The 71,938-nt window shown below is 46.5% G+C and overlaps 1 protein-coding gene across 1 annotated transcript; it reads right to left on the bottom strand.

Annotated features, from left to right (window-relative positions):
- Nucleotides 1–35,625: 35,625 nt before the first annotated feature.
- ARSJ (arylsulfatase family member J) lies at nucleotides 35,626–66,679 on the bottom strand. Its single transcript, XM_019757032.3, has 2 exons — nucleotides 65,405–66,679; nucleotides 35,626–38,609 (listed from the first exon to the last, which is right to left on the bottom strand). Exons 1-2 carry the CDS (start codon nucleotides 65,785–65,787, stop codon nucleotides 37,211–37,213), a joined length of 1,782 nt encoding a protein of 593 aa, XP_019612591.3. The 5' UTR covers nucleotides 65,788–66,679; the 3' UTR covers nucleotides 35,626–37,210.
- Between the last annotated feature and the right edge of the window lie 5,259 nt (nucleotides 66,680–71,938).

The raw sequence follows: 71,938 nt of genomic DNA, 5'->3' as shown, positions 1-71,938 counted from the left end.
GTGGTGGTGTTGGCGATGGAGACAACTGGAGAGATGTGAGAGGTGCTCAGGAAGCAGCTGGGTGCTGCTGTTGGTGGGTGTGAATGGTCCTAAGGATAAGGCGCAAAGTGCCGCCCATCAGAGCGCAGAACGGAATGGGTGATGTCACCATACTTGAGACGGGGGACACAGAAGAGAGCTTCCAGGAAAAAACATAAGTGCATCTTCTGTTTGGTATTTCTACCCATAAAGATAGTAAGGAAGATAAGTCAGACTGTCCAAACTAAGCGATCAGATTTTAACCAAGAAAGCATTTCTAAGAAAGAAGACATTTCCAACATAATGTTTAGTACTTTTGACTTCCCAAAATGTACCCAATATATTCTTTATACTTTTTGAGTTATAGCACTTCCCTTTCCCTGTAGAAGTCAGGAGAGAAAATAGGAAGGAAATACTGTAACATGAGAAACAGTCCGGAATCCACCCATCTGTGCAGACTTGTTAGACCTGACAGAGGCTGGAACCCAGGACATTTTCCCTTCAGGCAGCAGTCCTGCTGGAAATTTTGGTTAGCTTTATTTATAAAAGAATAATTTTTTATTTCAACATGTATCAGTTTTTGTCCTCCGGAACTGTGGCACTCTGAACTGAATTATTTCGGAATTGAATGATGAAAGTTTCCCAATATTTTTTGTAATCTCTGGATTATTTTTTCTATTTTCATGCCCCCCCATATATTTTTTTCTTAAAAGTCAAATAGAATGAGGCCAGAAAAAACAATCAAACATACAACAGATAACTCTATAATAACACTGATACCCAAGAAAGAATCATTCACGCTAAGGCACAATGTGTACACCCATAGCCAACGGTCACATTTCGTACATTCTGTGTTTGATTTTGACACATGCATGCATTAGTCTTCATTCATGACCTAGAATTAAGCTGAGTGGCCGAGTTATAGGATAATTGACAAATCAGCCATCACTTAAAATTCGCAAATCAGTGGATTTTTCAAAGCTCCATTTCTTTTGGTGTTTGTGTGTGAATCTTTTCTGTTGGACAAATAGTACCAGTATTAGCGGATGAATCAGGGAAAATAAGAGAATTCCAAAGGTATTCCACAGTCTCCTGGCTGCCACCTCTGTAATAATCCACCAGCCAATCGCTCAGAATCCCTAAGCTATCAAGAAGTATAAGAGATGGTCTGTACTGTCCAGAAGTTTACAATATAATTAGGGGAATAAGACATAAATATGTAAAAATGAACTCTATGAGGCTATTACACTCAATTACATTCCGAAAGCTCCATTTAAATTATCTTTGTTGGAATTCAATTAATTCTTGGTTAAATCATATGCAAGTTTGCAGAGCTCATTTAATTCATATGTATTAGGTTGGTGCAAAAGTAATTGCACTTTAAAAGGTTAAAAATAACTGCAGAAACCACAATTACTTTTTCACCATACTAATACATGATAATTATAGTAAAAATACTTTTCATCTACATTCAAAATCATTTACTGTGTTGTTTTTATGAGAAAATGTATTCTGGTCTCCACTGTAGAACATTAAGAATACATTTCTCCAGTCAGTCACAGCCCAGCCTTGGCCACCCCTCCACCCTCCTCTCAGCCACCTCCACACAGACCCTGACTACATTGCCTCTTGTACTGATTGGCGGTGCAGGTGGGGAAACAAAAGGTGAAAGAGAAATCTGACTGGAAAGCATACAACTATGGGGCTGGACAGATAGTTTGGGTCACAGCCATTTGTTAGCATTTAAAAACTGCATAAAAAGGGAGGAGAGGCAGTTTCTAAGTTACAAGAAACCTGAAGAGTGGACTTCTGTTTCCAGCGTATGGAAGACTGTATGTCCTGAACCACACGCCTGTGGAAAACAGCTAATGCTGGAAAAGCATTTTAAAATCTCTAAAGAGTATCAGTGAGATGCCAGGACAGGAAGACAAGACTAACTAAGAGCTGGAGCCCAGGAAGTGAAGCAGCCCAGCAGCTGGTCGTGGCCTTGCGTGGGTTTGCCCAACACTGTGAGCTGAAACCTCGGTTTTCACCATTCTGGAGTGTGGGAAGGTAGGATATAAAACGGAAGGCCTACCCAGGTGGGACGTAGAAGAGGAGACTGCCCCCCAGTGTAAACCGAGGTCCTATACTGTTACACAAGGCTGAGCTAAAAATAACGCCCCTTTTTCTCCCCCAAACTCCAAGGAAAAATGCCTGTGGCAAAACACACTGCTTCATGAGAGTTTGAAACCATCAGATCCACAAAAAACCTCTAGCTGATAATTATTTTAAAATAAGTTATTTAGAAATGATCCTAGGTTGGTAGTTTTTTCAGGCAACTGGTGGAACGAAGCATAGTCTTCTCTAAAGGAATCTGACTTCAATCCAAGCCTCAAATAATTCCCAGCTATAAAATGCCAAAAAATATGAGCTCCTGGTCAACCTCACAAAAAGCATGAGGTAAGAAAAAACAAGGAATGAAAGCAGAAACACCTACTAAAATCAGGCCCATAAATAATTCAGACAATAGAATTACCAGGTATAGACTACAAAATGCACATATTTAAAGAACTGAAAGAGCATGTTGAGTGTATGAATAAAGAGCAAAGAACCAAAAAAGTTATAAGTAGATTGAAAAAGAGTCAAACAAAATTTCTACAAATAAATATAATAATATAATAATTAAATATTGTAAATTCAAAGAATTGGATATATTTGATAAAATACTAGCTCTGGCTAAAGATAGAATTTGTGAATTTTTGAACTGGATGATAAATCAGAACATATCACCTAAAATTAAACAGAAAAAGGATCGAAAATACAAAAAAAAGTTAAACAGGAATGATTGATGAAAAAGGTCGAACATATATCTAATCAGAGTTCTAGATGGGAAGAAGAGAAGGAAGCAGAAGAAATGTTTGGAGAGATAGTGGCTAAAAACCTTTAGAACAAAAGAAAGAAAATAATCAAAATAACATCAAGCAGAGTGAATGAATGAATGAATAAATAAATAAATAAAGTCTATACCTTGAAATATCATAGCAAAAATAGGGAACACCAGAGACATAGAATAAATCTTTAAAATAGCCAGAGAGAAAGGACAGATTACCATCAAAGAAACAACAATGGATTTATAGCTGGCTACTTAAAAACAATGATGGAAACTAGAGAGCAGTGAAAGGATATCTCCAATAAGTTGGGGGACAAACTCTGTAAAATAGAAATACGTATCTGAAAATAAGCATCAACTATTCCTTACAATATAAATCACTAAAGTGTATACTTTATTTTTTGTTTAAGTTGTTGTCCTCTCAGTCTTAGTTATGGAGGGTGCAGCTCAGCTCCGGATCCAGTTGCCGTTGCTAGTTGCCGTTGCTAGTTGCCGTTGCTAGTTGCCGTTGCTAGTTGCAGGAGGCGGTGCCCAAGGGACTCAAGGAGTTTAACTGGCAACCTTGTGGTTGAAAGCCCACTGGCCCATGTGGGAATCGAACCGGCAGCCTTCGGAGTTAGGAGCATGGAGCTCCAACCACCTGAGCCACCAGGCCGGCCCTAAAGTATATACTTTAGATAGAAGGAAAGTGATCATAGAGGAAGGGCCTAATACTCAAGGAGAAATACAAAGCAACAAAAATGATAAGTTATTGGCTAAATATAAACAAACATTGATTATGTAAAGCTATAACAATGTCTTGTGGGATTGAAAAAATAGAAAAAAATACAAAAACACAAACAGCGTATATGTGAAGAAGAAAGTGATTGACATTAAAGGTTGTGAGACTTTAGACTGATATGAAGGAAGGGAAACATTAACTTTAGACTGTGATAAACATATTAAGATAATCCCTAAAAAACTGAAATAAAACATGTAACTTTGAAACTGGTAGAAACTTAAAAAAATTTTTTTAATCCAAAAAAATTAAGAAATACTTTCCAAAATAACTTGCAGATCAAAGAAGTCACTATAGAAGTTCAAAAATATTGTAATGGGATGATAAATGCTACATATCAAAATGTGTGGAATTCAGTCGAAGTGGAATGCAGGTAATTTATAGACTAAATCCTTACAATAGACAAAAAAGAATTATGGAAAATTAATGAGTTAAGCTCTTGTAATCAAAAGTAAATGAATAGAAAAAATTAACTAAAAGGAAGTAGAAGACAGGAAATAAAGATGAGAGCAGAAATTAATGAAATAACAAATAAATATTCAGTAGGAAGATCAACAAGATAAAATTATTTCGAAAGACCAATGAAATTGACAAACTACTGGCAAACTTGATTAAGAAATACAGAAAAATAAAGGAATAAAAACTTGGAAGAGGGCATTACAGATGCTACAGAGATTTTTTTAAAGCTAATAAGATAATATGGAAAACATTTTATACCAATAAATTTGAAAGCTTAGATAAAATTCCTATAAAAATATATTCCTATAAAAATAAAAGTTCTCTAAAAATAAAATTTACATAAAAAAAATAGAAAACCTGTATGGTCCTATAATTTTAAAGAAATTCAATCAGCATTTGAAAAATCTCCCTAAAAATCAGAACATATAGTTTACCAGCAAAATTTTTACCAAATAGTTGATAAGCCAATAAATCCAAACTTATACAAAATAGCCTTTAAATCGGCAAGAAATGGCTAGAAAAAAATAACAAAAATATATAATTTACAATGGCATAAAACACATTATAATAAAAGTATATGTGTACATATATATGTGTCAAGCACCTAAGAATTATTCTGATAATAAATACACAAGACTTTTAGAGAGAAATTATAAAACTTGATTGAAAGATACTAACGAAAATCTAAATACATGAGGAGATTTCCCATGTTAATGGCCTGGAAAAGTCAATATTATTAAGATATCAATTTTCCCCAAATTAATCTCTATCTTTAATGCAATACCAAGCAAAATCTCAACAGCTCTGTGTGTCTGTGTGTGTGTGTGTGTGTGTGTGTGTGTGTGTAACTCACAAAATGATTCAAAATTTTACGTAAATAAACAAAGTTCAAGAATAGTCAACATGATTCAGTTCACCAAAAATAACCGTGAACAATAACAAGGGAGGAGAGAGAGGGGTGTCAAACCACAGTCACTAATTAATATAAGATTATGTTAAACGATACAAAAGTTATTGGCACTAAATTGGCCATCTAAATAAAATAGGAAGTACAGCAAGAGACCCACATACATATGTAAACTTGACTTATTACACAGCTCCGGTATATGGCATTGAGCTAATTGTTTTTTAAAAAATCAATACTAGTTGAAGACTAAAATGTGAAAGACAAAACTATGTAACTTCTACCTTTGTGACCTTTGGTTAGGGAAGAATTTCTTAAACACTTAAGAAAAGCAAATCAGGGGCCAGCCAGGTGGCTCAGGCGGTTAGAGCTCCATGCTCCTAACTCCAAAGGCTGCCGGTTCGATTCCCATATGGGCCAGTGGGCTCTCAACCACAAGGTTGCCAGCTCAACTCCTCGAGTCCCGCAAGGGATGGTGGGCTGGGCCCCCTGCAACTAGAAAATGGCAACTGGACCTGGAGCTGAGCTGCGCCCTCCACAACTAAGACTGAAAGGACAACAACTTGACTTGGAAAAAAGGCCTGGAAGTACACACTGTTCCCTAATAAAGTCCTGTTCCCCTTCCCCAATAAAATCTTTAAAAAAAAAAAAAAAAAGCAAATCATAAAGGAAAAGATTGATATGTTTAATTAATTAGAATGATGAATTTCTGATTATTAAAATGGCACTACAAGGAAAGTGAAAAGACAAGTCACAAACTGGCAGAAAGTGTTTGTGACATATATGTAACTGACAATCCAGAATATATGAAGAATTCCTGTAAATCAATGCGAAGAGGACCAACCACGTGATAGTAAACAAATGAACAAGAGACACTTCCCACAAGGAATCGTGAGGGCAATGAACATGCGAAGTGTCCAACTGCCTAGTGCTCAGGAAGCACAGATTCAAACCACAGATCTTCTTGACTGAAAAAAGCTTTGAGTTGGATAACAGTCACAAGAACAGTCAGTGCTGGGTTACTCCTGCCCACCGCTGTTGGGACCTGCAGTTGGCATCTGCAGCAAAATCACAGCTGCCCTGTGGCCCCAGCTGCACTCTTAGGCATGTACTCTGGTTGGGGGACGTCTCGGACTTGTGTCCAGGGCGCATGGATTAGAATGTTCGCAGTGACACAGTTCGACATAGCAAACAGACCAGAGGAAATGATCCATATGTTCATCAGCAGGAGGATGGATTGGAAAATTGAATAGTGTATATTCATCCACTGGGATAGAATAAGCGACTGAATTACAGTTACATATAACAATAGGGACGAGTCTTAGAAATAAAAAAAGCAAGTCACAAATACATGCATAAAATTTACAAGCATTCATATCAAAAATATATTATTATAGAATGCAAATATATAGGATGCAAAAATATAGGATGTAAAATTACGAAGAAAAGTAAGGGAATGATAAACTGAAAATTCAGAACAGTGGATTTATTGAGCGGGCAGCAAGGAAGGTGGGAGGGGTGTGTGTGTACACTGGAGGCGTCCAAGGAACTGGTCGTTCTTTCACGGAAATTGATCTGTATTCATCGTGTGCCGCGCACATTACACCTACTTATCTTACAATTTTTTGATATCTATTCGACATTTAATGAAACGACTGAAAAGAATAAAATGGAAACCCAAGCCTAGGAGTCTCACGTAGGTTATAAATATCAGGCCCTGCCCTCGCGGCCGCAGTGGGAGGGGTGCTGCACGGGGATTCTGTGGGCATTCCTGGGGGTTTGGAATCACAGGGAGACGAGTGGGGAAGAGAAATGTGGCTGGAGGACACTTGGCAGCAGACCCTCCTGTTTACTGAGCACCGGCTGGCGAGCTAAGTGAGGCCACGGGCAGTTTGAACCATCCGTTTAACAAACACGGGATTGCCAAGAAATTCTATTTATCTTTTCATTGCATTTGCAAAGAAAAGGAAGGCGTGCGCTGTGGTATAAGTTTGTTTTTGAGGATTAGGAAGTGCTGCAGGTGAAAATGAAGTCCTTTCACAGCAAGGTCTGCTGCGTGATGGGAGAGTCGCGGCCAAAGCGTCCCTGTTCCTCCCTGTCCCTCGCCAGTTCCCGAGTGTTTATCGAACTTGGCTGTGCAGAGAGGTGCAGAGGGAGTGTTCCGGGTCACCAGTGGATGACCTGCCGCCTCAGGAAGGAAGAAGAGAAAGAAAAACCCATCACTGAGGGGCTGCTGCTCCCGCGGCTTGGGTTACCCACTCCATCAGCATGGTGACATCTGATGAATTGGGATCCTGGCCCCGTGGCTAGAAGGGCCACATTTCAGGTCAAGGTGAGCCAAGCCTGCCATCTGTTCCTGCCCAAGGCTCCCCAGGAGGGTTTTCTCCGAGTCCCTAGTGCTACCCCGCTGTGTCCCCAAGCACAGGGCCACGACTTCCTGGGAAGCCCCACAGAGCAGGAAACACACTGCACAAACTCTGAATGGCCTTCCGACAGAGAGCATCCTGTGGGAGCAAACTCTATGCCCAGACTGGGAAAGGGATAGGGGACAGGAGACAAGGATGGGAGCGTGAGGCGGCGGCGACAAGGTGGGACAGGCTGCAGGCAGAGACCGAGCTGACAGTGTAGGTCCTTAAAACACGTCTGGCTTCTGCTAGATGGACAGCCGAATTCTGGACGCAAAGAGCCAGGTAGATTGTGTGGTTAGAGACCACGAAGGAGCAGGAAGTGGATGAGGGGGCCCTGAGCTTATAGAGGAAAAGTGACACTGAAACGAAGAGGCAGCGTCACTGTCCCGGATGGCGGAGGCAGTCAGGCTGTGCTCCTTGCTGGCTGAGCCGTGACGAGTCCTGTCCCAGGTTCCCGGCGGTACAGAGGGCTGTTAGTGGGCTGACCTCACCACGTTTTACAAGGATCATTGACCTTTGCAAAACACAAAGGACGCTGACTTTTCTGCAGTAAGTGCTTTGTTGGTAGCAGCTATTGTCATCAAATTTTTTTCAAAACATACATTTTACTTTTTAAAGGGTCACTCAATGTTTTCTTAGTTTTCTTATTTGGGTTTGATTTCCTTGTCGGTCTCATTAGCGTTGGTGGATTTGAGAAAGGAACTTGCCCAGCTATGCAAAGTGTTCAGGTTCTTGATAGTTTTCCCACTGGAAAGCCATGTCACGATGGAATTATCCAGAAATCATTCTTCAGTTAATGAATAGAAATTGTTAGAGAACTGAAATATCATGATCAGTGAGACATTTTCAGGAAGAAAGATGTGAGTTTTTTTTTGCATCGAAGAAACAAAACAAACTTAAATCCTGGCCAACTTGGTTTAATCAGCTGTTTGCCTCCAGCACAGTGTGAGGTGTCAGGAAGGAGAACCCTGAAAGGCCTAGGGAGAAGGGTCCAGGATTACAGCACAGACAGAAGCATCCAGCCCCTCATCATCGTCTCTGCTCCGAGACACATACAAAGCCCTTTATTTACTTTCTGCTTAGTGTCAAAGGCGCCTTGGGTGGCCTCAGAACGGGGATTGGAAGACCACACTCCCAGGCTGACAATACAAGTCACAGTGCGTGGGCGTGTCACGTGTGTTTCCTTGAGTGGCCAGTGACTGTGATGAAGCCCCACTCAGACACCCTCCCACTTAGAGGCGAAACTGCTCCGACATGGTGCCAGCCACGCACAGCCCAGGGCAAGGGGCTGACTTTACTGCTCCCGTGTGGTCTACAGGGGGACAGTGTCTGTAAGAAAGGCTGGCACTTTCATTGCTCGTTGGCACACCTCTTGGCGTGGCTGTCCAGCCGCCCGTGGCCACACAAATGCAGAGTCCTTCCGTGGCTCCTGTGGCCAGGCCTACCACTGCTATCCCAGGACACAGCTCCCCGGCCCTATGGCAGCAGGCTGACATGGACGATGAGTACTTTCAGAATTTTAGGGTTCTGTCCTTTCCGTACGAGTCCTGCTACTGAGTAAAACGCTGTGGAGCACCTGTGTCAGTCACATGATTCGGGGACAACTTGGTCGCTTTTGAGCCACTCTACTCACTTTGTTTTGGTGATTCCTCAATTGGAAGAACTCTCATTTTCTCCTTTTTCTAATAAGGATAGAGATCTGAGACTAGGTATTAATTCCATTGTTTGCTTTTAGCTAATAAAGGAATATTTGCCAGTATAGAACTAACAGTGATACAGAAAAAAGTTTTTTAATGAGTAAATCAAAACAGGCAAGTGAAGCACATTAGCTTTTTTACAAAATCTATTACTGGTAAAAATAATAATAATAATTGTTTTCTACTTTTTGCTTAAGGCTTGGCTTTAGTAAATAACTTAGAGTTTTAAACTATAAAATAATATGTAATGTGTTTGCAAATGCGGGAATGAGTATTCATTACATACTGTACTTCACGTCTTTGAAAGTTACCCAGAAACAGAATGAACGTTTCCAGCCCCCAAAAACAACCTCATTGGGGAAGTAAAACAAAGTCAAAAGTCGAAAAATCCCAGAGCAGCGTGCTCACCCGCAGGAGGAGTTTACTTAAAGTAGCCGAGTTGGGCATTTGTTCTAATCCCCCCACTCATGCAGAAGAAAAGGCACCATAGAGCCTGACAAAAGGAAATGGAGGAATTGGCTTGATTGTCTTACTTTTATTTTATAAGGTCGCAATGAGGAAGGTACTAAGTGATATGGTTCCCATTTGAAGATTAAAAATGAGATAGAAGGTCAGCGACTTGTCCAAGTTCAAATGGCAACTCCCTGGGATTATCTGGGGGAGTCAGACACAAGCTTTTAGACATCCAGTCTGCAGTAGTACCTCGGTTTTTGAACGTCTCCGTTGATGAACATTTCGGTTTACGAATGCTGTAAATTTTATGGATCTATGGTATCATTAGATAGTACAATTCATGCTAAATTTGCAGTTTTAGGGGTTGATTTTAAAGATCTGGAATGGATTAATCCATTTTGCATTACTTTCTATGGGGAAACTGCTTCAGTTTTCGAACGTTTCAGAACTCCACTGGTCTTCTGGAACGGATTGCGCTCGAAAACTGAGGTAACCACTGTACTGTGTTTTTACATGCGACAACTTGTCATCCTGGCAATTTGGGGAAGAAACAAATAGCCACACTGAAAAACAAGATGTTTTAATTTGGTAGGTTGTTGATCTCAGAGAACTGTATATTCTGGTCTGCTTAAAGAAATAGGCTGGAGTGGCCGTTTGGCTCAGTTGGTTAGAGCGCAGGGCTCAGAAGACCCAGGTTGCGATTCCCGCATGGGCTGTTGAGCTGTACTCTCCACAACTAGATTGAGGACAGTGACTTGACTTGGAGCTGATGGGTCCTGGAAAGGCACACTGTTCCCCAATATTCTCCAATAAAAGAAAAAAAGAAAGAAATAGGCTTCATTCTAAAATTTTAAACCACTCAGATAACAACTGTAGTGTTTTTTCTTAGGAAGAAGTATCCTAACTGATCTTATTCAAGCTGTGTAACGCCCCAGGGACCAATGAGGGGAGGAAAGAACTGACAGGTGTAAGAGGTGCTGGTAGATTAGTCCTGACAGGTAGCAAAGGCATCTCCTCCTGGGAGTCCCAGGAGGGCCAGCTGAGAAGTGGGGTGGTTCTTTATGAGCACAGTGGCGATTCCCCTGACAGTGAGCATTTTAATTACTTTAAGTGAAACATTCTTTTTCGTGCAAGTAAACTTAAAAAGTAAGTACTATACTGTCTTTTTTCATATTGGCTATGTATGCAATCCTGTTTTATCCTCTACACTGCTCACACAGCAGTTTGTCCTGCCCTGAAATCAAAACAGGAAAATGGCATACATTTATTAAAAAGCATTCACATAACAAACCTGCAAGACTCCACCTGGGGAAAGCATGGGTCAAGTGAGTGGCTGGGGGCATGGCCTCAGAGCAATTAAATTTCCGCCCAGCTACTAGTGGCCTCCACATGTCATTTCATTTGAAGCCAGGTTAGGAAAACGCTTATCCAAATGACTCAACGAAGGAGTGGAACAATGATGTCACTTTTATTTTTCAATAAGATGACTACTTCTCATTCTAGGGGGATACTACTGTGTTTCCCTAAAAATAAGACCTAGCCCGACAAACATCTCTCATGCGTTTTTTGGAGCAAAAATTAACATAAGACCCGGTCTTATTTTACTATAAGACCGGGTCTTATAATGTAATGTAATATAATATACAATACAATACAATACAATACAATACAATATAATATAATATAATATAATGTAATGTAATATAATACTGGGTCTTATATTAATTTTTGCTCCAAAAGACGGCTTAGAGCTGATGGTCTGGCTAGGTCTTATTTTCAGGGAAATGCGGCATCGCATCTCACAGAACCCACCCACCACATAAATCTACAATGAAAGTCATTACAGAAGAGTATTCATGAAACCTCTTGTGTCACTAAAGCGAAATACCTAGTTTGTAACATGAGAACCAAATATCAACTTCCTCTTTTAAAAAGGGGCCCCATGTTTTCTGACTGATAACACTGTCAGCACAAGTGATATTCAGGAATTCAAGGTGAGAGCATAGTACTGCGGTTACGGTTAAGAGCAGCTCCTGTCTTTTGGGGAAACAGCCAAACACTTCCTTCCAGGCGCAATCGGAGTCTGAGATTGGGGCGCGGAGGGGGAGGGGTGCGGGTGTGAACGAGGCGAGGCAACCCGGCCCGAGACCCCACGGCGGACGGTGCGCCGCGCAGAGGTGCGTGGGGTACTGCACCGTGTCCGCTCCTGCGCACATTCGAAATTGTTCACGGTGAATGTTTCACGATCCTGCCTGAGGACTAAGCAAAACGGGACGGTCTTGAGCTCTGGGAAGCAGCCAGAGGCCTTGTGACGTTCTTTTCCACCCTCCGCGCCCTGGTCTCCGTGCCACCCGCGGGCGTGGGCTCCTTGCGCGATCCCGTGGGGTGACGGCCCCTGCCGCGTACTCGCGGGGAGCCCCGGAGCTGAGCTGACCGCGCTGGGCGGAGCGGGGCGGTCACCCTGCGGCGTCCCCACCACGGCCGCCACCCGCATGCACCTAACCCTCGGGGCCACGCTGCCGCATCTCCTGCTAGGAGCCGCGTGGGAGTCACAACCGTGTTTTAACACTGTCGGAAGCAAAATGGAAACAGAAAGTACGTGTGGCGCAGAAAGAGTCCCACCGGGTTCTCCCGGCCCCCAGCGCGGGCGGCGAGGCCTGTGTGTAGACCTGTCCCACCCCCAGCAATCGCAGGGTTGGCGCCAAGAGGACAGAGCCCGGGCGTGCTTTCCCCCAAGTGTGCAACACGCTCCATTCTGCCGGTTTCTGCAGTGAAAAGGTAGGCGACGTGAAAGGAAAAGTAACTGTGGAAAGAAAATCTGCAACTTCATCTCTCTTTAAAACTTTTGAAATACAAACAGTGGCCCGATGATTCTGGTTCTGACGGCTTCGGAACCAAGTTACCTGATATTTCAACACGCAGTTTACGATGGTGGCTGCCACCAAAGGCAGCTGGACAGGGAGCCTCTGAAACGTTAGGGGCTGCGCGGGGTGGGTCAGACACAAAACTCCATGAGCAGCTGTAAGATTCCCACTGTAGAGAAGAGAAAGTTGAGGGTTATGGAGGTCAAGGGATTTGCCCAAGGTCACATACTTAATGAGAGGCATATTCCCACTTTGCAGAAGATTTTGATCCCAGGGGTGTGTTTAAAAGCATTTGCCTTTGCGCTTACTAACACTGTCCTGAATATTTCAAAATACATCAGTGCACAGGCTGATAGGACTGTGGACATCCTTGTAAGCACTCTTAGACTTCCGTGAAATAATTCTACCAGTGTGAACGTATATGTCACATATGTACTCTTTAACAGGGAATCAACTTTTATCCAGCCTGGTCCAAAGAAACTTAATCAAATTTCTTAGTTTCCTCTAAATGTACTAGAATAAGACAGCTGAAAAGTTGGAGACTGATTCAACCAGTCAGTCCTACTATTTTCACATTGGAAAGACAATTGCTCACAACCAAATTCTCCCTAGGCCTCCACTGGCAATAACTCCGGCCATAACATGCTCCCTTGTCACACTTTTTCTCCAAGTGAGGGGACTTTTGTCTCGTAACAGGTAATTAGCAACACGGCAGTGCCACTGGCTAGGATTCCTCTCTACCTCTTTCACCTCTTCTAAAAGAAGAAACTTTAAAGATTAGATTTTTTCTTTCTTTTTCTAAAGCTGGTACGCCAACTGGCATCGGCTGTATTAGGATCAGGAGAAAGCCCCGTCAAAAGCCCGAGGAAGGGAGACTGGCGTCTTGTTACTATGCACCAACACGCAGGCTTTCCTTTCATCCCAAACAACTACAGTGCGTGTCAACTGCAGGGGGCTCATTGGCGTAAATCTCGGCTGCGACCTCTGAGGTAAACGGGATTTACATTACTTTCTGACAAGAATTAAATGAAGGCCTTGTGGATATATGAACAGCCTTCTCGGCCGCAACAGATGGGCATGAATGTGCTCCCTAGGAAAACTATCAGTGACATCTGTGTCCTCCAAATTCTGGTGGTCTCAGCCAATTAACAGGGGAAGAAAGGGTGGGGGCTGGGAGGCCACCGCAGCCCCGGCCAAAACCCAGGCGAAAGTGTTTGTGTTTGGAGCCCGGATCCGGCTGCATGCAGCCGCCAGGCTGGCACTCTGTTGTTGTCATTCAAATGGAGAGTGTGGCTTACAAGCTACTTGGACTCCAGTGAGGATAATATGATTTTTCTCATTTGACCAGAGGAGCCGGCCATCACTGGCAGCTGATATCAGTTTGCAGTGCACCCTCTCTGAGAGTGGAGTTTATTTTTGTCTCTTTGAGGCGACTGATGGAGCTGCTGCTGTCTGCCAGTTTAGTTGGTGCACTCACGTGTCACAAAGAAGGCAAACACTACAACAAAACAGAGATCTTTCCCCAAAACATTAATGCTCAAAATTCACTTCTTTCCTCCTCCAAAGGGGCCTTTACTGATCTCACAAGGAAGTCAAAATCCAGGCTTCCTGGTTAAAACAGTCAAGCAAATGACATCAGAGATCTTTAATGAAGAGAGAGCACAATGAACCATGAACCTCACTGTCTGAACTTATCCGATCGGCTGTCAGGCCCGTGTTTAACAAGCAGGCAGGAGGAAAACTGGACAAACCCAGGCCAGGACAAGACCCCCAACCCTCATCCACCCTCTCCTCTCCTGCACGCTCTCAGCCAAACATTTTCTTGGATTGTGTGGAGCAAGGGACCAGGACTGATTGGGGAGCCGAGAGGAATAGTCGCTTGTCAGGAGGAAGTAGGAGAGGACCACTTCTATATCCCAGGTCCTGCGTCTTCTGAGCCCTGCTGTTGAGAACAGAGGTTTTGGACCCAAAGGACCCATGTCTCCATTCTGTATGAGCTTTCACGCACTAAATAGGAGACAATGGGCAACTTCCTTAACTTCTGTGTGCCTCAGTTTCCTAACCAGTAAAATAAGGCTAATGGTAATACCTACCTCTTAACAAGGATCAAATAACCCAACACGTGAAAAATGCTTCTGACATTCCTTCAAAGGCTGTTTTTATCCTGACTTAATGGAGAGGGGTATTGAGGGCCCAAGGGCAGAGTCCCAAACCTCTAAACTAGTTTTTCAGAATGAAAAGCATTATGTTCCACTGGTTGTTGGAAATTCAGAAAACTGACTTTTCCAAAGAAACTATTTTTATTGCTTTTAGGAATCTAAGGTCGTGCTTTAAAATAGCATGTTTCCTATGATGTGTGAGATTTTGAAATTAGGAATTGCTATAATGAGCTTGCTAATTATCAGAAGCATCTGGATATCTCTAAATTATAAAATGGTCTGGCAAGAAGGTAATAAAATATTTCTACCAAAAAAAGAATCGAGCCATTTCTAGCCCTTTCCTAGAAATAGGTTCGTCTGTCCTAAATTGAGGTTCTTATACATTGAGGGTATTATTGTTTTAGAAGGCAGTGGTTAATTGTGATAATTTAGATGTAAACTCTTTACCCCTTCGTCCTAGCTGTTTAAACACAACTCCACATCACAGTTGATCAACAGCAGAAGGAGGCCAAGAGGGCAAGTGGATCTCTAAACCGGAGAACCGTGTTTTAAAGTCAGTTTCCACACAGGGTTCTTTTCCTCTTGTTTTCTGCTCTGTGTGACTTTCTAACGATCCAGTTACAGGAACTTCGGCAAGCTGAGCCTCGGCACAATGTACGATTACTTCTAGGGGAAGCCAATTACTGGTCCACAAGCAAGTTGCCCCCTTTTCTCCACAACAAGTCACCCTCTTTCTCACAGTAGTTTTGTAACCATGGTCCCAATGGCAAGGACGGAAACAATTGCAGGCACAATTGTTTTTACAAACTGACGATTTTATCTTTATTAGGCTGCAGTACCATTTATAATTTTGTCTCTCCATGTTGAGTGTCTCCATGTTGAGCGATGAGCAGCAGAGGGGCTTTGTCTGCACGGGGCTTAGAAGAGCGTCGTCCCAAACAAAAGCACCTGTTGTTCCTTCTTGTAATGGCCTTCGGAGTGGCCAGTTGGCCGCATTTTCCCCACACTCCGTAGCTTTTCCCAACACTACCATCTCACACATCATCATTGGACGTAAAAAGAGAATAATTGAGGAGAAGATCAATAAATTTAAAAGCTCTTTAAGGAAAGACATAATGAATTTGGTACAGCACATATTTTTAGATCAAAGATGCCTTTGATGTGACAAACGCCTAACCCATAAACTACTGAGGCACTTCCTTTCTCTCCCAAGCTGCTTATTGTCAAATAAAATGGAAGTTAAGGAAATTATCTTTATCTGAAAATGGCCAAAAGAAGCCATCACCTAATGACAGCCTTGTCACAAGTGACAATTGGGGAAATTGTGGGGAAGGCACGGCCTAACGAGCAGAGAAGTGAGCCCCTGTTTGCAGTAATCTGGCCCTGCAGCCCCCACTCACGGTCCTCCCGGCTGGCTGTGAAACAGCTCCGGCTTTGTCAGTGCTGCAAGGGCTACAGAGATCGCTCGTTCATGCATATGTATTACCTTCCCTTGGTGTCTGTAGAGACAAACCCTTCAGAACAGATACAAGACACACACACCACCGGGCAACAAAAACCAAGAGAAGCGGAGTGTGGTAAAATGCTAGTAACTAATGAAAGATCACGCATTGGAAACCGAGGCACAGGCCGGGTCCGTGCGTTTGCTGGCTCTTTACTTGCTAGCAACTGAAGTGAAATCTTTAGCGGGATTTCAGTGTTTGGGAACCCCAGGTATGGATTCCAAGAGGCAAATCACACACCTTGTAACAAATTCACCTTCCAATGTCAAATATGTTCTGAAATTCTAAATATGGGAAAATAACATTAATATTAACTGAGTCCAGTTTTAAGAAACTGCTCAGATCTCATATTGGCTTCCTATGAGGTATTAAAAACACGATATGGAAAATTATGATGACATATAGTAATTTCCAATATTGAACAGAAGCGCATTGTGCAGCCAAAAAGTAAAAATCGCAAATAAGAGACTGTAAAGTGAAATGGGGGGAAACCCACTCCACATACCCTTGGAAATCCTAAAGTAGTGTTTAAAAAATCCATGTTATATGTAAATCCTTTTCTAGAAAGATTAATTATTTCCCGTCAACCTCTGGGTGTGGATCTAGTAAGATATTTTTGAGTGACTGAACTTTGCTTTTTCTACTAACATAAAATCTAATTTAGTTTGAATATAAATATATGTTACATATATTTAAATTAACTTTTTAGAGAAGCAGATACATAAGGCAGATAAGTAGGAGACTGCATCTTTTCTGCTTTTTCTTCTGATATGCTAAAGTTTGGTTTCCCACTGTGCCAAAGACAAAGCTGAGTTCTGAGGGTTTTCCATATTACGCAATGTTTGCAATAGACATTTACACTTCATTAGCATATTCCACTCGCTCAAAATCCAGCTGAATGCTCTCAGTGAGCTGAGCTAATCCTCTTTAAAGAGCTACAGGCTATATTACATGTGGCCCAGCAGCCCGGCTATCCTGCGTCACTTTGAAGATCGTGAACAGAGTTCTCTTGTGCGTCTGTCTGTTTGCAGCCTCATAAACCGCTGCTGTCTAAGCTCTGAAATCCTTGTTTTCATCAAGGAGAATTACGAGGAGGCCAGAATCCACGTTACCATGTCAAAGCTGGGCTGCACTTGAAGAGGCAATATAATGATGCTGATTTCCCTTATTCCTAAGTGTCTATCCACAGTCTTTTTCAACTAAGATTGAAATGAACTATATCCAAGTATTTCTAGTCCTTTTACTAGGACCAAGTGCTCCCGGCATCTCCGTCTGGGGAATCTAATCCTGGTTAATCAGGGGAAGGAGACTCAGTGATGTCACAGGTCTTTTTTCCTTTACCCGGAGTTTTATAAGATAACGTTAAATATTTAGATACCGAAACTCACTGGTAACCCACTTTTCTACAGATAAAGATGGCTCGGCTGAAAATACCCAGCTAAGCAGCAGATGGAGAGTCCAGTCAGTATTCAATTTTAATAAAATGTAAAAGACAGTAAAAACTATACAACAGTGCACAAAATGAATGTAATTTTTTTGTTGAAAACAAAGGATAGCAAGGGAAGTCTGTCATTCTACTGGTGACATTCTCTCACTAATGCTTAGATTATTTTTTAAAAAGGAAAGTGCTATGTTATAAACAAAACTGATTTTGTTTGTTTTTCTTATTGATAATTTGTAAAAAAATTCTTTATAAATTGTAATTTTGAAATAATTATTTCATAACAATTACTATTGAAGATGTTCATTATACTGCTTACTGTTATTTTACTCGCAGTCCCACATGGTAAATTCTCCAATGATTAGAACAGGAGACACTTTGGTTTTCATGCCAATTGGAATTATTTCTTTTTATTAGAAATAACCATTTTTTCCTTTACTAACGAGCACTTTTGCCTTCATCTAATCATTTTAGTCTTTTTGTCACAGGAAACTCAGAACCAGATTTTGTGATCAGTTCCACGGGCCTGGGTCGCGCAGAGTCTGGTATGAACCTTCTAGCGTAGATCCTGTTGACTTGGTCATCACCTTGGGGTAATGGTTCTACACACATCAGTGTGTCTCCTTAGAGATCATTGCAAACATTGTTGAAGGTGTGTGCATGTTAAAGCACATTTTGCAATCGCATTCCTCATTTAATTTGGCCATTTTTCTCACCAGCACATGCCAGAAAGGCTTTATGGCGCAATGTAAAGAAGTCAAGGTTTGAGTTAAATAGGTTTGAATTTGTTGCACACCTACTATGTGCAGACATTATATGCCTATTCTTCTGAGGTGACCAAGCTGTGAGGCAGGTGACCCAGTATTTCTCTTGCTGGGGGCCAATTTGGCACTTTCAGACACTAAAAGGAAATTTCGCTATGCGTTTTCATGTGGTTCTCCCCTTAATTCTGGCTGCAGCTAAGTGCAGTCATGCAGACATTAGCAGATACCATTCTCGGTGGTTTGTCTCCATTCTGTATGAGTTTCTGATTATCTGTGTACCTTCCTCCCACACATCTAATTTAAACAAGGTAGGGAAAGATGTAGAGAGTGGGATATATTTACAATAGAATATATGATATTTTTACCCAAAAACTGTAGACCTAGGGAACAGTTTTAGGAAACCCTAAAATAATGAAGACTAAAATATGTCTTAAAATGGCTTATTAATTTAAAAATGCAAACCCTTCAACTCTTATCCAGAATAAATTTATTTTACTACTAACATTTATAAAATTTAATAATAAAGACCCAAAAGAAACTTGACACATCCTCCAAAGGAAAAAAAATTATTTGACCACAATGCTTAAAAAAGCTCTAAATCATTAACAAAAAATTAAAATGGGCCCACTTGGAAATTTCAGTAGCACTCACAAGTCATTTTCAACACATTTGTAAACTTAAGGGATGCGAGCAAGCCCACACTCAGAAGAAGAGCCATTCCTTGTTCATCTTTTATAACAAAAACAGAGGAGTGTAAACTGTGCTTTCATCTTAAGAAGTAGAAAGGGAGCAACAAACCAAGTCTTTGAGAAGCAAAAGGAATGAATAAACATAAAATGTGTAAAAATAGTGATTTATAAACTGGTAGATAGATCAAAATGGTAGTTCTTTGAAAAGGCCAATGAATTGGCTTTCAGGAAAAGAAGAGAGGACCCTTTCAGAAAAAACACTGTTAGTGTTAAGATTTTAGGAGTATAAGAGACTGTTATGTACAAATCCACCTAAAAACGTGAACATTTGCATGAAGTGTATATTTTCTAGTACAATTTTGATTTACTATTAAAACTGAAGAAAAATCTAAGATCTCATTAAAACTAAGAACAAGTGAAAAAATTGTCTATTATTTCCAAGTCATTCTCTCCAAAATTGTCTACATCTTCAATAAACAGTAAAAAACACCAACAGGATAAATTTATGGTAAATGTTTAACAACAGTTCTCCAGGAGAAAAAAAAAAGCTCTGGTTTGCCAATTTCTGTGGTATAAATATCCCGACCAGGGCTGATTTCAAGCGATCAGTGTGAGGCTGCTGAACAAGAGTTGGGAAGAGACAGGCAGTAGCCGCCATTACGTCCTGTGCCCAGCATGCAAACACCGTTGGCATACGTAACCTCAAAAGCGTAGATAATAGTAAAATGCCACAAAATAAGTTTTGTTTTTGTCTTCAAGTAATTTACTAAAGTTTATTAAAAAAATTTTTAATGATGGCTGTGTTTAACGAATGGCTCACAACATTCCTGAAAATTTAATAATTGGCTCTCACAAGCCAGTACGAGACAGCCCTAGCATACCACTGAGAGGAATCATGAAAAAATTTTAATAGAAGAGGAACTATTAAAAAAAATAGTGCTTTAAGAAGATTAATATGACAGCGAGTTAGTTTTTGGTTCTTTTCAACTTTTATGAATTCCATTCCAAAAATTTTAAATGATTCCAATCATACTTTAGCCATCACCATTTCGTTAGTGAAAAAGCATAAATAAACACATGATTTTTTCCTTCATAAAATTATATTAACTATAGTCCAAAAGGCAGAAAATAACAAAAGTCGGCAAGGGTATGGAGAAATGGAACTCTGGTCCTCTGTTGGTGGAAATGAAAAATGGTATGATCACTTTGGAAAAACAGTTTGATAGTTTATTAGAAACTTAAACATAACTTGATCAGAAAACCCTGTAATTCCAAGAAAAATTAAAATATATTTCCACCCGAAGACTTGCCCACGAATGTTCATCACAGCATTATTTAAAACAGCCAAAAAGTAGCTTTGGTGCAATTACAGCTGCTTTTTACACTTTAGAGTTGATAGAGAGACATGGTTTCCCTCCGCCAGCCTGTCCCACCCACAGTCCCCCAGCTGCATGTCACTCTCCCCGCTCTGTTGGTAAAGCTACTTCCCACTATGAGGGCTCATTCTTATTTGCTCTACTGTCTGTGGCTGCTCATTCCATTGCTTTTCTGCTGGGGAAGCTGTGTCTAAAAGGACCAGGTAAAAACCTAAACTTGAAACTTGTGATTCATTGTTCACTCATTCAGACATCCAGTGAATATTTATTGAGCACCTACTGTGTGCCACACCTGTTCTAGTCACCAGGGCTGCAGCAGTAAACCAAAGTAGACTTAACAGTTTTGAGAGACAGAGTCAAGTCATCCTGGATTTGTTGTTTGTTTGGTTTGGTTTTTACTTCTTTGTTTTTCCCAAATGCGAAGCCCATGAAAGCCTCATGGCAGGGGACTTACACTGTAAAAATAAACATGCCTTGCCCTTCCAAACTGAATAAACATCCCAAGAGCTCCTGCAGTGACTCAGAGCTGCTGGACTGGACCTCCGAGAAAGCCTTGCACTTGCCCCTCAGGACAAGTCCAAGAAAACCCAGGACTGCTGGAGGAAAGCCTTTGTGACTGGGGTCTGCTGCCATGTGACTAGGAAAAGCATTGCTCACCCAGGGGCAGTGCATGCTGACACAGAGATTGTATTGGCAAGTGGGAGTGGCTATCACAATGTGGGCAGAAAGGAACAGCCTTGTAAGACACCGTGGCTAAGGGTGAGACGCACCGTGTAAGGTCAGAGATCTACAACCCACCGATGTCCCTGGGGGTCTCGAGAGCTGGGTACCTTGAGATGTCACCTCCAAAGTGGCTGCACGCAGTTTGGCCATGAAGAGCGGAGCACACGCATTCGGTGGGCTTTGGGGGTTACAGATGTGAAATAGTGTTACCTGGGTGTTGTTCCTTCCTGCTTACTGAGCAAACATGAGGTTTCTGTATTTAAGGAAGGCCCAAAGGAGCAGAATATTCTCCAGCCAATTCAGTCGACAGAGCAAGCCACTCTTGCCACTTGGACTTGTGCCCCAGAAGTGTGATGTGCAGGCGCCTGGAGCAGCTCAGTGAGCCTGTGGAGCCCCAGTGGGAGCAGCCAATCCAAGAAGATGGGTGACCGGGGTGGAGGTGCTGGGCTCCAGAAATGCACAATTGTGGGGGAGGGGCAGTGTGCAGACAGTAATTACAGCCTGTGGTAAGCGACAGGACAGAGACCCCACACAAGCCTACAGATGTGTCTCCCTTCACCAGGCCCACAAGCTGAGAGACCCTTGGGAACAGTGGCCCTGCTCTGTACCGCGGCAACCTAGTTCCGAAGGGTCATGGGTGTATCTGTTGGGTGGAGTGGCTGTCTCTTTCACAACAGAAAGAACCAACACGCCGGCTCTGCCACTGTGTGAACAGACACTTATTTTCCCTCAAATTTACATATTATGTGTAGTTGTGATCTGGGACAGTAAACTAGCACCCCGAAGTAGAATTTTAGGGAAAAATAACATGTTTTTCAAGTAGGGCGATAAGTAGGTCGCACAAAGCAGACGGTGTTCCCTGAGGACTCCTGGATGCTTGGTGTGGGGCCTGGAAATCTGTCTGCCAGAAACCATGACGATTCGTGCGCAAACCGGTTCCTGAGGAGGTTTTTTTTGGGGGTGGGGGGCCACTTGGCAGCAAGCGAGGGCTCACTGTTGATGAGAGTCCTTCTCATCAGTGTGGAGCGGCTTCAGATAACCAGTGTTAGCTTTGGCTGTTCTGCGGGTGACACGTCTGTCCCCCTTGAGAGACTGACGGGGACCCCTCTCAGCTCCCTGCCAACTCCCTCCTCTGGTTTCCTGACCCGCAGCCCAGGCTCTTTGCCCCGAGCTGACGTCCCCGGTAGCGCAGTGGCTTCCATGGGCCCACGGGCCCTTGGAGGAAGGTCTCCTGTGTCACCAGAGCGTGCGCTGGCTTTGCGTCTATGTAGCGTTGTTCAAGTTCCATCCTAGAGTCCTTAGCAGAGCGCCCGCGTTCTCCTCTGCGCTGTTCTGGCTCAGGCCGCCCCGGCTAAGGGCGCCACCTTCCGGTCACACTGTACAATTGCGTTTGGGGTCCTCAAGACGGCCTGTGACAATGGGGGGAGGGGTCTCGACGGCTAACTACTGATTGATACCGTGTTTCCCCGAAAAGAAGATCTAGCTGGACCATCAGCTCTAATGCGTCTTTTGGAGCAAAAATCAATACAAGACCCAGTCTTATTTTACTATAACATAAGACCGGGGCTAATATAATATAACATAACATAACATAACATAACGTAATATAATGTAATATAATTAATATAATTAATATAATATATAATAATATGAGACCGGGTCTTATATTAATTTTTGCTCCAAAAGATGCATTAGAGCTGATGGTCCGGCTAGGACTTCTGTGGGGACAGAGCCCCAGAAAGCAGTTTCCAGGCTCTCGGCCTCACATAGAAAGGTGCTGGCTCAGGTAGTAAATGGCCATCAACTGTGATTGGATGGCCATCAGCTGTGGCTAGTTGGCCGTCAGCTGTAACCAGTGATCCATTGGCCACTAATATAACTGCTGGGGCTGCGCTAGCAGAAAATGGGGGCTAGCAAGAAGATGGTGGCTGAGCGAGCAGGAGTGGATTGCAGAGAGGCGGATGCCACCAGAGAGAATATAGTGGTATGACTCCCCTACTTATGGCTCCGTGGGTGTTCCTTTTTGGCCTCACCGTGTCCTGCATTCTTATGTGGGGAGCGGGAGCAGAGACCCCGCAGGCCGCCCCGCACGACAACTTCTTTTCAGCGAAACACAGTACCACAGGGACTGCTACAGACTGTACAACTGCTGCACTGTTACTTATTTTCTGCTCTCTTCTTTCACCTTTCTCCACCCCCCTGGGATTCACATTCGAAGGGTCATGGTGAGGATGAGCTATTAAGTATGTTTCTCAATTTTGACAATATCTTCAGTCTGCCTTCTGGTGAACACAGGAAGAGCACACTCTCCATTAATGCTGTATCACGCAGAGCTGACAGTGCCAACCATCCCTGCGCTCGCTGACCGCTTAGCTTGGTACCACTGGCCTGGGAGCTTCCAGACTCCATCTCTCTTCATACTCACAGCAAACTTGGTATGAACTTGGTCATTCTCATTCTGCGCATGAGAACTCTGAGGCTGTACTGGGTTAGGCAGCATAGCCGAGGACACAGAGCCAGTTAGAAGTGGGACAGCTGGTTAGGGACATCTGTGTCACCTCAGACCCGTGCTCTTGGCAAACCTACCATCCTCTCCCTCTCTCCCTCCCTCCCTCTCTTTTTCTCTTCAGTCTGTTTTATTCATTCCACCAAGGCCTACTAAGTGGCCACTACGCGGCAGACGCCATGCTGGGTGGTGAGAGCACAGAGGTGAGCAGACAGCTAGGTCTGCATCACTCCTCCCTGTAGACTACTGACCATGTTTGGCCCACTGACCATGGCTTTCCAGGCCCTCCTAACTGAAGCTCTCCTCGTCCAAGACAAAGCCTGAGCACAACACATGGCTTGTTAGCTCTGGCATCAGCTGTCCAGCCGGTCCCGTCAGGAATAGCAACAATGACTGCCAGAGGGGCAGTGTGGGGGGGAAAGCTCAGTGAGCAGGGGAAAAGGGAGCAAAGAGTGTGAATTGGGGTGTGGTGAGGAAGATATGACAGGGTGGAGGTCAAAGATAAAAGTGTGGGGATGGTTTCCATGAACCGGGAAAGAAAAGGAAAGCACCTTGGGAAGGGGATCTGACCATGGCCACTGGCAGCTGCAGGACATCCAAGTGCCTGGGGCGCCACTGGAGATGATGGTCAGACCAGTCGTGTCTGAAGCACCCACGGAAACCTGGAGAGATGGCGCTCTCTGCCAGGGGTGGGACATGGGGTAGAATTGGAGATAAACGTGGGAGCCACCCACACAGGGATGACCATTGGCCAGGCCATGAGATTAAAGGAGGTGAAGGTAGGATGTGAAGACGTGGACTGCTGGAGAATGCCTCTACCGAGGTGCCAAAGAGTGGCATAGTGGCCTGTAAAAAAAAAGGCAGCTAAAAACTTGAGAACCAGGAAACTGCGGCCACGAGGAAGCCCCAGGGTCAAGACCAGGAAGAGGCGACTGGATTGGGTGATCTGGTCTTCTTGATCTTGTGAATGGACGTTTCAGAAGATGACAGACCAGAAGAAGTTGATGGATGAGTGTTAAAAAAAAGAAAGGGATGAATATAGACTACTATTTTGAGAATTGCTCCCATTAAGGGAAGGAAAAAGATAAAAAACAGTCTCAGGGGAAATGAATGTTTCATAAGAATCATTAGAGTGGAACGTGTATAGACTAAGAAGATTAGAAGGCGAAAAAAAAAGATGAAAGAGGTGTAATATGAAAAATGAGAAAAGTCACAAAAGAGGTAAGAAGGGGTTGGCTTCAGAAATCAGAAGGAATGGGCCTAGATACTAGGTAGACCATTGTTTCTCTGAGGCAGAAGGAGAGGAGAGTAGAATGGCTAATGATTTAGAAAAAAGCTGAACCAAGTATCCTAAGTCAGATGGATAGAAGTCTGGGAGGGAGGGTGGCAGGAGTGAGTTTGACTCGAAAGGAGGGATTCTGGATTGAAACAGGTGCTCTGGAGAATTGAGAAGGCAAACAATTAAGCAGGAAGTAAAGAATGGATGAATAACGTTTGAAGGACCCCAGCAGAGCCAGTGGGGACTGTCAGCTCTCCCCAGGTCTGGGAAGCACACGCGACGGAGGTCAAAGGCACAAAACCAAAGCCTCACATGCTTGTAAAAACATAGCCAGGGACTAGACTCAGAGGGCCGCTCGAGGGCTAGAAGTGAGCACATCGCCGGGCCCACTGGAAATCCGGAGATGCCAATGAAGTCGAAAGGAAAAGAGGAAGGAGGGGTCGCATTTTCACCAGCGTTTCCAGGTTGGGGATCTGGGGTTCAGAGTGGACCCTCGAGGACACATGTCAGTTGTAGACATGCTCGCCTGAGGCTGACAAGCTGTCGGGTCAAGCTTGGCGGGCACAGAGGCACACGTCATATTCGCAACGTGTTTTGTTGTTGCATAGTAACTATCCAAGTACTCTTTTGCAATGTTATTTTCATAAATCTGTAAATTTTACCTTGTCCATTTTATTTATTGTTCAAGGAAATGAATAAATATAAATGGGTGTTAAGAACTTAAGTTGTTCTTGAGTCCTATTTTCAATTTCACTTAATTGCCAATTTGGGGGTTGAATTCAAACTAATATATTTGGGGCCCCGTGGTAGACTACTTTCCATTTTTTCCCCTATTGTAACTAATGAAGTAATTGTGTGAGTTTTAAAATGTGTCTCTTTCCCACTATAATATAACCTTCTGTAGGGAAGGGAATGTGTCTGTTTGGTTCCATTCTAGAAGCCTGGAATATTCACTACCAGGATAATTCCTAGCACATATGAGGTACTCAAAAAATACTTGCTGTGAAATGTGTACTAAAGGAGATGCTGGCTGAATCTGGGCAACCTCTCCCAGTTGCATAGGAAATGTTTATTCCTATGCATTTCTTACTGTGTATTTGATAAGTCAGAAATATTTCTTTTTATTTCATGAATATCTACTGTTCAAAGAAGATAAGATACCTTTTATTGGCTCTGTAAACTATTCAATTCTATGTCTATGCCCTTGAAGTGGCAAGGACATGCTTTTAATTCATTCTGTAATCTTTCACCTTCAAAATGATGTAAACGTCTCAGAAATCTCCTGGTGTCAATCCGCATCAATCTAAACAGAAATTTCCACAAGTTTATCACTTCATTGCATTTAGTTTTACTTTAGAGAAATGTCATTTACCCTGGAGAAGCAGAAATGGCCTCTCAAGGTCCAAGGGCGTAACTTCACAGAAGCTCTGTGCCTTAATTGGATTTATTTTTAATAATGTTGACATGAAAGCGTTAGTTTGAAATGTTAAGAAGCAGTGAATTCCTTGGTGCATCACTAAAAATTGGCTTTACAAATTGTTTTGCGGTACCTTCTTTCTTGCCTGAGGGTCACTTGGTACCGAGCTCAGGCTGTTGGGTACAAAACAATGAGAAGAAATAACATGACACAAAAAAGAACAAAATTGCACTTTCAAATAGCTGTTATAACAAACTTTTTTCATGACCTCTGTTTGTACTACATCACCTAAATTTCAGAGTGTTTTCAAGACTGAATGCCCTGAGCTTTAACGATTTAGTTAGTAATCTGATAACAGACACATTAGACTTCACATGCTAAGAGCAGTTTCTACTTGCTTTTATCTTTATAGTGAATTCCTTTTGATTTAGTTTTTGGATTATTCTTAAATGTGGTTTTGAAATGTAGTTTCGGTACATTTACCTGTATGGTTCGGAGCTGATAAAATAAACCGAAAGTTGTGTAGCACTTCTGGTCAGGATGAAATCTGTTGAAGTAGTTGTGCCATCAAAGTCACATAAAGCAACTGCCTTTGATCTTAGACAACTCACCGGTGATCCACCCAGCAATGCGTCATTCGTAGTTAAACAGTGTCAAGGCCGTAACTTCAACATCACTTATTCATTCATTCACCTGTCAAATAGTTATTAAATGGCATTTAGTTCTTTACAAAAGTACACAACCAATTTTAGACTGATTATCAGGATACAACTCTACTAATGGCTAAAGTGCATATTTTTTTTTTTATAGCCTTAAACTTTCTTTTTTTTATTTTTATTTTAATTTTATTAAATTTATTGGGGTGACAATTGTTAGTAAAATTACATAGATTTCAGGTGTACAATTCTGTATTACATCATCTATAAATCCCATTGTGTGTTCATCACCCAGAGTCAGTTCTCCTTCCATCACCATATATTTGATCCCCCTTACCCTCATCTCCCACCCCCCACCCCCGCCTCCCTTACCCTCTGGCAACCACTAAACTATTGTCTGTGTCTATGAGTTTCTGTTTCTCATTTGTTTGTCTTGTTCTTTTGTTGTTTTTGGTTTATATACCACATATCAGTGAAATCACATGGTTCTCTGCTTTCATATTAGCAGCTAGGTCTGTCCTCTAAGGTTGCTGCTCTTTGTATAGCAAGAATTCCGTGCAGAAGGTCTACAGATTTAAGCAAACGTCTTTAACAAAGCCTGTCCCTTCGCAACCATCTCAAAGAGTGAAGCACGTGTGCGGAGCCAGGTACAAAGGCCCTCAGTGCCTGCAGACGCTGCGGGGATGCGCCGAGCTGGAGGCTGGCGGTGCTGCGGTCATCTAACAGGTGTGTGCGCGTGTGCAGACCATTTTACAGCATTCTGCAGGTTGTACAAAGAAGGCACACACCGTCGCAAAAGAGTTTTCAAACGATGGTAAGAGACGTCAAACGAGGCAGAAGTGGGAGCTACATGGCAGGAAATGCTCACCTGTCAGATGGGCGGTGCACGCGGTACATTCCACAGGAGAGCACGGGAAGGGCATTCATTAGACTCTAAAGGCAGGGGACCGTTTGGTAGGACAATGGGGGAGGACCCTGCCTCTGGACAGGAAGGCATCTGAGGGGAGGATTTCTAAAGACACCTCACGTCTAAATTCACGGTAGGAGTGAAGATATGTTTGCAGGACCTCGACCAGCTGGAAAGACAGGACGTGCTTTCTTAGACAACAGTTCATCTGTCCAGAGTTCTGCCTGGCACGCTTTCAGGAAGTGTCACTGCTACTAAGAGAAGGACACACACACACGCACACTCACACACGCATGTCATTCCCTGGGCGGATGTTCAGGGGTGAACGGGCCCCAGCTCAGCACTTGGGTGTGTTGGCTGGTAGCTGCCTCCTCACTGACGTCCGCTCCTTCCCCAGATAAACTGTCATCTCCCACAGTGTTCTCCAGCAGTGGCACAGAGTGTTCTCCAGCGGCAGCGCACAGTGTTCTCCAGCAGCAGCGCACAGTGTTCTCCAGTAATGGTGTACAGTGTTCTCCAGCAGTGGTGTACAGTGTTCTCCAGCTGTGGTGCACAGTGTTCTCCAGCTGTGGTGTACAGTGTTCTCCAGCTGTGGTGCACAGTGTTCTCCAGCGGTGGTGCACAGTGTTCTCCAGTGGTGGTGCACAGTGTTCTCCAGTGGTGGTGCACAGTGTTCTCCAGCAATGGTGTACAGTGTTCTCCAGCAATGGTGTACAGTGTTCTCCAGTAATGGTGCACAGTGTTCTCCAGCAGTGGTGTACAGTGTTCTCCAGCTGTGGTGCACAGTGTTCTCCAGTGGTGGTGCACAGTGTTCTCCAGCAATGGTGTACAGTGTTCTCCAGCAATGGTGTACAGTGTTCTCCAGTAATGGTGCACAGTGTTCTCCAGCAATGGTGTACAGTGTTCTCCAGTAATGGTGTACAGTGTTCTCCAGTAATGGTGCACAGTGTTCTCCAGCAATGGTGCACAGTGTTCTCCAGTAATGGTGCACAGTGTTCTCCAGTGGTGGTGCACAGTGTTCTCCAGTGGTGGTGCACAGTGTTCTCCAGGAATGGTGCACAGTGTTCTCCAGTGGTGGTGCACAGTGTTCTCCAGCAGTGGTGCACAGTGTTCTCCAGCAATGGTGTACAGTGTTCTCCAGTAATGGTGCACAGTGTTCTCCAGCAATGGTGCACAGTGTTCTCCAGTAATGGTGCACAGTGTTCTCCAGTGGTGGTGCACAGTGTTCTCCAGTGGTGGTGCACAGTGTTCTCCAGTGGTGGTGCACAGTGTTCTCCAGGAATGGTGCACAGTGTTCTCCAGTGGTGGTGCACAGTGTTCTCCAGCAGTGGTGCACAGTGTTCTCCAGCAATGGTGTACAGTGTTCTCCAGTAATGGTGCACAGTGTTCTCCAGCAATGGTGCACAGTGTTCTCCAGTAATGGTGCACAGTGTTCTCCAGTGGTGGTGCACAGTGTTCTCCAGTGGTGGTGCACAGTGTTCTCCAGGAATGGTGCACAGTGTTCTCCAGTGGTGGTGCACAGTGTTCTCCAGCAGTGGTGCACAGTGTTCTCCAGCAATGGTGTACAGTGTTCTCCAGTAATGGTGCACAGTGTTCTCCAGCAATGGTGCACAGTGTTCTCCAGTAATGGTGCACAGTGTTCTCCAGTGGTGGTGCACAGTGTTCTCCAGTGGTGGTGCACAGTGTTCTCCAGGAATGGTGCACAGTGTTCTCCAGTGGTGGTGCACAGTGTTCTCCAGCAGTGGTGCACAGTGCTGGGATTGAACTGCCTGGGTTTCACTGCCGCCCCACATCCACACCTACAGCGCTGGAACTTGGGGCCAATCACTTCATCTCTCTGTCCCTAGCTTTTCACTTTGATGCAATGGGATAATAATAGGATCTAATACACGGGGTTGTTGGGAGAATTAGTGAACAGACAGAAAGTGTCCAAAATGGAGCCTGGCACTGAGCATTATATGCCTGTGAACTCCTCCTGTGATTATACACACACACAGAAATATATAAGCATTTACGTATTTAAGTGTATAAAGTGTGTAAGCACATGTATGACAGTTGCTAGCACCTCTACCTCTATATATATTGCAAACTCTTTTGCATCACACACACGCACACACACACGGTGCTAGCAACAGTCGTACCACGGAAACAGCGATGTGTGATAGTACGTTCAGTGATAGCGTGATCACTGGTGAAGACACTGTCGGCATTTCCTGAGTGATGGAGACAAAGCTGGAGACTGGAAGCTTTGAGACAATCGTGAGACAAATGTAGAATTGCGGGTGCTTGGAAACGGCTTCAGTCTTGGCCTTACAGAACACAGCATGGCTCAAGTTTCTTTTCAGAGCCGCCTCGTCTCGTCTCCGTCTCCGAAGGTCACACTGAAGCTGCCAGGCTCCCTCAGTGTGCACGTGGCCGCACAGGGCGGAGTCAGCCAATGGACCTCTGGTTTTGTGCTCTGAGAGGTTTGACAATTTCACTGGTTCGGTGACTTTGCCATCTTTTAGCAACTACTTGTCCCCTGTCACAATTGCCAAGATTAAATGAGGCTGTAGACTTTTAAATGAGGTGCCTTTTTCGTATCTGGTTTGCATTCACTGTGCAAAGTGAAAAAGAATTTAAGCGTGCATTGTTTATGCATTTGGCTACTAATGTGTGAAGCAAAGTTTCGATTCATATTTTATTTATGGTTCGTTGTGATGGAAGGTCTGATTCAAAATACAAATACAGCCACAGAGCTGCTGTTCAAAAATGATGTCTGATTTTTTATGACCTTTTGTTTCTATGAAAGAAGGCTGGTATCATTTCGGAAATGATCTTTTTTATACCACTGAAGCCTAGGGAAAAGCTATTTCGTTTAATGGTCAACATTAGTTTTTCTTTTTTTTTTCAAAGATGAAAAATGACAGTATGTTCTTTTTAAAAAAAAAAAATTTTATTAAATTTATTGAGTTAACATTGGTTAATAAAATTGTATAGGTTTCAAGTATATAATTCTATAACACATCATTTGTATATTGCACTGTGTGCTCACCACCTAGAGTCATGTCTCTTTCCATCACCATATATCTGACCCCCTTTACCCTTTTCTACCTCCCCCACCCCCTTTCCCTCTGGTAACCACTATACTGTTGTCTGTGTCTAGGAGGTCTTTTCCTTTTCTCCTTCCTTCCTTCCTTCCTTCCTTCCTTCCTTCCTTCCTTCCTTCCTTCCTTCCTTCCTTCCTTCCTTCCTTCCACTATTACGTTAGAAAATCCTCCGCTTACCTCCCTTCCTCTCCCAGGCCCCGTGTATCCCACACGATACCATACCTGATGAATTTACAACTCTGCACCCGAGCGAGACATTCTCTCACGTACCCTTCATCGCTCAGTGCTGAATCAGTGTAGAATTTCCTGTCATAATTTTCGAAAGCTAAAGGAATGATAGCGTAATTAACTGTGTGTTAGTGATCCATAATTAAAGGCAACAACAAAAGGGATTTTTATGCTCATGAGACAATTTACAAACCATGGACATGCCAGAATCTTTCTTCACAGATACTTAGGATATTTGTTGTATTTTAAAGAACAAAATAGTACACTTGATGTGATTTCATCATCTCGGTATTTCTGAGTGTCCGCAAGGAGGATGTTGGGCAGCGCCAGCATATACCACGGTGCTGACCAGGAAGGAGGGCCTGGCTTTTCTGTTGAACACTCTTGTGTGTCTTCACTGTCAAAGTGCCTTTACCTCACTCAAAGTAACCAGGAGGCCAAGGCGGTGTATTTGGGGTGACGTACGCTGAACCCCTACGTTTTTTGCAGTGAAGTCTGATGTAAAGTAAAGGTAACATGGTTGCGGATGCTATTATAGTAATTCCCCACCTCCTCGGCACTGCAGGGCTGGGTCACTCCAACCAGGAACCCCAAAACAGAGAAACGTGTGCGGGCAGGTGCTGGAGACAGAGGGGGCTCCACGCTGCACCTTGTGCTGAAAAGGAGCATCTAGAACTTTTGCTGATGGCGCCATGAAAACATGGTCTCCACTATGGAACAAAATCAAGGTTTCATTTTTAACTTTGATTATAAAACAATTCTTTCTCATAGTTGTTTAAATGCAGAACATAGCTGAAAGTATTCCCCAGGCATTTGCCACTCTCAAGGCTCAAGGAACTAATTCTTGAGGTGTTGTTTCTAGAGAGATAATGTAAGTCATACTGAAAATTGGTTTTGGATTTTTTTTCCTGAAAGACAGGTTTTACATTTATTTGATTCATGAGATAAATGCTCCCCACTTGTAATTCTCAGCTAAGGAATTTCTGCAGAGTGAACACATAGAGACATTCTAATGAGCTTGTTATTTTCTTGTTCCCTTTCATTTGTTGGGATTGATTTTATACAAGATTGCGTAAGTCAATGGACAGGATATTATAGGATTGTAGCAGATTTGAGAGGCAGAGACCTGCAGTCATAGCTCTGAAATGGAATAGGGTCAAGCCCACCGAACTCCCAAAGGCACTTTGGTGTTGTATTTACTGGCTTATCTCACCAGTGAGGCAGCGGCTTCCCAGAGCTGCTACATGCATTGAATCGCTTAGGACAAGCATATATTTAAAGAAGTGGAATTCCTGCTCTGGCAAATCAGAGAGCTTTGTAATAAATACCCAAGGATGTGAGGTATAGTCCTTTGGCTTACATAATTCTATGATGACACAGAGGTGTATTTGCTGTTTATGTTCTTTTTCACAGCTTGCTACTGTGTTTTCCTGAAAATAAGATCTAACCGGAAAATAAGCCCTAGCTTGATTTTTCAGAATGACATCCCCTGAACATAAGCCCTAATGCGTCTTTTGGAACAAACCTTAATATAAGACTTAGTCTTATTTTCGAGGAAACATGGTACTGAAAAATTATTCACAATTTAAGCCTTTCTCTGCTTTCTGAAAACACTCATTTAATGTATTCTGTAATATTCAAAGTAGTTTCTTACCCGATTATAGAGATAAAATTTGTTCTCAGTTTTGCATAATTTTTGCTTGGCTTTGCTGTAACACTGTTCCTATAAATATGCATTATTAGAGTTGGTTTTTTATGTGCTAGAAATTTCTGCATTTCACATAATTGCTATTATTTTGAGGAAAGGTATTAAAGATGATTCGTTTCTTTCTTTTTTAAAAAAGATTTTTATTGGGGAAGGAGAACAGGACTTTATTGGGGAGCAGTGTGTACTTCCAGGACTATTTTTTCCCAAGTCAAGTTGTTGTCCTTTCAGTCTTAGTTGTGGAGGGCGCAGCTCAGCTCCAGGTCCAGTTGCCATTGCTAGTTGCAGGGGACACAGCCCACCATCCCTTGCGGGAGTCAAACCGGCAACTTTGTGGTGGAGAGGACGTGCTCCAACCAACTGAGCCATCCAGGAGCTCAGTGGCAGCTCAGCTCAAGGTGCCATGTTCAATCTTAGTTGCAGGGGGCGCAGCCCACCATCCCTTGCGGGAGTCGAGGAGTCAAACCAGCAACCTTGTGGTTGAGAGCTCGTGCTCCAACCAACTGAGCCATCTGGCACTGCCCCATGTGGGAATTGAACCAGCAGACTTTCGCATTAGGAGCATGGAGCTCCAACCGCCTGAGGCACCGGGCCAGTCCCGATTCATTTCATTTTCAACAGTGAAATCACTATACAGGACATGGAAAGTGGAAACTCAAGCAAATGTAGCTGAACATATGTTCATATGTGACATATGTGACTGTGATTATTGTATTTATTCACTCAAAAACTAAATATTGAAAGCTGACTATGAGCAGGCATTGTTTTCTGTACTGTCAATAGAGCAGACATACATCACATTTCTTAAGAGGCTTTATACTTTAGTGGGAGGAGACAGAAAAAAGGAAATATATAAGTAAACACGAAATGTATTACAGGGTAATAGGTACTGTGGAGAAAGACCGAGCAGAGCAGAGGGTGGGGAGGCGAGTGATTGGTACTGTGATTTGTGCTATGTCCCAGGAGAATGCACCCCTGGAGGTGGGGACCCTGTCCCATGCTGCTGTCACCAACCAGTGTGCATCATTACGTGTGGCACATTAAATGTCGAGTGAATGGATGGGTACACTTAGTGTAGAGTGAGTCCTCCCTTTCCAGGAGCTCTTTGCTTATTACTTAATGGCTGTGTAACTCAGCTAGAACGTAACCTGCCCAAGAGTAAGAATTTCCCTCCGTTTTGTTCCCTGATGTATTTCAAGCATCTAGAACACTACCTGATAGATAGGAGGATTTAAGAAATATTTGTTGAATGAATGAGTTTTAATAAGCAGTTCACTAAGGGGGAGTAGTGCAGTCATTAGCTTGTGACGTAAGAGTTTTGTTTGCTGCCTTTGGCAAGCTAGCTTGATCCTGCCAAGCACACGCATTCTAAGTGCTGCCGGCGAACTCACGAGGTGTGTGCCTGAGAATCCTGTGAATAAAGTGCCGAAGGTAGTGATCCCAATGCCAGCGTCATGAGCCCCGGGCAGCAGAGGTGGACGTGTGTCAGCTGTGTGCTCGGTCACTGTTTCTCCTCTAGTCTGGCGATTGTAAAAGGGGCTGGGCCAAGAAAACTGTAGCAGTCACTCAGTTTTGCGAAAGTGAGGAAAGAGTACGTAAGGACAGCTGGAACTGGTCCTGTGCAGGGACCTGGCACACTGAAGGGCACTGAGATTTGTTTGTTGGTTTGGTATTTGGAGAAAATGTTTTCCGTCTTTTCTCATCCAAGGCACAGAACTATGCCCACAGATTGTTTTCTCACAAAGGTGCTGCAACCCTTTTTTTAACTGAGGGGTTGGTTCCCTCTGTTACCACTGGAGGGTCACAGGGTAGGAGAGCGCCCCAGGGAGCTCTGGGCATGCACCCTGGGAACCCCTCAGGAGACTGGTACTGGAGAGTGAATGCCCAGCGTCACATCGTGTACTGATTAGGGCATCAAAGTCAAGGGCACAGCGTGTCCGTCCTGGACATTTCCTGATACCCAGTGACTCTGGCAGCATTTTCGAAATGGTCATAATTCATACATGACGGTTATATTAGAGTTTCGCTTCTTAAGGGCAAGACACAGTCTTAAGTCGCGGGCTGCCCAGCGCCATGAGCAGGTGGCAGGTGCTCTTACAGTCAGTGAACAACACCCATGAAGTCACTTCCAGGTAGGAACTGCAGGCGGCCGTATTCTCATTGAGGACGTTACGGTCATTTACAGGGGACTGGAAATCACACCCTATCATGTAATACCTCCCGGGTTCACATGTTAATGATCATAATCCCAGCTTTCCTCTTTGCTCCTTTTTTGTCTTGCTAGGAACTTCTAGAAAGTTCTATGTTTAGCAACTTTCAAAGTCTGTTCCTTACTTTGCCTAGTCCCATGCAATGTGTTATAGACAGGATTTTATAGTGAAATAAATTAGAAAATATTGTATAAAACCTTCTTTCTGTTTGAGATTTAAAAGGAAAACTAGGATTTTAACACCCTAACAAACTCTGCATTTAAGTCACCCTTTAACTCAGCATTTCCTGAACTTATTTTGCATCAGAACTTTTAATGGGATGATAACTCTATATTTTGAATTATAAAAGACCATCTGTTATAAGTCACATCATTGTTTTATGTGCCACTAAGAAAGGGAAAGAAACCACTGACAATGTACCTTGGGCTTTTATGACCCATTTAAACCTACAGTTGACAAAACACAAACCCAGGAAATAGTGTTTCATCCTCCTTAATGAAATGGAAACACATAGTCAGAAGTAAAATATTTAAAATTTTTAATCATTTTGTCTGGTTTAGTTAATAATTTCAGTAATAGACTGTAGACGCTTTTATTGATTTCCATAGACTGTGAAGGGCAGTCCTTTGAGTTCTGATTGGAAGTATTTAATCGTTGGCTTCCAGACCCCACACTTGCTGTTATCACAGTTGCAGCTTCACGCATCCCAGCCCTGCCCTCTGATCTCCCACAGCTGGAGGCCCAGAGGCCTCTGTGTTAGGAGGGGCCCTGAGGGGAAGCTCCAGGGCCCGCAGGAGCCCCTCAGCCCGCACGGTGTTTGCAGGTGAGTGCCCCACAGCTTGAGTTGGAACCACCCCTCGTGGGACCCATGGCTTCATGTTTGTCTGTCTCCCCACCGTGTCCACTGTGTAACAGCAGGGTCAGCATGAGTGTTATTTATTAACAGAGAACATTTTTCTCCATGTAATAAGCAAATGGAAACATCTCTTGTTTGCAAAATCCGTATTATTTACGACGGTTGTTAGCAAATTATACCTTCAGTTGCCTATTTGTAAAGAATTTTGTTTGTTAAGATGGATAATATATTATCTAGAAGTTAGATCCGAAAAGCCATGCCGAATTTGCTAGTGCCATAAAATAAATCATTTTAATAATTAAGATGCATAAATAAAATGTTTGTGATAGAAACAATAAAGTTGTGTGTCAACTCTGTACAAACATTGACTTTCCAAGTAGCTTTTGTAAGGAGTATATACATCTTACTATGTTCAAAATAATGGTTGAACGTGATGGTTATCATTTTTTCTGCATAATTTTCTTTTCATATTCTGTGTAGTCACACAGTATTATAGTAATTTGTAGTATTACAATGCTTGGTAATCTTGAAGATATGAGATAAGATTCTTCTAATAGTATGTCGAAAATAAAAGTCATTTGCATAATTTTTTATGAAAACAAAATAATTTCTTTCTATAAAAATAAGTTACGTAGTTTATGCTGAAACGTCCTCTATTAAAGTGTTTAGAAAACAGTTACATTTATGTTTTGGCGGTGTGCTCAGACGTTGTCACTTGCCGTCCCCTCACGTGTGGTAAAATGAGGTATGAGCTGCTCGTGTGAGAAAAACAGTTGATTTCCACAGGAAAGGAAATACCATGGGAAGTAGAATCAGTCTAAGATCCAAGCGCCACACGATGGAGACACAGAAACTCCCTAAGCAGATATATTTCTGGAGCCTTGAGGTGCATCGGCTTTGACTCCACTTGTCCCAGGCACTTCCAGTGCTTCTGTGCAGTTAGCGTGGCCACCGAGCACTTGCTACTGTCCCTGCTCAGAATTATAGCGCTAGAAGCACAGCAGCTGAGCTCATTCCGACCACGGCGCCTTTATAAAGGAGAGCAGCAGACGAGTCCACGTCCTCTAAGCGCGGCGCCCATGCCAGCCCCTTTGGCACCGAGCACAAGTGTGCCACTTTGCGGCCAGGTGGCCCGACGTGACAAGTGTGATGCTTGTGCAGTGAGTGCTGGGCCGCCCTTGCTGGTTTGCCTCCAACACTGGGGAGGGACTGAGACGTGACCTACATGCCAGCAGGCGGGAGGCTCAGGCTCAGCCATGACGAGCACCCAAGTGGCACCTGGGGACCGAGCCTGCATCCTGTGGTTTCTTCTTCCTCTTACTTTCCTTCTGCTTCCTCCCAGCCTTGCTTTTGCGTGGCTTCTTTTTCTTGCTGTCCTCTTTATACCAGGGCCCCCAGACTCCACCATTGAGCCGAGGGTTGCTCCTGGGGTCCCTGGGGGGGTACCTGACGGGCACTGCGGTTCTGTTGAACTGTGACAGCCTGCGCAGCAGCTGCCGCACGACACCAGGGTACCTGCCTGAGAGGTCCACCCTCTCGTAGGGGTCAGCGGTGATGTTGAAAAGCCACACGCTCTTGCCAGTGGACAAGCTGACCCGTTCGCTGTGCCACCGGCTCGGGCCCAGGTTGCTGAAGGCCTGAGGCGGGACCCAGTCACTGTAGCCAGGGTTGCCCGTGAGTAGCTTCCAGTGCTGCACCCGGACGGCTGACTGGACGGCCGTGTTCCAGATCCCGTAGCCTGCCGCCCAGGAGCCGTTCCTCGCCCGGGGGTAAATGGGGTCGATGTTGTACAGAATGTCCACTCGTGGTGAGCGCAGGCCTTCGCTGATGGTCTCCCACACGTCGTAGCCGTCCAGCTGGACGTCCTCATCAATCCGCCCTTCCGCCAGGGAGACGAGCGTGGGGTACCAGTCGGTGATGTGCACCAGCTCCCTACACACCGTGCCCCTGTTTTTCAGCAGGGGGCTGTGCACGAAGCCCACGGCCCGGATGCCCCCTTCCCAGTACGTTCCCTTGCTCCCTCTGAGGGGCCAGTTACTCCCGCCTGCGGTGGGCTGGCCCCCGTTATCCGAAGAGTAGATGATGATGCTGTTGTTATAGAAACCGTGCGTCTTCAGAGCCAGGGTCACGTTGCTGACGGCCTCGTCCAGGCAGGAGAGCATGGCTGCGTACCTGCGTCTGTTTATGTTGGTGATGGACCTGTAGTGCTCCAGGTACCTGCCAGGGGCTTGCAGGGGCGAGTGCACGGCTTGGTAGGCGATGTATAAAAACAGCGGCTTCCCGGGGTCATGGGAGGCTAAGATTTTCTGCACTCTCTGCGTGTACATCTGTGTGGAGTACATGCCACTGTCGTGGTCCCAGGCAGCGTGGTCGTTTTCATACAGGTCGTAGCCGCACATGCCGGGACTGTCACACTTGTAGTGCGTGTAGTAGTCACCACTTCCCAGGAGCGACCCGAAAAAGGTGTCAAACCCTCTCCTGGTGGGCATGCACTCTGACCGGTAGAAGCCCAAGTGCCACTTGCCGACCATGTGTGTGGCATAGCCAGCCTCCTTGAGCTTCTGAGGGAGGGTGGCATTGTCCAGAGGGAGGCAATTGGGCTGCGTGGGTCTTATGATGGAGTGTTGGAGTCCGGTGTGTATCTGATACCTTGGCAGAAGAGGAAAGAGTTGGTCAGTGCAGACAAGAGGTGCTCTGCCTACAACAATGGTCCTTAAATTAAACAGTGTTTCTAGGGAGACAAACTACCCCAAATAAAAGAAGACCAATTCTGCCTCTCTGCTGTGGACGCTTGTCTCACCCTAAATAGCTTCCTATTTAACATTTGAAATGTATTTAACTCTGAGTCAGCACCTTTGAAACTGAGATTTCACCTCTCATCTCAAAGTGTTTTCAAACTTCTTGTAACATAATTTATTTGAATAAACTTTAATCTTTTAATTATATGGCAGAAAACTAACATGATAAAGGGAAGGATAAAAATTTCAGAGTATTCTTCTTCTTATTATTCATCTAGGCACCTCATATTAGCTCCCAAATCATTGCCTGAGATAATTTATTTCAGGTTAATTCTGAAGTACTAAAATCACCTGCAAAAATTATATAAAAATCTCTTGTTTGTCAAAAAAATTATAATTTAGTCCCCAACCTGTTAGATCTCTGCAAAGAGAAAGAGGTTTTCGATTCACAGTACATTATTGTTGAAAAACCATTTTATTTTTTTAATTAAAAAATTATTTTTCAATTACAGTTGACATTCACTATTATGTTAGTGTCGGGTGTATAGCACAGTGTTGAAAACCCATTTTAGAGGAAATGATTAGCTAGTGCCAAGGAAGGGTTATATTTTCTAGGAAACGGCAGAAAATGGGTCCCTTCAGGTTCCCCACAATGTCTCCTTTTTAGAAATGACACTCACAAAATCGTCTGAGAAAACACGGGGGGCTCTCTGTCCTCTCAAAGGGAGAGACGTGAGTTTCTTGCGTTGCCCTCGCCCCCAGGTGTTTTGCCGCGGGCTTTCTCCCAAGGACCAGTTGTCATCACATAAGAGCTGGGTTTTCACTCTGGGTGAAGAGGCGCCTATTAGTTCATGACATTAAATGCTATTGATTCTAGTTATTATGTAAGTTTGAAAAGACTTTTTAAGTAGAAAATATAGAAATTCTGAGAAAATGGTGGTTACAGAGAGTGTTAATGTAAATGAGAAAGTACTTTTGGAATCAAATTATACAGAGTAATATTGAGATCAGAAACAAATTTTCTTTTCAAAATTGATTGAATCTGAAAGGCCACCATGTTATGGATGGTTTGGGTAAAGAGTTCGATTTACTGGCAAATGTTCAGATGGTGGCATAATGCAACTGTGAGTTCTTTCCCAGTGTCAGCTGCAGTGGTTCCGATGGGTCCGTGGGGTCTGGGAGACATGTCTGGTCACCGATGCAGAGCAGCTTTCAGGTGGCCTGTGGGCTCTGCCACTCAGTCAGCCGGCAGCGTCCCAGCTACCACAGCTGTGGGCATTTACAGTGTCAGAAACTCCCAAAGAAACCAGCGTTTCGTAGACTTTGCCCCACATTCAGATGGTGTTGTTATAGTTGTTACTGATAATTCCTGATGCAGTTCAGAATCCAAAACATTGCCTTGCAGAACCACTGGTTTTGACATGACAGATGTCAAGTATGTGACAGATGGGCGACACCTGTCAATCAACATGGACATTGGGTGGAAATTGAAGATGGAGAAATCTTTGTGGGTAAGAGTTTGGGGACAGATCCATGGACATAGGTGGTTAGCTAAATAACCGAATGCAGAATATGTATTTGGCCAGTGTCTATTCAATCATTGACTGGCCAACACGTCTTTCTGGTTACACTGGGCAGTTTTCCCCTCGTACTAAAGGAATGGAGCGTTGGTGGAAGTGTGAAATACAGAAAACATTCACACAACAAAGAATAGAAAAGGAGAGGTCTGTTGCTTTCAGAAGATGGTAAAGGGTCAGCCGAGAAACAGAGAGTTCAGAACTATTAATCATGTCTGTTTTTCTGTCTTCTCCAGAAAGTAGGATGGTTTCCATGTCGGAAAGGTTAGCAGCGACCCATAACAGAAGAGAGATTTTTAGGGCAGCCCCTGCTTAAATGAGTTCAAGCCTCTTGAGCCAAATGGGATGGAGTTTGGGGCAGAATTTGGGGCCTGGGTTAAGGGTATAGTTTTGGGGTTGGACAGACGTGGGTTTGAATTTGTTCCAGTGCTTATTAGCTGTGTGATTTTGTGCAGTACTTAACCCCTCTGACCCTCAGTCTCCTCATCTGTAGAGTCAACAATGCATATTGGGTGGCTGTAGCTCTGAACAGATCACAGAGTCTGGTAAGGAGCATACGATCAGTAAATGACAACTTTTACTGTTACTACCCCGGAATTCTGAACCATGTTGCTGATGTATTTGTTTAAAGGGTTTTATTACATGTCTTCTTTCACATGTGTTATTGATCTCATCCTCATAACAACCGTGAGAAGTAGGGTTCCTTGTGTTCGTTTCATAGACAAGAGAACAGAGGTGTAGACGTCCCAAGTCCCCATCTGCCTCACCGGCTGGGAAAATGATTCCTGAACAACAGGCTGAGCCTGACATGTTCTCGTGTCTTTAAGAGTTAAAATCCATTCTTGCTGAGAAATCCAGGAGCAGCGGGAAGACCCCTCAGTCCTGAGAGGGGAGCGATGCCGGCTTTTCTAACCAAAGAGGGAGAATGTGTGAAACCACATGGTGAGGCTTGTGCTCATCCTGGAAAACAACAGTTTTTCTAAGTAGATGATTTGCGGGCATTTCCAAAAACAAATCAGGCTGAAAAGAAAAGTCCTGCCAAGTTAGCTTCATTTAATTTTTTAAAAAGGATTCATAGAAGGCAAATAGCTTAGGAAAATGATGGTCATTTGAAAAATCTGCCCATGATTCTGTTCTTATGGAAAGATGGAAAGTCAGCTGTGTGATAGCACTGTGTATCTGTGACCAGAACAGTGATATTACACTTTACTGCCCGTTAACATACAGGAAGTTTCCATTTACACGATCCCCTCTGGTTCTGAGGGGCAGGCAGCTTCCATTTATTAGTTCTGTGTAACAACAACAACAACAACAACAACAGACGGAAACTCAGAATGACTGTGGTTCCCCAGCGTTACAGCTGTTAAGTCGTGAGGTCTGTGCTGGGGCCCAGATTTGGGGGTTTGCAGACTTTTATGTGCTGCACTGACAGCTCCTTGGACAGCTAGGCCTGTAGAAAGTTCAGGTCAACTTACCTGCGTTCACCTTCAGTGTTGATTCCTTTCTCGATTCATCACTGTTGCTGAGCATATCCCCTGTGCCAGGGACTCAGTTGTGTTGTTTTGTCTCCCCTCCTCCCTCCCTCCCCCCCATCCTTCCCTCCCCCTCCCTCCCTCTCTCCTCCTTCCCTCCCTGACTCCTCCCTCCCTCCCCCCTAAGCAGTGACATCACTATGTGGGCTGCATGTGAAGATCCTCTAGCAAAGGGGTGCCCAGGAGGCCAGCGTTCTCTGATCCATATTGGGTGGGGACAGAGATGTGCCATCGGTCTGGAGACCAGGACTCAGTGCTCCCAGATTGTTTTCTTCCAGGCAGCAGACGGCGAGGATCCGGGACGAGCTCGGTGGGCAGAGTCTTTGGCTGGATAGTGACTGACTTGTCAGCAGCGACGAGCTTGAAGGCCAGTCAGAAGTGTTCCAAACGCTCCCGGAGCAGTGTGTCAGCTGACACTGATGGGCGACTGGGCAGTGTCTGTGGCAGCACCACGGGTCCTGTTTGGGCCTCAGCTCATTGCTTCTTATTATCCATGACTTAAATAAAGACATAGACGAAATGCTTGTTATCTCGGAGGAACAGCTACTATTATAAGCGGCATAGTTCCTTTAGATTCAAAGTAATCTAAATAAAGGTCCTGAAATAAAGGTCCTTTGCTGAAATGAAGACGGTGAAATATAGAAAGTGAAGGAAGGGCTCGAAGATAGAAGGAAGGGAACATGTCAGAAAGATGCATGAGCCCAGACAGAGGGAGACTCACTGGCCACGTGTGGGACAGCGTGAGCATCAGAGTAAACAGTGACAGTAACAGATTACGCGCACGGAGCAAAACAGGAAACCCGCGTCGGTACTAATACAGGTAAGTAAGCAAATAGCAGAAGTTTGACGTGGGAGGGGTGCTGCAGTCTCAGAGTGCCACCCCAAACACTCACTGATTCTGTGGGGACAGAGTACGCAGTGATGCGCCTGGGAGACACCAAGTGACCAGTCAGCTCATCAGTAATGAGGACAGATCGGCGTCATGTGCCACCAGATGCCATAAACACAGTGTTGTTTCTGTGGTTCCACACCCTGAATCGGTTCCCCAGGAGACATCAGGCAAACCCACGTGAGGGACAGTCTACAAAACAATGGCCTGAAATCTTCAAAAGTGGCAAGGTCATGTAAGTCAAAGGGGGAATGGGCGCTCTTCCAGGTTGAAAGGGACCAAAGAGATATGACAAGCACAGACGTGGCTCTGAGCTGTGCCGGCTACAAGGACGGGCACGCGTGGAGAGCTGGCAAAGCCTGCACGGAGTCTGAGGTGCAACAGGAGCAACTGCTCGTTTCCTGGTTCTGGTAGCTGTTCACTGGCTGGTGTAGGCGAATGTGTTTGTAGGAAACACACACTAGAGAATTGAAAATGAGTGGCGTGAGCTTTGCAATGAACTTCCAGTTGGTTCAGGAAAATGTTATTTGCGTTGCACCTGAACTTTTCTTATGGGATTGTTTCAAAATGTTTTAAATGTGTAAGAAAGTCTAATTGGGATAAATGGAAGGCATTACAAGTTAACAATCATTTACATGCTAGTTGTTTAAGTCTGTGAATGAACCTGGGAAGTTGGATATGTCAGACTACGAACTTGAGAAAGAGCCAAAGAGGAAAATGAGACCTTATGTTATACAAAGGCAGCGTGCAAGTTCTGAGATGGAATAACCCTCCTCTGTGCCCATCTGGAATATAGCTTGTGTCTAAGCACATGCCCTCAGGATATGTGCCGTTATTATTAATAAAGTACACACGTGCAGTAAGTACTCTGCTGATTTATGGACCTTGTCACACACACACCGATGTTACAGGGTGAGGTTAATAAGGACAGAACTTGGGTCCTTCTCTGTGTCTGAGGCCTCACCTGCAGCCAGGGACACGCCCTCAGCCTGGAGAGTGCTGGTGCAGAAGGCAGGTCGCAGAGCGGAACCTGCAGCCTGGGTCAGCGTGACAGTGGCCTGGGCTACCACCTCGTGGCCATGGAAATGGAGTTAAGTGGGTAGATCCAATGCGTACTTTGGATTTAGAACTGACAGGACTGAATCAGTGAGGGAAGATACAGGGGGAGGAAAAAGACAACAATCAAGAATTACTTAGACTTGTGGCTTTCGTGACATGGTGAGTGGTGGGAGGACCAGCTGATCTCTGCTTTAGTGCAAAGTACACAATTCGGACTCATGGATGGCATCACAAAGAGGCAGGTTTCAACTCAATGCCCAAACAGAAAATTCTAACAAAGAAAGACAAGCAAACAAACAGTCTGGATGTTCATCTTCCTGGGATCCTGGCAGAGACATACCTGAACTGGAAAAGAACTGGCTGACCTCTGAGCATCCTTCTAAATCCAACGAGCCTTGGGCCCCAGACTACAGCTTCCCGTTTCCACCCTGAGAGCAGCTTTGCAAAACCGGGTCTATAATATTATGTACGGGTATTTGATAAACAAGTTCCCAAATGCATCAATAATATTTAACTTCTTTCTTTGAATAATTTCAAGTTAGCTTGAAACATAGGTTTCTCACCTAATATGTTCTGAATGCTGTAATCACGTTAGCTGAAAAAATAATTGTTAAATTTGGTGGACTTTTTTGGTCACCATCTGGCTACCATGTGAAGAAAACCCCACGTGAGCAATAGTAAGCCGAGAGTTGCCAAATCTGTTAAACTCAATAGCCATCATTCTCACTTTCCTGCCAGCTTAAAAGAAAAACCCTAAGTGGCCCCTTCCGGCTTGGCATTAGAATCTGTGAAGAGTCGTGCGATCTTATTAAAGACTAATTCATGTCACTGGGTGCTGGTAGTAGCAGCAGTTGTTGAATTCCCTTTGTTGCAGACTGTCCAACACAGTTTTATTGTTTGAATCCGATTACATACTTAACGCACCCCTGCAAGTATGCAGTACGTACAGGACAAAACACGAGCCTTTATGGTTCCATGCAGACGTGAAGTCCAAGTGCGTCCACTGCACAGAATCGGACGGACTGCAGTAGGAACAGATGTTTTGAAGAGAAGGAAACAGGTGCAAGATTCTGTCGTTTAAGAGTCACACGTCACCTAGATAGTTGTAAGTCAGAACAATATGACTTAATTTTACCTGTGCTGAAAGGTGTTCCTTTATCACTTCCTTCCAAAGGAATCTTGTCTCAAAGACTAATTCTACTTATAGGCCTTAATTTCACATTTCAGTTAATTCTGGCTTGCGATGGAGCTGGAAGTGGAGGAGGGCTGTGTAACAAGTCTGCGTGATGAGATGAGGAACTAGCATTTAGGCTGTTACTCATTTAACGCGTGTTCAGCTGCCGGGAGCCAGACTCTGCTGGCTTTGGGGCTGCACCATGAGTGAGGTGGTCGCTGCTGTCGGGGAACTCCGCAGCGAGAGACAGACAGTCGCCAGTTATGATGGCAGGAAATGCTGAAGCACAGACCCCCAGGGCTCCCTGAGGGGGGGGACCGGGGGTGGGGGGGTCCAATGCAGCCCTAGGAGTGTGTGGGTGAAGGTGGGAAAGGCAGACACTGACAGCAGCATGCAGTCACGGGAACGTGAACAGGAGGCCACGCTTGAGGGAGGAGGAGCCAGGGGGGGAGGAGCCAGGCGAGGGAGGAGCCAGGCGGGGGAGGGGCCAGGCGGGGGAGGAGCCAGGCGGGGGAGGGGCCAGGCGGGGGAGGAGCCAGGCGGGGAGGAGCCAGGCGGGGGAGGGGCCAGGCGGGGGAGGAGCCAGGCGGGGGAGGGGCCAGGCGGGGGAGGAGCCAGGCGGGGAGGAGCCAGGCGGGGGAGGAGCCAGGCGGGGAGGAGCCAGGCGGGGGAGGAGCCAGGTGGGGGAGGAGCCAGGCGGGGGAGGGGCCAGGCGGGGGAGGAGCCAGGCGGGGGAGGGGCCAGGCGGGGGAGGGGCCAGGCGGGGGAGGAGCCAGGCGAGGGAGGAGCCAGGCGGGGAGGGGCCAGGCGGGGGAGGAGCCAGGCGGGGAGGGGCCAGGCGGGGGAGGAGCCAGGCGGGTGACAGCTGGAGGGAAGGCAGAGTATTACCCTGAGCCGCGCAGGAGGGCCAGTGAGCTGCGGGCTCTGTGGGTCGACAGCTCAGAACGGAAGCAAATGCAGACGCGTCTTCACGGCAGATGAGACCAGGGACAAGTAGGTGACAGATGACCCGGAGGCACTAGGGTCCGGGCTGCAATAGGTTTGTGTTCTTGGTATGAAGCCCATAGGACGCCATGGAAATACTTCTGAAAAGAGGGTAACAGGACGCATTTCGCATTAGAAAAGTAGCTGGTGTAGTGTGAGGTGTGGACTGGGGTGGAATGAGGCACAGGCAGGGGTTTGCCCTCATCCGAGAGGGACGATGAGAGGCAGCCCGAGATGGGCGCCAGTGAGGGTGGGAGGAGACGGAAGGGATTAGAAATAGGGACGGTTGACAGGGGCATGGGCCGTGTGTGTGGGCGTGGGACAGGGGAACGCTGACATGGGTCCAGAGCGTCCGGGCTGGTGGCCCTGTGAGAGGGTTACGGGACCCAGGAAGAAGCGTGCAGCTGGAGGCACCTGTACGAGGCCCGTCTGCAGATGTGCAGGATGAGACGTGACTTGCTAGGTGAAGGTGGCAGGTGAGGTCATGGAGGCACAAGATACCACCTAAGGGCGGGACGACACGGAGGGCAAAGACCGAGCCCAGGAAACACCATCACCGAGAAGGAAAGCGAGGAGCAGCTTGAGCTGAAGCTGCCACTGTGCGGGCGAGAGACGTGGAGGGGTCAGGGAGCTGCTGCGTCACGTCCCACAGAGATCCCGGGCAGGTGGGACTGAGCACGTTGGGACATGGAGGGGTCAGGGAGCTGCTGCGTCACGTCCCACAGAGATCCCGGGCAGGTGGGACTGGGCACGTTGGGACACGGAGGGGTCGGGGAGCCCTGTGTCACGTGCTGCAGAGACATCAGGGAGGTGGGACTGACGTAGCAGTGAGCATGTGGGACCCAATCAAGCGGATTTCAGTGGAGCCGTGGGGAGAAGCCGAGGTTTTAGAGCTGAGACATGAATGGACAGTGGAAACGCAAAGACAGTGAACACAGACTCCTCCCAGATGTGTGAGTGGGCAGGCGCTTACGATGGGTGAGCGGGCGAACACGTGGCCTCCGCAGAGTGCCTATCGTGTGTACATTTTATAATAGAAACCGTGTCCCTGCTGTGTCTGTGTCACCCGGGATGATACCTGGCTCAGAAGAGAACATCCATAAATATTTGCTGAATGAATGAGGGTGTGTATGTTCACAAGAGAAAGAGAAGGAGAGAGGGGAAGGGAAGGTCTCACCAAACTGTAAACTGGGATTATTTCCAGGGAGAGAACAACAACGGGAGAAGAGGAAGCTTTCATTTTCCGTTGTACACATTTACATATAAATAAAATTTAGGAGAGTGAGTCTCAAAAAATTCAGCTTATTCTACTCGGACTAATTCCTAATATGCGACTAATTTTACCAAGTCAACTAATTAACTTAAAATGAAAGCAGAAATCTGAATGGCAAGTGAATGAAAACAGTCCTTCAGCCCCATCAAGGAGCCTCCTTCCTGGTGGCACTTCTGCCCAGGACCCTGCGTCAGGCAAGAGGAAAGGAGGTGCAGTGAGCTGCTACTTCTGTAATTGTCCCCAAGAGCCAGAGAAGATGTCCCTCTCACTAAAAAGGCACAAGGATAGCTTCCCGGGTGCTTAAACTTCCTGCCTCCGACGGTGTTTGCTGCTCATCACCGTCACTCCAGTTCCCTGCGCGTCCAGTGTCTCAGCAGTTCTGACATCACAGCCTCTGCACAGGTCACAGTTTCCTCATCGCTGGGAACGTGGCTGCAAGTCACGTGGTGAGCTGGGTGTCGCGTGTCACAGCCTCCTCCAGGTTTTGGGGACAGTGGTTGGTTTACTCGGAATTTTCTCTCTTCATTGCAACAGATGCTCAAGGAGTTTCTTCAGGTCTGGCTTTATGAACCAAACGCGTGGCTGGCCTCATCTGTGGTACCTTTTTCTGGCTAGAGGGAAAGATGCAGTGACTGCCAGAGACCCTGTCTTTCGCTCATGCTTGGCTTTCATCAAGGGGAAAGGCACCTGAGCGACAGCTGAGGACGCGCCATGTGTGAGGACTTTCAGGGAGCACACGCCCTGCACTGTGACCTGTCCAAGGCCCGGGACTCACGGTGGCCGCTCAGGTTCAAGGTCAGAGCAGACAGGATGGAGGAACAGCCCAGTCTGGGGGTTCGCCGTGCCCCCTGCCCCATGCCGAGCGCTTTACCTCCAGCTCCCTATTTACTCCTCACTGTTACCCCTGGAGGACATGCCAGCCTCAGTAAGAACAGGAAATGGGGCACGAGGGCTGGAACCTGTCCCGCCGTCCTCTGCTCCATGCACAGCCCGCCGCCCTGCAGAGTGGGTCCCTGCGGCTCACAGCCTCTGCACCCCACAGCCAAAGGTCTCTGGAGGAAATAAAGATGCATGGGGTAGTGTTTCCTGGAGGTTTTCCCAAGTTTTTTTTCTGGAAATGGAGTCAGATACTGTCAATGCCGAGACTCGAGGGTCCACAGAAGCACCTCCTATGCAAACACCATGGTTTCTCATGACATGAACAGAAGTTCTAACAAAGTGCGCTGGAAGCTGCTCGCACAGGCCTAGCCCTGCTGGGCTGTGGGAAATGGGGAACCTGCTTCTGAAGGGCAGTGTCTCCATGTCCCTCCCTCTGAAGCGATTTCATCTGCCCAGAGCCTCCCACTACCCTCAGGAAATCCATCACAGAGAAGGAAGGAGGTTGCGGGGCCAGCCACCCTGTTCATGCTCCCCAAATCTGCCCATGGCGGCTTTACTGGCAGCTGGGGGAGGGGAAGCTATTCCCTGCCTGGCAGACGGAGGAAGCACCAGCCAGATGAGCACCGGCCGGCAGTCGGTTAGGTTTGGTCATGAGGAAACAGGCGTGAGACACTGATTCTTTCTGCTGAGTGACATTAGGCAAGGCTGTGACATCAATCCTGACAGATTGGGGGGTGGGGGTGGAAGGGGCATAAATATATTGATTTTGTTTCAAAAGGACTGAAAATTTGGGAGGTAAAAAATTCGATTGGGTTCTGTAATACGAGTATCAGAATACTGTACTTGGGCTTGCAGGCGTGAGATGCATCATGTTTTCCTTCTTTCTGGAGTCACTGTTGCAAAGGCCTGTGCATCAAGAGGCCTCGCCTTTGAGGTGGACGAGTGCTGGGCACAGGAATGGTGGTTTTCTCTGGCGTCTGCTCTGACTGCTTCCAGGCGTAAAGAAATCTGTGGACAGCTGCAGCAGTGTCACGTGGGCCTGGCCAGCCATGAGAGCCTGCGATTCTGCTGTACAACTTGATGCAGCTTTGGGAGGAGTGAAAGAAAATAAGTGAAGGTTTCTATGTTGTAAAAGAGGGAAAAGAACCAGAGTTATACAAGTTGAGGTTGACAGGACGGGCATTAGGCACGCAGCGCAGGGAGCCCCGCTCAGTCCTGCAGCTGCTTTTGGAACGCGTGTGTGGTGGCTGCGTGTCTCACCAGGCAGCACGCTTCATTTCTGAGGAATGTGCTAACTGTAGGTGCATTTTGGCTGACCGGGCTCTGCTTGTCTGAGCTTCATAGGGAGACTGAATCGTGCGTTACAGTTCTTCGATGTGTGAAGAGTGTCGCCGTGTTTCTGAGTCGGCTGAGCTCTTCTGGCTGATGCACAGACTCTGAGGTGGCCGGGCCTCCTCCTTGGCACGCACTCCAGCTGGTCACTGTCCCTCTTGAATCCTGGCCTTGGATGGAACACGACCCGGATGTGGCCTGCACCGCACTCAGTCCCAGGGGCCTGGCCTGGCCGGCCGTCTGCACCAGATCAGGACTCCATCCGGGTATCTGGTGGCCGTCACGCTGTCGCGAGCCTGCAAGCGGCTTTCCCATGTGCTCTCTCTTCAGCAGGTCTCCTGCATCTCATGCAGGAACAGTTTGATTTCTGAGTCTCCCAGGCGACTTTCCATTTCTCAATGTTTTCTCTCTTTCTCCTGCCATTTGGTGCCTGCACGATACTTACTTTCATCATCGAGTATGTTATGACTCCTCCTATTAATGTTGGTAAATGCATGTCTTCACCTGACTCACGTGGTGAGGTTTTGCAGGGACAGCAGGGACTCAGAGCAAAGCCTTGGTGACGTGTCCCTGGAGACCTGCCCTCGGGGGAACTGAGTCATCACTCAGTTCACACTGAGTGGCTCATTCAACTTTTTACTTGCCAATCGGTCTAATTTTTTTATTTCAGACAATTGCCTGTTGTGTAAGCCTTGTTGAAACTGAGATACAGTATGCCCGTAACTTTCCCTGATGTTGACGTGCCCCCCAAAATCAAATGGGTGTTTGGGGCATAAAGCTCAGGGAGGTTATAACGATCACTGATTCCTTCACTAACTCACTCAATAGCAATCGATTGCCTTGCCCAGTAGAATTTTTTATCAGGGCACCGTTATCAATTAACTGGTCTTGCTTCTATAATCCAGACTCTTCTCTCTTTGACGTTGAGAAAATACACGTCTTCAATATTCTGACAGCTTTGCTTTTTGGTCATCTTCAGTGGCTGCCTTTCAGTTTTTCACACACGTGTTCATGTTCCAAATATCACCTGTGGGTTCTCAGTTCCGCTCACTGCCCTGGCCACCTCTGAGCCCAGGTAACCCCGGTGCTTCCCTAGGGTGAGCGGCATGAGGCAGTGCTGACGGCGGCCGCTAGAGGGCAACAGAGGGTTGAGAAATGGGCTGTCAAGCCCGGGAAGTTTGACAGCCGTGGGAAACTGCCTTGGTACCCGACGTGCAGGTGTCATGCTGAGGCCTGCATTCAAAGCTAAGATCCAAATAGCAGCGACTCGGCCATAACAGCTGCAGTTTATCGAGTGGCTACTATGTATCTAGCAGTGAACTAATACTGTCTCTCAGCTTGGATCAACCTCTGCAAAGTAATAGCATCCCTGTTTCATGAAAAGGAAACGGGTGGAAGAGCTGTAAGTGCAGACCTTGGGTGTAGACAGAGAGGTCTCTATGCCGAAAGCCCTGGTGCCCCGATATAGTCACTGGGACGCTGGGAAGAGGGCACTGCTGTGACCCTGGGCTGCAGAGCCCTGCCTGGTCTCCCGGCTCATTAACGGGCTCTGTTTGCCAAGGTATTTCATCAGCCCTTCACAGTTCAGAGTTCATTCTGCTTTTTAGGGAGGATGTAAACAAAATACTTTCTACTAATACTTTCTATTTTTTTAAAAGTCTTGAGGCAAATGCACCGCCTTTTTCTTAGTTCTACGGATTTAATACAAACAGTGCAATGGAAATTCTTAGTAATGATTTGAATTTCAAATACTTGCACTTTTGGGCCCAAATATTTGCTACAGAAACATGGCACCAGATTGACATAGCGAGAACGCATACTAATTAACTAAGGAGGGAAATATTTAAAGGAGTAAAGACATACTGTTAGTTTTAGTATCTGTAAAACCAAAGATATGATCAGCGGTGGCATCAAAAAAGTATTTAAAAAATGCTGAATGTTTATAACTTAGATGGAAATGAAGACAGAGTGTTTTGGAAAAAAGATTCAGAAGGTGGCAGAATGACAAGGTCAGGGATGTCGCTGCCTGACGGACGTTTGAACAAAACTGCTTCAAGAGATGTGAGATTCAAGAGGAGTATTTCTACGTATATCGGAAGCATTCCAGAACAAGCCACGGGACTGGGTCGATGAGTTTGGTCCTTCATAGCCTTGCTGTTCTGGGTTTTGATGGCTCTCTCAGCAGAGCTGTACCTACAGTAACACATCACCACCAAATCCGTTTCAGGCTGTCAGCAGGGACTCGCCTGGTTTCCAAGAGGCCGGCGTCTCATTAGCTGTCCGCCTGTACCCGTCACATACCTAGTCACGCGGGTGCCCTCCTTCCCAGCATATAGAAAATCTTCCTCGCAATGAATACGGACTTTTCCTTGATATTAATATACAATGTTTCCACAGTGGCATTTTCTGATCTTAAAAAATATAATTTGCAAGGAGTATGAAATAGGACAGAATTTGAGGTTTATGGAAACTTCCCCCCGTAGTTCATATTATTTGCTTATGTATGCATCCTTTATGAAGATACAGAATTCAAATACTTGTAAAAGAAAATAATTGAAATGTTTATTTCAAATTCTGCCTCAAGTGAAATACCTAGGAAGCTCTGTTTCAAAAAACCCTAAAATGTCTTCCTTCATTTCATCTGAAGTGAAACATAAACTTTACTTCAGAGGCCTCCATCCGTCTCCTCTAAGGCTCACCACACTCACCGTCCCAAGGACAAAGATTCCTGCTGTTTCACGGGCATCTTTGATGTACAGGCCTTGCCAATCGCTTGGGATTGATGCCAGAGCAGCCAGGCAGATGCAGGCAGCCACCCGCCGTGTACATTTGCCCTGTTTCTGAAATGTCCACGAGGGCCCCACACTGAGACCCCAGGGCCGGATGCTGGGCCTCCGAGATGAGTCCAGCTTGTTCCAGCGCTTCCCTTTGCTCCACTGTGTGCACGGACTGGTCCTGTGACATTCTGGTCCCCTGTGCTCCCCTCCGCACAGGGCCATCTTCTTTTTCATCACCCCTCTCAATTTCTTGAATTTTCTTTAGCATATGTGAGTGTGTGCCAGATGGTTGACATTAATTATTGAAGAAATCTGAGGAAAGGGAGCTCAAGGCACTTCAGCACAGGAGATGTGGGGGCAGAGCAGGGACTGGAAAAGAGCCCCCCAGCAGGAACACACTGGACTTCCCGGACCTGTGCTGGGTCTGTGGCACCACACACATCTAGTCTGAGAAAGTCCCAGGGTAGTTACGGCAGACATAGCACACTTACCTCCCCTCTGCCCAATTCTCACCAAAATCCATGTGTGAGAAAAACGACAGAGCTGTAATTTCATCTGCGAGGCTTAAGTACGTCTTTAAACTACAGATGTCCTGGCAGCCTGAACACGTACAAATGAATAATCGGTGAAGCCCGCAGACCTCCTGTGACACCGTCTCTTAGGACTCAGAGAAGACCTCTGTTCATTGGGAAGGTGCGCCAGGAAAACAGCTTCATAGTGAGACAGGGACAAGTGCAGCGAATCCCTGTGAGTGTGCACGAGGTGGGGGAACCTTTTCTAGAGCAACAGTAGACTAGCACGCACGCAGAAAGTTGTCAGTGCGACCCGTCCGCCTGCAGTCTAACGAGGTGCCGTCCAGCTGTTGCCCATGCTCGGGCCTGCATTTCCTCTGCCTCTCCTTCCAGAATGCACGGAGCCGGGCCTGAGCAGGCAGCCTGCTAAGAGGGACATGGAAAGCAGCCACCTGGTTGAACGTTCCCGTGCACAGAGCACTGCGCTGTGGAATGAGTCCACTTAGGGAGAGAGTCCTCGATGCGAAACTGATGTTGGATGAAACAAGACAAGCACAAGCATAGCATGACCACTGTTACCAGTGTAGGGACTGAAGGCAGCGTGTGCCTGAGGTTTTCCTTTGTGCAGAGAAAGTAAGAAGTGCAGCGATTGTTTTCTGTCTGTATATGTTCCCGAACTGGAGAGCTGCACTTGATGTTAAAGAAGGTCTTCAACCCATTAGCTTTGACACGTATCAGGCCCGGGTGTCACAGACTGGGGACCGTTCTCTGTGGATGTTAATCTGGACATTCTGTCTGTGGTGCTGCGTGCAGACGTCTGTGGCACAGAGGGCTGGCGGAGGACGAGGTGTGGGTCTGCACCTCAGGACGGGTACGGTTCCAGCAGATCGAGCAGAGGGCAGTCGCTGCGAATCTACCTCCCCAGGTTTCCTCATTCACATCCCACTAATTCCCCTGTGTTGTCAGCTCTGCCTTCACCCACAGCTCCAAGCACAGGTCTTTCTATCTTGAAATCACGCTCTATGAAGCTGCTGTTTTTCAAATTACCACAGTCTCTCTCTCTTGCCTTTGCTTTGTTTCAAGGCCAAACCCATCACACAGGCTCTACTCCCTCCATTTCTCCACCACAGGCCCTTTCAGGTACCTTTCCAGAATGAAAGCCCCAGAATGGACGCAAATGATGTTTTCATTCTTAAAACAATACGTAAAAGCAGTATAAAAATTCTAAGCATAGCAAGAACTGTCTGAAAAGAACATTTCTTTTCAGGCAAATATGATGTCATCGGCCTGCGGTAGCTGCAGGTGTGTCTGCATGGCTCACAGAGCGTAACGCTGCTAAGCCGGCAGCACAGTGTGGGGACACTCTGCGCCTCCTCAGTCAGTGTCCTCCAGCTGCAGCGCACGGCCCAGCAGGCTTGCCACTCCCCACCGGGAACCTTCTGCGGGATGTTGCAGGTGCACAGACCATTCTGACCTAGTGAGTCCGTCCCCTGACACTGCACCGTTCTGGCCAAACATGAGTCCAGCAACAGTTCCGTGAGCTGTCTACCTACAGGTCAGGGACCTGTGAGCCTGCGAGCGTCCCCAGTCTCGAGGAGACAGTTGGAGCTCTGACGAGGCCGGGCAGGGGCGGAGCAAAACTTCATTGTTTCCTGGTCCTACCTTTTCTGAATTTCAGCATTTATGAGCAGAACCTCAGTTTGCTGTCATTTGTATTCAGGTAGGTATGATAATCACGTGTAGAATTTGAGTAAAAATGTTATGGACAGTTGCTACGTTTTACTTTGGTTTATTCAGCATGAGTTTAAAAGACCCTCTGACAGGTACTATCAACGTGGGATTCACTGTGTCCTCAGAATGTGTCATATGGTTGCGTATTATCAGCCATGTGATTCTTGATTTCTGAAAACTGGGATGAAACCCATTGAGACCACGTAGTACAGTTCAGAGTCAGGTATCTGCAACCTGTGTTCGGTCAGCGTCCCTGTGACCTAGAAGTGACCCAGACAAACTTTGCTGAACGTCTCCCAGCGTCTCCTCTTTGTTTCAAGCTCCGTCCATTTGGGCATTAAGTCCCCAATGTGCAGCAGTGGCACTGTCATTGTGATGGAGATCAGTTACCTTTGTGATTAATATGACGTGTGTGTGTTGACAGAACTGTTTCTGTGCAGGGATGTTAAATAAATGGTGAGGAAAGACAGGTAAAGACAGTGAAAAGCAGCCATGAGCACCAAACATAGGAGCTGCACTGCAATGTCACTTGTGAGGCTCCCAACTGTAGCCTCCACCGCACCTCAGCCCACCCTGCACCTTCTGGAACAGAAGTTCTGGGGAGGGTTCCAGAGGAACTAATGTTTTAACAAACTCTCCAGGTGAATAATAATTTAAATATTCAACAACTGCAAGGTAAACGATCAACCTCAGCCTTAATTTACATATGAAACAAGCGCAGGACAGGAACGTATGCTCCCCAGCTGTGGGTCAGCCAGTGTGACATGAGTGTCTGGCCTTTGGAATTACTGGTTTTATGCAGCCTGCTGTTGCTTCCCTTTAGCAGATATTCACTTATTTCTACTCTAAGGATAAGCTGAGCAGCTATGCCAAACGCCTCTTGTCAGCCGCTGCGTGATGCAATGGCACAGCCATCGCATCGGCTGGGGAGTCCGCCCTCGTCACCTGCTGTGGGCTCCTGGATGCCACACGTTACTTCTGTGAGTTTATGTCCTCACATGTAAAGTGCGGGCAAGTGTCATCCCGCGTTATGAGGCTTAGAGAACGCATACGTGGAAAGAGGCAGATGTGCTCGTATCCAGAGAGACACACAGGTTGCAGACTGATACTTAGGAAAGTATATCTCTTAAGCTTGTAAAGTGCCAAACAAATGTTCCATCTCTACTCCCAAGAGTTTATCTTCCGCTAAATCCTTTAGCTAGAAAAATGTGTGGCCCAACTACATTTTCCAACATTATGAAAACAGCCAAAGTAGGATCAAAGTAAAACACTGATTTCCTGTATTTGAGCTTATAGTTTCAAGTGTGTTAAAAATGATCTGACCTGAATTAAGCTTTAATTAGATGAGTCCACTCAGGTCACACACATTTGTCACAGCCTCACCTGTGCAGCAGCCTTGCTCTCTGTCTTTTATCTCCTGAGCTTCGATCCCAAAGGTAATATTTAAAGTCTGATAACACAACCTGTAAAGTCTTGAGTTCTTCAGGTTCAAGATTATTGCACAATCTTTTTTATAAATTTCTAATAAATTATAAATTTTAAATTATAGATGATGTATAGCATACATTAATATTGTAGTATATATTATTATGGTGTATATCAATACAATTAATAGTACAGTATAAGATGATACTAATTATAGCATAGATTGATAACTATAGTGTAGCTTAATGTAGCATAAATTAAGAACTGGAATGGAGTTAACAAGTACAGATAACTCCTGTATTTTCACCAGGTAGGAGAGCAGAGAAATTGGGCTGGGTACGTGTTTTGCTTTGGTTTTGTTTGGGTTGAGGTGGAAGGAACGTGCATTCATTTACATACTGCTGGGAATGATTCGTAAAGACAGAAAAGTTCACAATGAAGGGGAGAGGACAGAGTTGCCGGGAGGCCTGGGCACGCGTGCGTCTGGCAGACGCGTGCGCTTCATGTCTCCTGGCCGGCGGGGAGGCCGCAGACGTGGCTGAGGAGCTCTGGGCCTGTGGTAGCGGCCGTTTGAAAGAGCCGACTCTTTGTTCCCGCCCTTTTCTCTCTGGAATCATGCAGTAGGGTCCTGAGCTGGTGAGAGGGCACTGGCGGCCGGGGCAGGTGAGCAGCTCCAAAGTACTGCCCGTTTCTCTGCCCTCCTGCTGCTAGCACCTCCTTGGACACTGCACGTGGCCAAATCATCGGGACCCTGCCTCGGGGCAGTGCCCCGGCCCCTTTGTCACGTAGGCACCCTTATGTTCTGCCACGCCTGAGAACAAGCGAGTGTTGAGAAAAGCACAGCAGTGTGTGTCTTCAGCAGAGGACAGTGACTTACTGGTGACTCTCTGGCTGTCCCCCCAGGTGGTCGGCCGACTGGTGTTGGTGCTATGACTGAGACACGTTACTACTGATTGTGTTTGGTCGGTGGAAAGCAGAGTCCCATTCACTGTTCTACAGTGAGTGCTCTGTTGGCTGTCACAACTCATTAGGCTGAGAAAATGTGTGTGAACCCTGTGTGCACAGTTTCTAAATGGTCTGAGACAGACTGGACTGCAGATGGGGGGTAGAGTACCTGGAAGGACATACAGGCGTTTTCCCAGAGGACCACGAAGAACATTCTAGAACAGAGAATCCTGCTTAGAAGGAAATGGGGATAGGGGCACCACCCTGTGGGAAGGTACGAGGACCCTGGCAGTGACCGTCCAGAGAAGGTGTGAGTGGGAAGCTGGCAGGCTGCTGCAGGACACCCGAGGCCGGCGGTGCAGGCCCCAGGTGGGGTGCTCGGGGATGGGGCTTCGGTCTGCAGGGGACAGGGGCTTCCGAGGGTTTCAGCGGGGACTGTGTGTACAGATTTCACTTGGGCCCTGGTGTGGAGCGTGGCTTACGGTGCTGTGGGCAGTAGAGTCATGTGTGGGTCACGGAGGTGGTGAGTACAGCACATGAAACCTCGGTCCCCACGAAGCCAGGCGCCTTGTCTGAACTCAGGCTGTTTACCGCGTGCCCGCTGAGTGGCAGCCTGGGCGAGCGGGCCTTCCAGGGCGAAGAACATGCCTTCACAGCATTCAGTGAGATGTTGAAAAATGACCGATTAAAGGAATTGGACGGATGTGCTCACTGGCCGTCCGTTACCCTACTTTCAGTTCTTCTCATTTCCTGTTGTCTCCTAATGTCACTGTTTAAATACGCATCTGTTTTCACTTGTCACAGGCTTGGCAGGGTTCTGTCAGAGTCTGCCAAGCACGACAACAGCACAGGATCTCCAAGTGCGGAGACGACAAAATCTACCCCAACTGACCTTCCTGACATCTCACATCTAAAATATCATGAAAAAACTGGGCGGATAAAACACACTAAGATGAAAACATATAGGGTTTAATTTTAACTCTTTGTATTTACTGATTGAAATTGGAAAAAAGATACGACTAATACTCATAGAAAGCTTTTTAAAAGAATAGTTCTTTTAAAGTTTCTATATAATTAACGTATTTCTTTAAAAATACATTATTCTTAAAAAATAATTGTAGAGATGTAGCTCTAAATCTAAAAGAATTTTTACATAAAAACTACATAATGCTTAACAGTTTTCAGACTGTTTTCACGTTACCTCCGTCGATCGCTGGAATATTGAGATGGGTGAGATAAATTGCGTCGTTATTCCTATTCTGCAGGTGAGAACGTGGCGTCTCACCTGTAGAGATTCAGCTGCTTATTCAGAGTCAGTCAGGAGTTGGTCGAGTCGGCGCCGTCACTGATTCCCTCCCCATAAACCCCGTGTGCTGCTTCTCCTCTGTCACACTGCGTGCTACAGGGAAACGACGGAGTTTCTTCGTCCCTTCATCCATTTACTCTCCACACACACTTGTGCCTATTCGTACAGAGCACTGGACTGGGAGAGCCCGAGTCCACTAGGGAGACAACAGGTCAGTCTGGCTGCTCGGAACCAGCACGAGAGGTGAGAGGCTGAGAAACAGCTGTGCACAAGGTGGAACGTCACACCGACTACGACAGTGAAAGGAGGGATTCTGTAAGGTCATCACTGGGCACACATCTCAGGCGAAGAAAGCCTGAAAGAGGGGAGGTGGCATTTCAGCGGAGTCTTAATGAGTGGTTGGCATTTGGGCAGTGAGGCGAGGAGTGAAGCAGCACGTGCCAAGAAGGGAGGCCACGTGTCAGACCATCCCTTCTCTGGCGTGGACTGAAGCATGAGAGGAAGGAAAGGCTAGCTCTTTGACGACTGGACCAGGCTGCTTGCAGTTTCCACAGCGGGCAGAGGGCGGTGAGCGCAGCCGCCCATTGGTCGGAGCCACAGAAGTTCCCATTCAAATACAGGCTGTGACCGACTCATGTGCCTTTCCTGGAGCTCTCGTACACCAGCCATGAAACGAGAACATTTGTTAGATGATTTCATAAATACTTTTCAAAATAATAAACATACTTCACCTTCAGGTGCATGTGAATGTCACATGACAGGATGTTTGAGAAGCAATGAGAACAGTAAAAATCCATTTCTCTCCCCTCTGTGGTCACCAGTGGGGACCGGGGAAGGTGTTTGCTGAGGGCGGTGATGGAATGAGAGTCACGTTTGAGTAAAGCCAGGGTGTTGGGTGATTAGGAGGGAGAGGGACTAAGAGGTTAGAGGCAAAACGTGGGAAATGAAGGTCTCAGTGAGGTGACACTCCTGGGAATATTCAGTGTGTAGAAGGGTGAGAGAATGTGGCAACAAAGTAGAACACAGGAAAAGGCAATACTGAAATCTGGAACGTCGCCGTAGGACAAAGGAGCAGAGCATCAAGCTTTCAGATAAAGCAGCTTTCATCCTGAGCTCCTATGGCAGAGGGCGCTCCAGGCTTGGGTCCCCCATCTTTGATCTCTGGGAGGGACCATCTGGATGAAACCAGATGTTCTCCACTGTCGGCACCTGGTATACCTCCCTTTCAGAGCAGCTATTCAGGGAACTCAACAGAATTACCTGACTAGACAGTCACTTCAAAGAGTGTCCTTTTCAGGAGACTCGTTTGAGATGAGGGACTTTGATCCTGCAGCTTCCTGGTCGTGATTCCACGCGGGCGGCTGGTTGGAGGCAGCTGTTGGCTGCATGGTCTCGTCTGTTGAGCCGGCCTTTTTGAAGGGACACATGAGGTCTTACAGCCATGTCTCCACTTGTTACAGCCATTTGTCTAAAGTCAGTGTGAGGCTTGGAGAAAACCTGCTGTTTCTTCTAAACTTCTAACCATAACATTTACATTTTCCCAAATGTTTATGTATTAACTAAATATTTATGAATGTAATAAGCGAACTCTTAGTAACTGGTGTTTACCGAGCAGGCTGAGGGCGGGGAACACTAACTGCTTAAAACTACACCTTGGATGGAAGAGGAAGCCTGCACGACTTGCCGCTTGTAGCGTGAGCAGAGGGAAAGTGTGCAGTGTGCGCACGTGTGTGGGGGTGTGTGTACACCCACACGCCTAAGGAATGGAACAGTCAGCCCCATTCCCCTGGGCTTCCTGCGAGAGTGGCTGAACAATTCAATTCCTTTCTCAGGGTTTTCAACACCAGGATAATTGTTCACGGACAATTTCATATCTAAAAGCAAAACTTTGTAAATTTTGGGGAGACACATGCATCCGCCTGCATCTGCAGCCCCCGCCTGTCCACAGAGGAGGCCCATGTGGTCCTCCCTTCCTGGCCCAAACCAGGCCCCAGAGCTCCTGACTGTGTGCCTGACCGCACACAGTGTGGCTGCAGATTTGGTGAGGAGTAGTCAGGGGGCCCAGGCCAGTCTCCAGAAAGAGGCTCTAATTATCGTCTCCTAGGAGATTGGCAGGAACAAAGTCTTGCCGTACCCTTCAGCCCTGTCTATCGGAGTCTCCACCATGACTCCTGTGTTCCCAGATCTGCTGTCACTGCGATGCTGATCTCTGTCATTCTCTGTCCCTCTTCCACTCTGATTCATCCTCTCCACCCACCCCAACTCCCTAAGTCTTTCCAAGGAGCCTTCTGCTGTGAAAGTCTGCCACTAGCGAAAGCCCTTCTGAGCCCATGTGTGTCCTGGATGTGTCCTCTGCCCTCATGCTCTAGCTGATTATGGGCCAGCCTGCATCTGTCCACTTGGGGCTGGTCTGCATCCCGTTATCACGGAGCCTGCAGCAGGGATGGGCTTCACTGGCACTTCTAGACAAGGTGGGCTCCTGTCTCCTTTTACCAGCTCAGTGTGTCAGCAGGCTGTCATCTCACTGTCTCTTCTGTGAGAGTCCCTTCCCCACTCAAGGCCCTGCCCCCACCTGGCACCAATGGTCCAGCAGCTGGCTCACCATCCTCACTGCATGGCTACTCTCATTGTCCTATGGTTTCACGTTCCACGGAAGGTCACGTTCCACCCCCAGGACCCTGCCCTCTTCACTCCCAGCGATGGTTTCCTCCCTGTCATCTTAGCAGCCACTCCCCTACCATTTCCCAAAATCGCACTCCTTACAGAATTGTGATCCCAAGCGTGTTCTTCTTCAACTACCACTCCCTACCTTTCCAGCTTCCCAGGTTGCTCACTTCAACCCCATCCACTGAGCCCGGCCGCTTTCCAGAGAACACAGACCCCTCATCCCCCTTTCCTTCCAAGTTTAGAGTCCATGGTCACACTCCCTTCATCTGGCAAAGCCCCAAGAAGTGAAATCCGCTTCGTAACGGTGCTTCTTCCACACATGGGCACTGATTATGGAGCGGGAGAAACAGAGGGTGACTGGTCGCTGTAACGTATGACCACACGCCCCGTGGTTTTGCAGCATTCCCCTTCCCAGCTCACTTCTCGCTGTCCTACAGGCGTGTTTTCTATCTCTGTCTTTTAACCTCTAGACCCTCACTTTCCAGCAGTGATCTCATTTCGCATTTCACTTAGAAAGTAGGATGATTCGGAAGGGAACTCCCTCGTATTCCCCCAAGGCCACGTCCTTAAACCTATGTGCGTCTGTATACCCATCTGTCCCGGTCTTTCATATTACAACGAATAAACTGGTAAAGAACAGTTAAGGCTATTTTGAACAAGAGGAGGTAGGACTTAATTTTCAGATAGCAGCACTTATTGTGACGCTACAGCAATTAAGACACTGCAGTATTTGTACAAGAGTAGACAGACTAATGGGACAGGGTGGAGTCCAGAACTAGACCCAGACGTGTACGTTTTCCTGACACAAGGAGAAGGTGACACGGCAGGGAAGTGGAGAAAGTACGGTCTTTTTAACAAATAGTGCAGGTCAAATGGACATACACACGGAAAAAATAGGCTTGAACTCTTATATCATACTAGGATTTGATTCCAGATGAGGTGTAGCTTTAAATACAAAAATGAAACAATACAACTTTTAGAAAAGGAAGACCATTGTCATGATCTTGATTTAGTCAAAGACTTCTTAAATAGAACGTAAAAAAGAAAAAGTTTATAAATAAGAGTACAATAAAACCAAAACCTTCCATTTATCAGAGAACACTATTAAGAGAGTTAAAAAGCCAGCCACAGAGTGGTTTGCATATGCAATACAAATATCTGACAAAGGAATCGAATATATACATAACCACCAGAAATCAATCACCTAATGGGAAACTAGGCAGAAAACTTGACTAGATCCCTATCAAAGGGGATCTCCATACGTCCGTGAAAACATGAAAAGTCGCCAGGCAAATGCATACCTAAACCATACGGGCCACCAGAATGCTTATCAACCAGAATGACCAAAATGGAAGAGACAGTGGCAGGCGCTGGGAAGATGGGGAGCAAACCGAGCCGTTGGTGCTAAGGGCAGCGTGCACTGGAGGACCCACTCCAGGTGACCACTGGGCAGTGTCTAGGAAAAGTGAGCGTACACACCCCTGGAACCCAGCGACCCCGCTTCCTGACAGATGTTCAAGACAAAGGTGTGCACGTGGTCACCAAAAAGCATGTATGTTCAGGGCAGCTGCTGGGAATGAATGGCAAAACACTGGAAACAACCGGGTGTCTGAGCGGGAGGCTGCATGATACAGTCTAGCGTATCAATGCCAAGGAGCTCTTCAGTAATGAGGAGAAATGAATTGTATCTACAGGGCACGACGTGGAAAACCGGTGAAATAAATTCAAGGTGGAATAAGCTAGGAGAGTGATTACCCTTGGGAGAGGCAGGGTTGTTTAACACGACATGAATTTATCCAGTTATCCTGTCACAGAAACACATTATTTGAGTTTTGCTTTTGTTAAAATGATCATCATGGTATTTCAAGTGGGAAAAAGAACACAGTAGTAAAAACACAAAATCGTTGCCCAAGATATATGAGTAAATTCAGTTCAGATTGCCAGTCTTTCCTACTAGAAAGTCTATGTAAAACGCCTGTCTAAATTTTGCAAAACTTATAATTCTTTTTCGGAAGACTTCACGATTTTTTACAATTTTTCAAATGAAGACTTGGAAAATTCCATGTCTTCATTTGAAAAACTGCAAAAAAAAAGGTGAGAAAATCATTTTGAAATAAACCAAACATCGGCAGCTGCTTTCTCAATCAACTTTACCAGGCCAACTCTGGACACCTACAGTGCTGTTTCTCAAAGTCCAGTGTACAGAACCCTGCATCGTTACCTCTCTGGGAACCTGTTACCATATCCATATGAAATGGGGGTGTCAATAGTAACACCTCATGGAGTCATTGTAAAGATGAAATGAGATAAAAATGCATCATCCGGAGACATAGTAACAGCTCATGGACGCTGGTATCTAACACCAACACTCTTAATTTACATGAGTGGTATTATCAGAGCAACCTGACATTACTGTTGCTTTCTGAGCGCAGCGCCAGAGCAGGAAGCGGAATCGCAGGCTGGGCCTGGAACATGCATTCTAACCAGTGTTTCGGTGCTTCTTTCGGCACGCTCAGGTTGGAGAACCGCTGTGCAGAGCCTAGGGCCCCCGTGTTTGTTCCTCACAGTTCCTGTCCGGGAACCGCACACAACAAATGCTCTGGGCTGGCTGCTGTCAGCACTGCCAGACGAGTGCGATGTCATCTCTTACAGGACCTGGAACTTCTGCTGGGTCTGTGCACTACATGGCAGAGACTCGTACAGCTCGACTCCAGCAACACGTGCGGGGAGGGCACACTCAGTAGTATCAGAAGTTGCCTCATCACCGAGCATTGAAGCGCCTTCCTTATAAATGTGACGATGTGTGAATCCTCACATAGTTCATATAACCTAGTTTTTCCTTTAAACTAATTCAGTCCATTTAGGTTTTTACTGCTTATTTATTTATTGTTTGTACTTGAGAGGATCCAGGAAACACAGACGTGTGCGCATAGAGCAGACAAGCGACTGTTCTCAGCCCCGAAGTGGGCTTCAGGGACCACCAGGCTCCCAGACACTTGTCTAGAAGGAGAACTGCGAGCGCAAAAGTCTTTAACTGCCTAATTCAACTAGAAATTTAAATCAAGTCACGGTAGCCATTTGAACTTTTTGTCTATAGAGCAGTTGCATAACTTCTTGCACTGATGCATCATTTTAATAGAATAAATCTTATGAGATGCTTGACTGCATTGAAAGAACCGGAGAGTCAACCTCTGACAGCAGAGAAAATTAGGAATTATTTCCAGCTTCCTTTCTGTTTCATGTCATTAAGTAAACAAAGATTAAAAGGAAAACCTAGATCTTTTGTCAGCACAGACAGTGGGTAGGAACTCAGGGTTGTTTGGTGAAGAGCCTTAAACATACGCTTTACTGTGAAAGATAAGTCCATATAATTCAGTTACATAGTTGTCAACTACTGCGGGCTCTCTGAGTAAACGTACATCCTGTAATTAGTTGAAGAGGTTCAGTGAGCCTTTATGACACATTTCTTTCCTAAGCCAGACAGCAGAGAGCTTGGGATTAGACTTGAGACCTGACCTCCAGGCCCGAAGATGGACTTGCGGTTTTCTAGCCAACAATCTCTGCCCCCTTTACAAATATCAAACGCCCTCAGCTTTCTACCCCAATTAACCTTTAAAATGACTCCGTGTACAGTGAGACTTCTTTCTCTCAAGAGAGGAAAGTATGGGATCTTTTCTTTTTTTTCTTTTCTGGCAGTAATGCTAAATTCTGACAGTTTGCTAAGCAGTGGAGATCACGCTGTAGGCACAAGTGTCTGCAAGACAGAGATTCCTACCAAATAGTCTTTAATTTTCCAGTGGATACTGGCTACCCTTCCAGGATCCAAGTCCAAGAACAACTGCACTGAAGCAAGGGCTCCCTGACCCAGAAATCACAAGACGCACGCTGGCTGACGCGGCTGAAGCTTCTCATGCCTGTGTCCGCTGGTAGCTCAACCTGGCTGTCCTGGTTTATTTCTGTTCCACACACTGGATTGGGACGTCCAAATCACTTATGATAATAGTTAAAACTTAAGTGTCCAAATAATCTGACTTTCCTTGGAGCTAGTCAGAAAATTCCCAGGCACTTGAGTCGTCATTGAAAACTTCAGATGGAATTTGACTCCTGCTGAGCACTTACCATAATTTCCTGATGTTTTGAGAACTGCCTTGATAATTACAAATGGCCTTTGTTAGTGACCCTGGAAGAGAGATTTCCTAGGACAGACCCTACGGACTGCTGCGCAGGCCTGACACTGCCTGTCATCCATTGGCCCTTCTTCCTGTGGCTTTGACTATTTAATTCCACATTAAGAACAACCAAGAGATGCAGAAGCATTTTCTTCTGTCTGTCTTATCTGTGCGGACTGCATTCTAGGGCGACACCCGAAACAACATCTGGTCATGCCCTAAAGCCAAACTCGATTTGGGAAAGGAGGCCACTTCTTGGGCTGCCTGGTGGGTGGGTGAGGGTTTACAGGTCCTGACAGCAGGCTGCCCTGAGACCAGACAAGAGCAGGCTAGTGGGGCATTCCGATGTCAATACCATAACTCAGTACCATTATGTCATTCATTCATTCATTCCCCACATTTTCTGTTCCTCCTGGATTTTTATTAAACGTTAAGGTTTCCCCAAGGAATAAACACATGAAACAGTAACACTTACTTTCCGGTAATAAACTGACTCCTGGACGGTGTGCAAATAGGCTGGACGTAGTAGTTCTCCAGTTTCACCCCTTCAGCAGCGAGCCTGTCCAGAGTGGGTGTCCGTATCTCCGACCCGTGGTAGCCCACGTCCCGAAATCCCTGATCATCAGCGAGGATGAAGATGAGATGCGGCTGGGAGGTGGCGGTGGTGCCAGGCTGCGGTGTGTCCCCCGTTTGCGCTCGCTGGGCCCCTTCCTGCTCGTCCTCCCAGCCGTGGCCCCAGGACAGATAGCAGCAGGTGAGGAGGCCGAGGACCCACAGGCCCGCCAGCGCGCGCATGGCCGGCGCCCTTCCCAGTCGGACCCTGGCCGGCGGAGGCCCCACGCAGTCCCCGGGGGCCATGCGCTCGGGTCCCCGCGCCCCGCGCCCCGCGCCGCCGGGCGCTCATGCACGCGGGAGGCAGGGAGGAAGGCCCGCCCCGCCGTGTCGGCGTCCAGCGGCCTTAATCTCCTAGCAGTGCTGGCTGAGCGGCCCGGGAGGCGGGGAAGCCGCCTGGTCCGTGAGGTCTCCCCCTCTGTCCTTCGCCAGCAGCGCCCAGCATTGCCCCCGGCGGGCTCTTCGTGGCCCGAACGCCCTGGACGTTGGGACGAGGCTCTCGGGGCGCGGACATGCGGGGTGACGGTCCCCCACCTGGACAGCACGGCGCCTCGCTCTCCCCGGGCAGGTGAGGCCCTGGCGGCTGGGGCGGCCCGGCCCGTCACTCCTTGGGTGTCCGGGCTCCTTCTCCAGGGGAATTCCTTCGTAGGCGCTGGCCTGTGTCGGGCTTCGCCCCGCGTTGCAGTGAGAAGAAGCCGTTTCCGGACGTCCTGCCCCAGCCCCTGTGCCCTGGTCCGCTCCGAGCCTGTGCGCCTGGCCCTGCGGCTACGCCTGGTCCGCTGGCTCTGCGCTCGCTCTCCCCCCGCCTCCCCTCCCCCGCCAGTGAATCACCGACGGCGCCGCGGCTCCATTCCCGGGGGAGGTGGCCGCCCCTGGCTGCTCCTGCCCCTTCGTCTCCAGGACCAGAGCTCACGGTCCAGGATCCCTGTCCGCGCCCCCCCGCCCCCGTGACTGGATGGCGGGCAAGGCGGGCGCTGCCCCGGGGTCTGTGAACGAAGGGCCCCTGTCGTCTGGACGCGGCGCCCTCGAACCTTCCAGCTCCTGGGTGGACGGAGAGAGAGAGCCTGAGAAAGGAGAACGTTTTTTCTTCCCCTCCGGTTTCCTTCACTACCCGCCTCGCCCCCATTTCTCCTGCACCCCGAGTCCCCGCCCCTTTTTACCAGGCGCGACTCCAGTTTCGGGTTGGATTCCCTTCCGCAGGGCCGCCTCGCAGCCCGATTTCCTGGTTAGCATCTCCCTAGGTGCCTCTCCTCCCCTCCCGCACCCTGACCCATGGGGTCTCCAGCTGACACCGCGGGGACAGGAATCCCAGCCCCACCCCACAACCCTGTTCGCACCACGGAACCGGTGGTGGGAACAGGGCAGACGCTTGTCCTGACTGGGGATCATCCCTTCGCAGTCCCAGAAGATGGCTTTAGCCCTGGTCACCCAGAAGGGGACGTCTGGCCTCTGTGCAGGAGGCGCTCGCTGCCAAGAGCCACCCAGCAGCCTTTTCTCTCCCGTTGGCACTCGGCACTGCCTGAGTGAGCACCTACTATGGGCCTGCAGGTCCAATGCCTGAGCTTAAGGCTTGGCTTCCCTTAGATGGTTGTTCTCAGTTCCTTCCTGTTGCCAATGTTCCCGTTCGTTTCCAGGCGAAACGGTGGTGAAATGGAAAGTTCACACGTCTGATACTTGAGTGTGCCCCGAGCAGCTAACTAACTGCTAGTCCATCCTCCTCCCCAGGCCCCCCTCCCGGGCAGTCTGTGCAGACCTGCTTGGAAATGGGAGTTAACTCACCAACTGTGTCACAAGTGCATGAGCAGCCCCGTGAGGCCTGCTCCTGCCTCGTGGACCTAACAGGGTGCTTGTTTGGAAAAGATGCAAATGGACCTTCACATCCATGCAGCTGCCTTCAGTTGGGGCTGGTCAGTGACATCACATGAAGTGGCCCAAGTGGCCGTTCTCAGTTCCGGTTCCAAGCAAGAGGGGAAAAGATACAATGTTAACATTTACCGGATACTTAGCACGTGCAGCCTGATTCTAGTAACACACACACGCTTCAGGGCGGCTTATAGTGCTTTGCACACGTCCCTCCCTCCTGTTCCACCCCTCACGAGGTATTCTTCCACCCGTGCTGGAGGAGTGGAGGCTGGGAAGGTGGCCGTGGGCTAAGTTCAGCCGCCTCTGCGCTGCTGGGGAAGAAACATACTGATCACGCATCACCCCGGAAGTCCAGTCACCCCCTCTCTGAGCAGCATGCAGACAGCATTCTGAAGAGAAGGAAGAAAATTCAAAGACGTTTTAAATCGAAGAAACGGTGTGGTTAGTGTGTGAGGTGTTATAGGGAAGTGACCTTTAAACTGAGGGAGGTGATATTTTGTTATAACTTTTTTGTTTTGATTTTGCAGAAAATTTAGACTTAGAAAAGTGTTTGAGTTCAAAACCCCTTTTTTCTGTTAAAAGATATTTTTTCCCTCGAGTGGGCTTTAAGGTCTCCCTAGAGAACACAGCTGCGGGAGTTAGTGCCCTAACCGCACACAGGCGCATGCGCACGCTCCCCACACGCGTGAGCCAAGGGACAGCGCTGGCCGACAAAGCCATTTCTGGAGTAAATAGGACCAACCCGAGGGAGACTAAGAACTGCTTACAACTAGTAGTAAGAGCCAAGAAATGAGTGCTTGCGCACGCAGAGCGAGTCAGCGGGGTGCCCGCCCACGCAGGGAGGTGGGTAAGGGCCATTCCCCGGTCCTGAGAGTGAAGGGACCGGCGGTGACTGTCCCCGCCTTACTGCACCTGTACCGACATAAACACATGAGGCTGGTGTTTCTCCTCGTGGGACTGGGTGTCACGCGTGTTGAGAAGATTAGCTCCCCCGTGAAACTCCGGGTTAGAGACCCTCTAATGCGAGAGGTGCATTCCTGGCTGTAGAGCAGCATTCGGTGTGCAGACCTCAGTTTCCCTTAAAGAATCACTTCTTTGTTGTGGCTTTGATGTGGTCACATTACAAACACACTCTACTGATGGCGCGATTGTATAAATATTCAATGCGTTACTTGGTTCAGTTAAAAATGAGCCAGTAGATTTGCTTAGAGGTGAAATGAGTGTGGACTGATGACTCGGGAGGCGTGGCCAGGGGTGGGCGGAGCTAAGCCTCAAAGGTGGTCGGAATTGGGGAAGGAGAAGCGGTGGTTCAGGGACCGACATCTCACCGAAGAGGAAGAGGAGAGCCGCTGGCTGAGGTGTGTGTGGGACGTCATGTTGGGAAGGTGACCCCAGACACAGGGGCTTTGGCACACAGGGCCGGCACTGATTTGGGGGCGTCCCTTTGAGCAGGACACACGTGATAAAATACTTAGTATTAGGTTGGTGCAAAAGTCCTTGCGGCCTTTGCAGTCATTTTTAACCTTTTAAACCGCAATGACTTTTGCACCAACATAATCGTAGTAAGGCCACTTCTAGGGTGTATTTATAGAGACAGAGGCTACAAATCACTTGCTTCAGTCCATCAAAGTTGGAAGAGTTGTAATTTTACCGAGAATACTGAGTCTATTGAAGGTTTTTGGTGAGAGCAAGACATGATGAAAAATACAGGAAAAGACATCCCTGGTCATTTTCAGGGAGAGATTCGAGGGAGTAAAGACTACGTAGACAACACAACTGTCCCAATGTGTAAGATTTTTACAGCAATATACTCCTCAGGTTAAAGAACGAGGCTGTGGCTATGTCATCTGATGGGAGAGAGACATTTCTTGAAAGTTTGGAGAGAAGCAATCAACTAAGAGGAAAATAAGGGACAAGATAGGACCTTCTTTGATTTTATAATGGAAAAAGAAACGAAAGGGTGTAGTGAATTGGCAGGACGGAGGCACCACAGCGTGGCCTGGGGCTCCTTGGGGGACAGACCAGGGGTGTGAACGGCCAGGGGTGGAGGCTGCAATGAAGGGTGGGCTTGGGGGGGCTGTCAGTAACTGGAGAAGCTGAGAACACCACAGATGCAGGAAAACGGGTAGTTGCTCAATATTCCTTTGAAATATCCGTGTTAATCGTTGTCCTGAGGGTGACACTCCCTGCAGCCCCCCAGGAGGCCTGGACAGAATCCTGCTGCCTTACAGGGTTCACTCACCTACACTGGTCTGTTGCTGTAAGACAGCGTGCCTGCCACACTGCTCCCCTGTAAAAAATGTGGAAATGGTCATTCCAGGGATTTATAGACTGGTAAGAAGATTTAAAACCCAATTTCTGCTTGTGTCTGAAAACAGCCGTTTGTGCCAATGTAGTCACCTTCCCGTGGCTCCCATAACACACTCCTTATTAATCATTACTAACCCTTTATCAGAGCAGGGGACTAGGGCTACTGGGAGCCATCAAACTGTCCCAAGTGCTCTTTGAACAGACCAGGTAGGATGACTGACTCACTGATTTCGTAATGAGTTGTTAAGTAAAGATCACTGCCTTTCTTGGGATGTTGCTGTTGAAACAAGCTGTAATAATTTATAATGAAAAGGTGACTAATGTGAGAGACACTCAAGTATCAAGTGTGTATAAATGTCGCTGTCCAAATACTTTGTGACGAGGTTGTGGACGCTGGAAACTCAGAAGACATAAGCTGTCACAGAGGAGATCTTTCTCCAACTCAACAAATACCTTTATGTGAAAGAAGGCTTTTAAACAACATTTTCTTAATGGGAAACCTTAGCAGTTCCTACAATTTAAAAATCTGTCCTTATTGCTTATACTATAGATAAAGTTCTGTATTATTTACATAGAAGTGTGCTGCTTAGAATATCCATTCCTAAACCTGCTTGCCAATTAGAACCCCTTAGGGATTTTTTTAAAGGACATTTCCAGCTCCACCCAAGACCTAAATCAACATATCCAAAGTCTGGGAATAGGTATTTTAGAAAAAGCACCCCAGGTGATTTTGGTGTGTATTGAGTTTTGAAAACCACTGATTTAGAACCTAAAGCATCAAAAAGTTTTAATGGGATTGCTTAATGGATGGGCGTGCCATCTACCACACACAATTTGGAAACACAGCTGAGAAAAGGTGGCTAGGTCTAGAGTCAGAACACCTGAGGGCAGTAAGTGGCAGAATGAGGTAGGCGGGGAGGGGCAGGCTTTCAGCCTCAGAGTGCGTGCTGGGGCAGCAGCCCACAGGCCCTGCTGGCTCAGACACTGAGGAGGGGTGGGAGGGAATCTTCTCCTCCTCCCGTTGTTGGGCCACCTCCTGGTCTTCTCCCTGGGGCACGGGCTGAAGACGCCTGCAGCTGACCTGACACTGAAGTGTGGAGTGTGGTCCCAGCTCGGCTGGACAGGTGTGAAACCCAGGGCCAAGGCCTGTCAGTAAGAGCAGGTGCCTCATCTGGCCTCTGGGAAGTAACACGCCCCAGTCATGGGCTGTCTGCGTTTATCATAAGGATAAAAATGGTGACCATGTATAAGAGGTTCAGTGGTGAAATCAGTTGAAGCTGGTGACTGGAGAGTAGGAATAAGGAGAAATTATACCCAGTTCTGGTGTGGGGAAACTGCCTGAATGGTGGTGGCATTGACAATGGCATGAGTCACGGAAGCCCCGCAGGTTTGGGGAGTTGATAGGAAATGCGGCCCAGGTGGCACTGAACTGCAGGTCCGTGAGGCACCCTGGTGTAGGCGTGCAGTGGGTGCTGGACGAACGTTCTGGACCTCAGGGAACCGGCAGGACAGATAACTTCACCCACCTCTAGATGGTGAGTGGGTAGGAGTTGCCAGGGAAAGGTGGGTACGAGGAGTGAGAACGGGGTCTAGGCCAGAAGGATTTCAGGGGAGGGAGGGTGACACGGGGCCACGGGGTAGAAGTAGCAAGAGAGCTGGACCTGGAAAGATGGTGCCACCAGTAGGCATGGTGGCAGCTCTGTGCCCTGCGGCTTCTCATGTGCTGCTGTTAGCATTTCACATGGGAGGGAAAGCAGGTTGAGTCAGGCCGGTGGTTGTACAAAAGGGGGGTGGGGAAGCCAGAGAAGGACGTCGTAAGAGAACACAAATGGCCACGGCTGGAGAGCAGCACACCAGGAGGTGGGTGAGGTCTTGGTCAGAGGGAGACGACAGGGAGTCAGGATGCAGGAGATGTTAGGTCATCGCAACAGGTCCCTGCAAACGGTATGGAAGCTGTCTTACCTGCGCTGACCCACTGACAGAGCCCCACGCTGAGACGTGGATGAACACAGCTGCTTTGGAAGGAAAAGGTTTTTACCCGAAATCTATTTAAAAATCTGACAATCATCAACTAATGTAAATGTTAGACTAAATTAGGCGAGATGCATAGAGTCGTTATAAGAAAAAAATACATGTATTGGGGCATGAGAATATTTGAATAAATGGTTTAGAAAAAACTTTTTCAAAGCAAGGACTAGGCATTGTAAAGATGGCGGAAAGCATG

This window comes from Rhinolophus sinicus, chromosome 15 (assembly GCF_057876585.1).
Source record: "Rhinolophus sinicus isolate RSI-liver-muscle chromosome 15, RSI-T2T, whole genome shotgun sequence".
Classification (NCBI taxonomy): domain Eukaryota; kingdom Metazoa; phylum Chordata; class Mammalia; order Chiroptera; family Rhinolophidae; genus Rhinolophus; species Rhinolophus sinicus.
The sequence above is the reverse complement of the archived record's forward strand: the minus strand, read 5'-3'. Positions and strand labels throughout refer to the sequence as shown.

Bases quoted from the DNA above. Each gene is read 5' to 3' on its own strand.
- ARSJ (XM_019757032.3), bottom strand. From the start codon at position 65,787: ATGGCCCCCGGGGACTGCGTGGGGCCTCCGCCGGCCAGGGTCCGACTG. The intron at 38,610-65,404 runs GTAAGTGTTACT...TCTTCTGCCAAG, and splicing joins AGTCAGTTTATTACCGGAAA to GTATCAGATACACACCGGAC.